General features: G+C 49.2%; 3 protein-coding genes across 3 annotated transcripts; 1 reads left to right on the top strand and 2 right to left on the bottom strand.

Annotated features, from left to right (window-relative positions):
* Positions 1–30,191: 30,191 nt before the first annotated feature.
* On the bottom strand, positions 30,192–33,992 carry CAMK2N1 (calcium/calmodulin dependent protein kinase II inhibitor 1). Its single transcript, XM_066270237.1, has 2 exons — positions 32,918–33,992; positions 30,192–31,531 (listed from the first exon to the last, which is right to left on the bottom strand). The coding sequence occupies exons 1-2, from the start codon at positions 33,081–33,083 to the stop codon at positions 31,461–31,463; spliced, it is 237 nt and encodes a 78-aa protein (XP_066126334.1). The 5' UTR covers positions 33,084–33,992; the 3' UTR covers positions 30,192–31,460.
* LOC136330079 (proline-rich protein 36-like) lies at positions 33,082–35,539 on the top strand. Its single transcript, XM_066266577.1, has 4 exons — positions 33,082–33,227; positions 33,336–33,516; positions 33,867–34,377; positions 34,523–35,539. The coding sequence occupies exons 1-4, from the start codon at positions 33,082–33,084 to the stop codon at positions 34,954–34,956; spliced, it is 1,272 nt and encodes a 423-aa protein (XP_066122674.1). The 3' UTR covers positions 34,957–35,539.
* Positions 35,540–45,403: 9,864 nt separating this feature from the next.
* Positions 45,404–55,885, bottom strand: MUL1 (mitochondrial E3 ubiquitin protein ligase 1). Its single transcript, XM_066270235.1, has 4 exons — positions 55,621–55,885; positions 50,387–50,474; positions 49,589–49,709; positions 45,404–47,376 (listed from the first exon to the last, which is right to left on the bottom strand). The coding sequence occupies exons 1-4, from the start codon at positions 55,738–55,740 to the stop codon at positions 46,647–46,649; spliced, it is 1,059 nt and encodes a 352-aa protein (XP_066126332.1). The 5' UTR covers positions 55,741–55,885; the 3' UTR covers positions 45,404–46,646.
* Between the last annotated feature and the right edge of the window lie 14,519 nt (positions 55,886–70,404).

The following is a 70,404-nucleotide window of genomic DNA, read 5'->3' as shown; positions in this document are numbered from 1 at the left end:
TAATCTTCCTTTCCTGGATTTTTTGGGAAGATTAAATGAGTTAGCATATATAAGGCAATTACTGGCACATAGTAAATGCTCAATAAACATTGGCCTTTATTATCCCTATCTGGCCTTTTGGCTTCTGGACCGCCAGAGAGAGCAGACCTCACCGACTGCTAACGAGTCAGCTCTCAGAGCGCCCTGCAAGGCTTGCTGCTGTCCTCCAGAGGGGCGAGAGGGTAGCTGTCCAGGGGTCTGAAACCCTCCCGTTAGCCCCCTCACGGCTGGGACCAGACTTTTCTAGACTCGAAGGAATGAAAGAATATGGTGCCCTATTCCCCTACACTGTGTCGCATCCAAATAAAAAATAACACTGAAACATAAATGAGCATAAAGAAGTTCAACGCCGGTCTGCTTTTTTAAAGTGATGACAACGGTGAAGCTTTGTCTGGAATACCATTTGCGTTTATTTTGGTGCCTCTGTGTTGCTGACATCTTGAGCATGTGCTTGGTCTGACTTGGCTTGTCTCTGCGCTGGTTTCCAGTAGTCTGGGGAATCCGTGGACCCCAGGCCAGGAGCAGGGGTCTTCAGGAAGCGATAAGCAGATCTTTTGCCAAGGGCACCCCACCCTTAGGGGGGGATGCAAGATAAAAAAAAAACCCACCCAGGGTGTTAAAATAAAACTCTCCAACCGACAATTTGGCAGCTGCTGTTGCCAGGGAGATGAAGGATGTGTGGTGGTGGTGCCACTGCCTCCCGCTTGGCAGAGCCCCACCTCCGCCCCAGGGGGGCATTCTCCTGGTGTCATCATGGGGGCGAGGGGCCAGGCCAGGAAACAAGAGCCCAAAGATCACATTCCCCCATTGTCTCTGCTGTCCTCAGAGAAAAGGGCGTGGGCCAGACAATGGGCTGATGGACAATAGGGAACAGCAGATGGTCTCCCCCACCCCCACCCCACCAGCTGGTGCCACCCAGCATGCCAGGCCTGCTGGTGAGGTTGAGGTGGGGGGCCCAGGCTCAGCTGGCTACAGAGCCCAGCCTGCACCTGCCCGCTTTGGGTTTTTAGAAAGAGGTTTGAGCTGGGAATTGAGACCCCTGAGTGATGGAAAATAAGGGGAAGACAAAATACAGCCAGCACTCACTGTGTCTAAAATAAATCTGCTCTTCAAAACCCAAACTCCTGCAAGGCCCAGCACAACGGAGGCCCCGGTCAGTCTCTGGTGGCTCCGCAGCACTCTTGCCTGGGTCTTTGAACCAGGGTCACACTGCCTGTTCTGTGCCTGAAAGACAGTCAGACCTTTCCAAACTCTGCCCCTCCCCAGAGCATGCACCCCCCGCCTCCCCACCATTCTGGTCCCACCTTAAATATCATCTCTTTGGACAGACTCTCTGCCCACCCTGTCCTACGTAGAGGAGCATTTGGCTCCTTGCTACAGTTTATAACTATTGATTTTGTTTCCATATTTGTAATGTCTGTAAGCTCCAAGGGCATCGGGACTGTTTATCTCATTATCACTATAGCCCCTGCGCCAAGAACGGTGCCTAGCACACAGTAGGTGCTAAATAAATATTCTTTGAGTTTATCCATCTCCAGGCACTCAATCCTCCCAGTCTATTCCATGATAGACTGTTTTTGTCCCCATTTTATAGGAGGAAGAGTGGGGACTCAGAGAGGTTAGCAATTGGTTAAGCCAAGGCTAGAGTCTGGGGCTCATCCAACTCCAAAATCCCTGCTGCTAATCCCATTCCACTCCACTGCCCCTTCCCAGTTCTGGCAGCACCAAATCCCTCTGGGAGCAGTGTCCGTCCCTTCCCTCTGGGCCTCTGTTTTTTTCCATCTGTAAAATGACAACACAGAGCTTAATATACTTGAAGGTTCTTGTTCTTCTGCTAGCTTAAGGCATTCACAGGAAGAAGCAGTCCAACCAAGTCCTACCTCCACCACCCACCTGCCCTGCCCTCTAGAATTCACAGGCTCCCCGCTGCCCGGGCTGGCGAGGCAAGAATCCTGAGTCGAAATGTTGGCAAGGTTATAGAAGAACTGGAACTCTCACACACTGCTGATGAAAATGCAAACAGTAGAGAGCCACTTTGAAAACCACTTGACATCCACTTACCATATGCCCTAGCAATTTCATTCAAGAGAAATGAAAACCTATGTCCACACAAAGACCTGTCTGCGGTTGTTCACGGCAGCTTTATTTGTGAGAGCCAAAACCTGGAAACAACCCAATGCCCTTCGACTGATGAATGGACAAAATGTGACACCTCTATAGGATAGAAAACACTTCAACAAAGCAAAGAAACGAACTACTGACACGAGCAATAACACGGATGACTCCCGAAATAACTGTGCTGAGCAGAAAGAAGCCAGACACGAAAGACACATACCATATGATGCCACCCATGTGAAATGCTACAAAGAGCAGAACTACAGTGGCGGAAATCCAATCAGTACTTCGTGACTGTGGTCATGGCACCACAACTGCATACATTTGTCACAATTCATCAAACTGTACACGTGAAATTGGCCTGTTTTCTTGCATACAAATGATACCTAAGGACATGGCCACACAAAGGAAAAGGAGGTCCCCGGGTTTAGGAGCCAGCTCTGCCATTCTTCCCTTTGGGCACGCTGTCCCCTAGTTTGAGTCTACTTGGGGATGAATCTGGGCCGCCTGGATGCCAGGCTCTCTCTAACTTGGTAACTGAATCCAGCTGGGAGCAGTTGCAATCTGGCCAAGCCCCTCACGTGGTCTGTTCCTGGTGCCCCACCCAAACACCACTCAGCAGGCCTTGCTCTGGATGGGGCTTGGGGCTCCCACTGTCCCTGCTCTCCCTGTCCTCTTCCTGCAGTGGCCCTACCTCACCAGCTTCTGGGAAAGCCAAAAATTGGACCAGAGCCACAGGCAGCATTATAGTCTTATCCCAGGGCCAGGGAAAGCCACCTCAGGACCTCTTGACATCACTCGTGGCCACCTTGTCCCTTCGTCAGAACGCTCCCTCCCCATGGACAGAACAGTCTGTCCCTGCCCAGAAGTGGTACCAACAAGTAGGATAGTTCCACACCCAAAGAACAGGGGAGCCCCCGACACAGAGGTCTCCAAGCCCACATTCACACCTCCCTGCCTTCATTCACACTGAGCACCCTCTGCCCTGCAGGGTAGTGAGAAGGATGGGGTACCCACCCAGGACGTTTGCTGGGCCCAGAGCAAGCATGCAAATGGAGCTCAGTGTCAGGAGCATCCCCCATCCCTTCTCCTCCCAACGCTGATCCTACCCTGCACTGCAAGGGGCCTCACATGCACAGGCGGGGCCTCACGTGAACCTGGCCAAGCACCATGCACAGGTCTGACAAGTGGCCACTCTTTGGCCATCCCTTGGACTTAGGGATGCTCACATCAGAAGTGTGGTCCAATTACATGGGGATGACCCAGAGAAGAGGCCCATGCAGGCCCTGGAAGCAACTTAGAACCATTCAAGCAAGGAATTTGGGGGCCCAGGTCCCAAAGTATAGTCCAGAAGGGGATATGTCCAGTGGCTTCTGGGTGGACACGTCCCCTTGGCCTTGTAGGCTCCTTGTCCTGTGAGGATGCGCCTGGCCCTTATATAAGATAGATCAGGCCCATCTAAGGCACAGGCACAGGGCAGAGGCCGCAGCTGCCTGAGGTCTAAGGGCTGAGGATAGTAGGAGGTAGGAATTCTGGAATCAGATCACAGGAGGTTTCAAATACCAGGCTACAGAGTTTAGCCTGTTCTTCAGAAGGAAACAAATACCTGTTAATGAGTTTGGGAATATACAGGGTGGATAAGACCAGGTCTGGATTTGGGAAAGATTCATCTAACACTCATCCACTATGTACCAGGGCCTAGGCTAGGAGCTGGGGATATGACCGTGACCCCAGTGTGACTGTCAAGGAACAAGCCACATTAAAAAGGTAAAGAAAGAGCACTTGGTGGGAGAAGAGACAGGGAAACCGCTTCCTGTCTGCTCTGTGCCAGGCGCAGCACCGGCCATTGCGCAGAGATCGCCTCGATTAACCCTCCCGATATGAGGGAGGCACTACTCCCCATTTTACAGATGAGCAACTTGAGGCTCCATGAGACAAAGTGAGTTGCCCAAGTTTTCTCAGTCAGAAAAGGCCTGAGCTTGGATGGAAACGGTCTGACACACCAAACCCAGGGGTCTTTCCACTTCCAAAAGGAATGGGTTGTACCTCTTCCTGCAAGAAGGGGAAGTTAGCAGGGGGTGATGTGCCTTGGGACAGGGAGCTGACCGCCCCGCGCACCAGGGAGCCCTACCACCTGGCCAGTTGGAGCATGATCACCTGTCTGTCTTAGAAAGAATTTAAAACTACACAAAGCAACTTATTCCAGTGAAATCGCCTCCTAATTCACCATAATTTCATCACCCTTGCCTCCCTCCTGCCCTTTTCCAGTTGGATTTCCATCTTCCTCTCAGGAAAGCAGAGAGGGAGAGGGAGAAGGGAGATTCTTCTCTCTAGAAAGCTTAGTGCTTTGTTCTTTTTGTAGGGGTTGGATTGGGACCAGCCAAGAACACCCAACAGGAAGGTCCCCTGGCATTTCTTCATATGGCGACACTAGCTAAGGCATCAGAGAATCTTCCGCAAACACTACAACTCATGAGTATGTCTGTGTACATCCACGTGTGTGTTTCTGTCTGGTATATGTCTGTATGTTTACAGATATACCATATTTCCTCGTGTATAAGATGCACCCTGTTTCAAAAAATTGGGGGTCTAAAAACTGGGTGCGTCTTATACAGTGGTTGTAGCTTTTTTACTTGCATTTCCCACTTTTTCGCACAAATGAGGAGTTGTATGAATTTTATGATGAATAAAACTTGAGTTCAATAACTTTATGTAATATATATATTTTTTCAAATTTCAGGCCCCAAACTTAAGGTGCGTCTTATACATGGGGTATATGGTATTTGCATATGAGTATGCATATGCATGTGTCCTTGTGTGTATCTATGTTTGTGTGGGTAGGTGGCCATCTAATGGCTATGATAGGTACAAATGCCCCATGTCAGACCTGGCTCTAGTCCTGTCTATACAGCTCACTGGCTTTGGGAACCCTCACCAAGTTGCCTAATTCCTTGAGTCTCCTTCCCTTCCCCGTGAAGCGGCGGGGGGAGTGATCATCTTGTCAGCTAAGTGGTGAGGACTGATGAGTTGTGTATTATGTGCATCGTTCCAGATACAAACCGAGGGTTCAGCGTGCCAGGTTTTTGTATTATTAGGGCCTTTGTCTCCTACATCTTTCTGATCCCACTCACATTTATCCTATCAACAACTATTTATTGAATGGTCATTATGTGCCAGGTACTGCAGTATTAGGCATGAACTGCCCTTCCTCGGAGGTTATAGAAAAGGAATAGAAACCAGACTCAACTAGTCCTGGTTCAGATTATTATTTATTCATTCATTCAATGTTTATTGTGTCCCTTCCTAACAGTGTGACCTCAGGCAAGTCATTATCTTAAGTCTCCATTTCCTAATCTGTAAACAGGACATGGAAATAATGCCTGCCCACCTAGTTTGGGCTTTGGAAGGCTGAATTAGAAACAACAGACTAGGAAAGGCCTTTTCATCAACACTGCACAAATAGCAGTTAGCGCTAACGTGAGGCGCTGCACCTCCGTTCAGGGCACAGAGCCATGCAGCCCAGAGGAAATCTCAGACTATAAATTATCAACTTGGGCATAGCTGACAGGTGCCCAGCTGAGCCACCTCACCCATCTTGTGGGAATTTGGTATGATGAACTCACTCTTGCTGGCTCTTCCTGATGGATGCCCACACCAGCCCAGGCAGCACTGCTTTCTCTGGGCCTCTCTGTTCTTCCTTCCCTGAGACTTTCTCTCCTTGGGTTGCTCAGCTGCTCCCAGCTCTGAGCTTTTTAATTAACCCCTGGCCAACTTACACTCCAGAGAGCATCAGTGGGCTCTAACCCCAGCAAGCAGTTCTCCAAGTCTACACCTCCAAACAGCTCTTCTCCCGTGGGTCACCCTCGGGGGCAACCGACAACACATCCTCCCCAGAAACTCTTCAAGAAACTGGGTTGCCCATGCTTACTTTCAAAAATGTTTTAGGTTTGCCTGACCAGGCGGTGGCACAGTGGATAGAGCGTTGGACTGGGATGCAGAGGACCAGGGTTCGAGACCCCGAGGTCGCCAGCTTGAGTGCGGGCTCATCTGGTTTGAGGAAAAGCCCACCATCTTGAATCCAAGGTCGCTGGCTCCAGCAAGGGGTTACTCAGTCTGCTGAAGGTCCGCGGTCAAGGCACATATGAGAAAGCAATCAATGAACAACTAAGGTGTTGCAACGCACAATGAAAAACTAATGATTGATGCTTCTCATCTCTCTCCGTTCCTGTCTGTCTGTCCCTGTCTATCCCTCTCTCTGACTCACTCTCTGTCTCTGTAAAAAATAAATAAATAAATAAAAATTAAAAAAAAAATGTTTTAGGTTTACCAGTTGCCCTGGCCTGGAATACCTCCCACTCCCTTCATAGGCTGCACACACATACACACTCACACGCACACACATACACAATCTAACAAAACAGAAGTAGTTCAGAATATACCCCAGGTCCACCTCTGAAAATTGTTCATCTGGTAAGCTGTCTCACCTCTATTCCTCTATTGGTAAATGGGGAGAATAATAGTACCTACTTCATAGAGTTTTGGTGAGAATTCAAATAGTATGTGTAAAGTGATTATACTAGTGTCTGGCACATAGTCTATGCTCAATAAATGTTAGTTTATTACTCCATCCTCCAAGATTTGAGTCAAGAAGCTTCCCCTGGCCAGCCGATTTCTCCCGCTGAGCTATTGCTGACACTTGTGGAGGTACTGACTTTTTCCTAACTCTATCCGTTGTGTAATCATTCACCAAGTTCTCACAGAAATAAATTAAGCAGGGTGCTGGCCCCAGGGAGCTCCAGCCCATGGAGGGGCCAGGAAACAGATTATCAAAATCCGAGATAAAGAGTACAGGGATAGAGAGACCATGGAAGGCTAGAGAAGCCCAGGGGTCAGCTGGGTTTGGTCAGGAAGGCTTCCAAGAAAGAGAGCTAACTGAATGGAGTCTTAAAGGATGAATAAGTTAGGCCAAGTAAGGGAATAAGGGCTCTTCAGACAGAGAGGAGTAAGAAAAGGCCTGACCCCTTTGAGGAACTGTAGGTAATTTAGGATGGGCAGAGCAGAAAAGGGGGTGGCAAGGGGCCAGAGATGGACTGGGAGGCAAACAGAGGGCAGATCACAAAAGGTGTTCCGATGCTCTTTTGAAAAGCTAGCACTTCTGGCCATGGCTGGTTGACTCAGCAGTAGAGCATCAACCTAGCATGTGGTTGTCCCAGGTCTGATTCCTAGTCAGGGCACACAGGAGAAGTACCCATCTGCTTCTCCCCCCCTTCTCTCTCTCTCTCTCTCTCTCTCTCTCTTCCCTTTCCACAGCCATGGCTGAATTAGTTCCAGTGCATCAGTTTCTAGCACTGAGGATGGCTCTGTGGAGCCTCTGCCTCAGGTGCTAAAAATAGCTTGGTTGCAAGCATGAACCCAGATAAGCAGAGCATCAGCCCCAGACAGGGGTTGCCAGGTGAATTCCAGTCAGGGCACATGCAGGAGTCTGTCTCTCTATCTCCCCTCCCCTCACTTGGAAAAGAAGGGGGGGAAAAGGGAAAAAAAAAAAAGCTAACATTTCTCAGTATAAACTGGTGTCCTGGATCAGAGCCTAGAAAAAAAGGGGGGGACAATACTGGAAAAACTGATGGAATCTGTCATTTAGTTAATCATGTTAAACTAATGCTAATTTCTTGGTTTTAACAAACATACCTTGTTTATGTGAGATGTTAATATTAGGAGAAGTGAGATAAAGGATAGACGGGAACTCCCTATAATATCTTTACAACTTTTCTATGAAATCAAAAACTATTTCAAAATTTAAAAAAATATATTAAGGCTAGGACGTTATCCTGAGAGTAAAGGGAAAGCCATTGAAGGGTTTACAGCCAGGAATAACTAGGTCAGATTTGTGCTATAAAGATCTTTTCAGCTAAAGTAAGAATTTGGCATGTGTAAGCCTGGACCCAGAGAGAGAATCCCCCAATATCCAATAGGCTGCGGGGATAGAGAGAAGTGAGCAGAGCTAAGAGCTGATCAGAGGGTAGAGTTTTAGGAGTTTGCTTTTGATTGGATGAGGAGGTAAAGGGGAGGGCTGAACCAAGGAAGATACTTGAGTCCCTGGATTAAGCAATGTGCTCACCAGGAATCTTTGATGGCAAGTAACAGAAACACAAACAACCCATTAAGGAAAAAGGCAGATATATTACCCATCCACTCACCCCTGCCCCGAAAACAAACTGAAGAAAGTCAAGAGTTGCAGCTGAAGTCAGGAGCAACTGGAACCTGGGCTCCGGGCACCTTCAGGATGCCCTCTTCATCTTGAGGTCTTGGCGTCATTCTCCATCCAATAGCAAGGAGTTCAGGACTCCTATCTTTAAAGCCTTTTAACCATTGGGGGGGGGGGGGGCATTTCCTAGTAGCTCCAGTTTGGAAAAATCCCAAATCTGATCAGTCAGACTTGGTGTCCATCTCTGCAACTGACACTATGGCCTGAAGCCTGGGAAACAATGATTGGCCTAATTTGGATGTTCCCCCCCCTCTCCCCCTCCCTCTCCCTCCTTCTTCCCCTCCCCCATGGCCAGGAGGTAGAATACTGACAGGCCGGTCCCATTAGAACTAGAATGGAAGAGGAATAATTATGCCAAGAAAAGGAGTGTTGTTACCTGAAGGAATGTGGAGGAGATGGACGAAAGGATAGCTGGTGGTGTGTCATTTCTGGGGATAGAGAAGGACAAGGGGAAAGCAGGTGGAAGAGGTGAAGCAGAAAGGAAAAAGGTTTGGTTCTGGACTGGGGAGATTTAAGGTGCCTGCAGGGCATCAGGTGGAGCCGCCCCACAAGCTCAGGAGGAGTTCTCTCTGTGAACTCCATTTAGTGTTCTGTGAACTTGAACAGTCATGCTTCCTTTCCCCCAAAGCCCCGAGGGCTCCTGGGGCCGGATGCTTTTAGCATTGATTGGCCCTCACACTGACTCATTGTAGCCCACTCACAGCAGATAGCACACCTCACGCTGCTCCAATCCTCCCCAGAGGAGGGGATGGGAGATGAGGGCTTCGGGCTGCCTGTGGAGAATTTGGCTTCCTCCTCACCTCAGATCTGATCCCTAGGAAATGCCCCCTGGAGCCTTTTCTCACTCTGTCCCTCTCCCCGGGGGTTAAGATCGGGAGCAATGGTCCTTCGTTAGGGGAGAATGAGAGACAGGGTAGGGAAATGGTCAGAGCTTGAAGAGCTGAGGATTGGGGGTGGGAAAGACTGGGTTGTTGTGAGGAGACTGTACAACTCCGCTTACATCATATCCCAGAAGCATTTCCCACTGTGGTGAAGCAAAAGATCGTGGGCTCTGGAGTCAGACGCTCAACTTTAAAACTAGTTCTGCCATTCAATCATTTGACTTTGGGCAAGTTCCTAAAACTCTCTCCATCTTACTTTCCTCACTGGAAATATGGTGATAATAACCCTACTTCATGGAGTCTTTGGTAGATTTTAGTTCTTTTTACTCAATTTGTTAATATATGTCTACACTTGAGCACCATGCTTGGAACAAAGTGAGCACTAAGTAAAAGATAACTACTTGTAGTTCATCTTGTTTGGCTTCATTTGTTCAACATTCTTTTTTTTTTTCTTTTTTCTTTTTTCTGAAGTTGGAAACGAAGGCAGTCAGACAGACTCCCGCATGCGCGGGATCCACCCGGCACGCCCACCAGGGGGCGATGCTCTGCCCATCGGGGCATTGCTCTGTTGCAACCAGAACCATTCTAGCGCCTGAGGCAGAGGCCATAGAGCCATCCCCAGCTCCAATGGAGCCTTGGCTGCGGGAGGGGAAGAGAGAGACAGAGAGGAAGGAGAGGGGGAGGGGTGGAGAAGCAGATGGGTGCTTCTCCTGTGTGCCCTGGCCGGGAATCGAACCCGGAACTCCTGCACACCAGGCCGACGCTCTACCACTGATCCAAACAACCAGGGCCTGTTCAACATTCTTGATTTGAAAGAAAGGATGGAGGATGAATGGTTGTGTAAATACATGGATGGATGGATGGATGGATGGATGGATGGATGGATGGATGGATAGATGATTGGATGATGGAAAGATGGGTAGCTGCATGAATAGATGATTGTAGAAATGGGTGGATGAATAAATGGATAGATCATAGATGGATGGTTGGATGGATGGATAGGTGGATGGATGGATGGATGGATGGATGGATAGATGAATCACAAATGGATTATGAATGGTTGAATGGATATTTGGTTGTTGGATGGATGGCTAGATGGCTAGATGAAATACTGAGATGTGTAATACATCGTCCCTATCATCACTAAACTCACAATCCAGTGTAAAACAATGACACAGAAACAGATTATTACAACAGAGAGAGGCATAGGACCCAGCTATAGGAACACAGTGGGCAGGAACAAGCAAGAATTAGCCTGTCAGAGGATGAAGGTAGTTCTGCCCCTCAAGGAACTTGCAATCTAATTAAATAACTAGCCGCTTAAGATTCTTTCTGACACTGTACCTGGTATAAATAAATCTGTAAACAGAACACTTAAGTAAACAAGATGTTCTTTAAAAGGCAGTGAGCTCAGATATATATTAACTTTTGATTCAAAATATCATTTTCTCCTTGAAACAACCTCAGAGTTAATTCCCCAAATTTGCCAGAACACACACATTTCTTTGTCCCTGCCACTCAGCCTCACCTCCTCCCTGGGCGGCTGTGCTACCGAGATAGGACAATAAACACACAAAGCCATCTCCACCGTGCGCACTGCCGCTGTGTGTCACAAGGTGAAACAGGCCCAATCAGCTCCCCCGAACAGGCGATCAGAAACAGGGACCAAATGTCCATGAGCTTCTGTGGCATTAGCCTTCCCATTAGTGGCTTATGTCTGAGTCTTAAGTGAAAAATAATTCATGGCATGAAATTTGAAAAAGACCCAACCAAGAGTAATCAAATGAGACCCAGACTTGGCCTTGGCCCTGGTCCTGCCACTGGTCATTTGAATAGAAGGATCCCCTAAGATGATTTTTAAGCTCGCAAATCTGATATGTAGCAATAAATGTATATTTTTATTTGTAGTTTAAAGAGGAAGGGATTTTAAGAGTTTTCAAAGATCGAATGGCCTGAGGCAAAGTCACTTCTGGTCTCAGCCTGACTCACCATCTGACATGGGAAGGTGATCTATCATCCAGCCTCACAGCCGTGCTGAGGGGTTCAAAATGCAACCATGGCTGCGAAAGGGTTGATGGGTTGTAAAGCTGTACATCAGTGATTAAGGCGAGGGCTTTCTGGACATTCAGAGGGTGTGGGCCACCCACACGGATGTGAGCTATGGCACACTAGCTTTGAAGGGACTGTAGAGCTCCACCACCCGTCTCTGGCTGGGGCACCGAGGCCTAGAGCAGTGCAGAGACCTCTCCTGAGTCTGGAGGTCGGGGGTGAAGGGTACCAGGACTACAGCCAGATCTCCTCACAACCAGGACACTGCTCAGACTGCTCGTCACAGGTCCCGGCCTAACCAGACCCTCTGTGCCCCAGGGTCTCAGATCTCGGGATAAGACGAAATCAGATTTCCAACGTCTTCTTGCCAGCAGTTCCGCCAGCCGCTCCAACCACATGTGAGGTGGCACACAGGCAAAGACACCCACCCTGGCGGAGGCGATAACGACAGTGTGACATCGGCAGCTGCGGAGTGGGTGGTCGAGGGAGGTGTTGTTTTCCTCTGCTCAATGCTGGCACGCAGGAGAGGCTCATGAAGACGGCCACGGCTGCTACTATCCCAGCTGCGGCTGCGGGCCAGATGGGCGGAGTGGGAAGGGAGGTGGGGTCACCCTCCACCCAACTCTTGGGCAGGAAAGGGTATTAACTACTTACTACTGCCTTTTGCTGACTGCCTGTAATGGGCCAGGCTCCAGAGGGTCGTTAAAGGCTGGGTTGTAGAATCAGGGTCCATGTGTTCAAGTCCAGGGTCTGCCATTTACTACCCAGTGTGGCTGCAAGCAGAGAGCTAATCTCTTCACTCCAGTTCCCCGTGTGTAAAAACGGTTTAATCATGATGTCTCCCTCCAAGGGCTGTTGGGAGGATTATATGTGTTAGTGTAGGCAAAGGGCTGTCCTCGGGCAGACTTCTGATAAACAGCCTCTAAGATGGAGATTCGGATGCCGCAGGTTCATCGGGGGGGCCCCGGGGAAAGCACTTATGAGGGGCGCGGGAAGCAGGATTAGGCAGGAGAAGCTGCCTTGCTCTGGAATAGCCAGCCATGGTCTGGAGCTCTGGGGCAAAGTCACCCTTCGAGTTCTACACTGAGGCTGGCAGCTGCACTCCAGAAGGCCTATGACCCGATGACCATGACTTGGGCTGAGGGCGGTTCCGAGGAGGTCCTCAGCAGTGAGCTCTCAGCCTCAGCATGCCTGGAAACTGGAGGATGCGTGCCTCGGTCCTGAAGTGGGGCCTCAACAGCACACTGCGCCATCCACTTCGAAGATTTAGGACCCAGCAAATACTAGCGGTTAATAACGTATCACCACGACCACCTTCATCACCACCACCCCCCCACCATCATTGTCATTACCAGCACCGTTATCATCATTGATATCATCATCACCTTCGTCTTCACCCTGTTTAACCCTCATAACTGCTGTTACTATCATTCTATAAATGAGGAAGCTGAGGCTCTCCCATTTTGGGGGTCTTTTCTAGGGGCTAGGGTGAATCATACCAAGTGACTCTTCCTTTTCCATCACTTGCTACAAAGTCTTAATACTCCGATCTTGCCCAGGCCCCCCCCTCTACCCCACATCACTCCCCAATCTGACAAGTGGGGACCTCCCCCAAACCAACTCCGTGAGGACCAACCGGGCTCCCAGACAGGTATGTGAAAACTCTCTAAAATCATAGCCACAGCCTGACCAGGCGGTGGGGCAGTGGATAGAGCGTTGGACTGGGATGCGGAGGACCCAGGTTCAAGACCCCGAGGTCGCCAGCTTGAGCATGGACTCATCTGGTTTGAGCAAGACTCACCAGCTTGGACCCAAGGTCGCTGGCTCGAGCAAGGGGTTACTCGGTCTGCTGTAGCCCCACGGTCAAGGCACATATGAGAAGGCAATCAATGAACAACTAAGGTGTCGCAACAAAAAACTAATGATTGATGCTTCTCATCTCTCTTTGTACCTGTCTGTCTATCCCTGTCTATCTCTCTCTCTCACTCTGTCTCTGTAAAAATAATAAAATAAAATAAAATCGTAGCCACTGAAGTCTTTAAAAGCTTGTCAAAGCCAGATGAGAAAACTGAGACCTAGAGAGGATACGTGAGCTACCCAAGGTCACAGAGCAAGCTAGTAGCCAAGCCTGACTATCTGCTCCAGTCTACCAGCCGTCCCCTGACCCCAGTAAATCCAACTGGCTCTTCTGCACAGTTGTAGACCAGCAACCCCAGTGTCCCCTCTCTCTGGGGACTGTAAGTTTCCCTGCTATCAACAGGACACTTGGAGGTTCTCTGGAGCCTGCAGCTCCCTCGGCCTCCCCTCTCCCCTCTCCCCTCTCCCCTCTCCTTCCTCTCCCTCAGTCCTCTTGCCTTGCCTTTGCCTCACTCTGCAGGTCTGCAGGGCCCATGAACAAGTGTGGGAGGTTGGCACCAGGGAGGCTGCAGGTTGGAAATAAATTTTAATCAAACAGAATCATTCTATCTTCTCCCTCTGCTCGGAGGACAGCGTTTTCGCCGGGTATTACTCATACGTTCAGAGAGAAATCTTCTGAGGTTTCTCAGAGCCAGAGGGGAACTTGCAGCGTTGGGAGGATAAAAATCTTTTCTTTTCTTCCCCCAGCTGCTTCTTGCTTTGATTATCTTCTTTCTCTGCCTCTCATTAGGACAGGACTTGGAGGAGATAGATTTCATTTAGCCCTTCTCTCCCCGTCTTAAAGGCACGGGATGCTGGGTGGGATGGGGGTGGGTCTAACCCTGTATGTTGGGCGGAAGGAGACAGGAGGGGACACAGGGGAGATATTGTCATAGCCATTGAGGACTGGGGCCACTACAAGAAAGCCACTAGGGAAAGGATAGCCTTTCCAGAAACAAGAATCAAAGAAATTCAGGATAATAACCCCGTTATTCTTAAGGAACTCAATACCTACCATTCATCGCAAGTGCACCTCGATTCTATCCGTATCCACAAAATGGACTCAGAATCTAAATACCTCTCTTCTCACAGCTAGCAACCCGCTCCTGGCTGCTATCACCTCCTCTTTAGACCAGTATAGGAGCCCACCATCTGCAAGTGGGACCCCACTTCCAGTCTTTCCCAAGCCCCCCCACAGAGTCCCTCATCCAACCAGCAGCACAAATGAGTTTTCAAGAGCTTAAATCATGACACATCCCTGCCTCGCTGAGACCAGAATCAAATTTAATCATGGCTTGTGAGTCCCTCTACCTGCTCCGGCTCCTGTGCCCTCTCTGACCCCTCCTGGCCTCTCCCCGCATCACCAGGCCCTTTCTTATCCCTGGAACGTGCCAAGCTCTTCCCCAGGAATTGCTACAAATGCCCTTCCTCAGAGGAGCTGTCCCCACCCACCTGAGCCAAGGCAGCACCCCAGCCCTGTCCCTACCACATTAGCCCACTTCATCCCTGAAGAACTCCACACCATGCCAGTGCCACTAACACAAGGCAATTCACTGAGTTAAAATGACCTTTCCCAAATATCCCTCCCCTGGATGGCGCTGGGGTGGCATGGGGAGCAAGCGATGTCTTGCACAAGATTTGGAAGTGGGGAGTGGAGCAGCAGCAGCGACCACATGTGTTTATTATGTGCTGAAGGTCAGCGCAGGGTGCGCACCCTCAGCTGCCATCTGCTGCTCCACTGGTTGGCAAAAAATGGCACCTGGACCTGCAGCTTCTCCAGCTCCACCCAATCTCCCCTTCAGCTTCTCCAAGTCCCGGGCCAAGTATGTGTGCAGGTCTATGGGGGAGGGTGCCCGCTGGTCCAGCAGGTCACTCACAGCTTCGCGGTTGGAGGTGGGGAGAGATAGAGGCAGGCTCCAGGGCCCTTGCTCTCGCCCACATCCGGCTTTCCTTCCTAACCACCTGGCCAACTTCTAGCAACGCAGGCCTCACCCCAGATGCAGAGGTGGCAGCCTACACAGACTGCCCCACGCGTTCCCACACTTAAATACAGTCTAACCCATATAATAAAGCCTTATTCCGTAGCATTCTGAGTGATGCTGCTTCTCCAATTTAAACCTGATGGATATTATCTCTACGTTAGCCCTGGGAAGTTAGTTTAGTTATAATATGCTGATTGACTTTCTCACCATGCTGAATGGGAAGACCCTTGAGAGCAAGAATCCTGTCCCTCTTTTCACTGCTGTGTCCCCAGCGCGTAGAACAGAATCTGACACAGAGCAGGTGCTCAGTACTCACTGAGGGGCAGAAGAGCTACCATCAGCTAGGACTTGGTGAACAAGAAGATGCCAATCACATGAAAAGATGGCGGGCCAGCAAAGTCCATGTGCATACCTAGTATGTGCACAGCACCAAGGAGACCTTTCTCTTCTGCTTCAAACTGCATCATAACCAAAGTTGTCCCTGATCCCAGGAGCACCCCTCCCTCTCACTGCCCACCTCCTCCAAAGAATGGCCAAGGCTCCCCACCTCCGCATCTCTCTATGTTCTGTCTCTTGCCTCATGGTCACAGAAGTGGCCATACCCAAGGTCACCAATGCCCAGATGACCACCAGGCCCTGGATCTCCTCAACACTATCAACCACCACCCTCTCTTCCACCTCTCATCCATCTGGTTCTGCTCCCATTTTTCAAACTGTGCCTCCTCTGGCCTCCCACGCCTTCAATGGAGTGTTCCCAGGGTTCTCTCCTCCATCCCCTCCTCTGTTCTCTTCTTGCCCTCACTTCTCATATATCCCAGCTCCCAGTTCCTAGTCCCTAGCCCAAGCAATAACACTCACCCTCTTCAATTGACCCACTGTCTGCAAGGTCATAATCTCAACTCTTCCAATTCCCTCATTTCCAATGGTCTGCAAGAATTGTGACACTTTGACACAGTATTTAGACCCAGAAGCATCAAAATGGGTGTGCCCAATTGTAAGTTTATGCTTTTTATTATCAAGTGGCATTCCCAGCCCTCATCTCTGACCCTAGGCCCATTAGGTCTTGAGAACAGACCCTTGAGGAAGGGAGGAAAGTGCCTCAAACCACTCATCAGATGCAGTATTCAAGTTCAGCACCAGTCATCCATGGCACCCGGTTTCACACGCAGGGCTCAGCACACGGTGGGGACTTAATGAATGGATTAGTGCCTGAAGGGTAAGCGTTGATTCAACACCAAGGAAGGGGATTGAAGCACTTAGTGGCAGGCCAAAGCACTTCTTCAGACAAGGGACACAGAGATCCAAGGGTGGATGAGATGACTCCGCAAGGGAAAAGCAAGGGAGGGCACCCAGAGGTGGTGACAGAGATCCTGGGGGACACTAGCATGGGGGAAATCTTCATGCCCAGCAGTAAGACTTGCTGTGTAGCCCTGTATAGTTAGACCCAGGAGAGGGCAATCAGATACTAACCGATCCGAGGCCACCCTGTGGTGATATGACCCCCCTGGACACCACGTCACAGCCAGCTCAGAGCTGCCACCCCAGCGACCCCAACCCTCTCCGAATGCTCCCTGCATCTCCAGCCACCGGGGCCTCTGCTTCTGCAGGGGGATCATTTGTGGAGCACTTAAAGCCCCTGGAATAACTCTTGCACTAACACGATGCTTGACAGTTTGCAACAACCCTTTGCACATCAGCCAGATAGGTGTTACTGTCTCCATTTAACAGATAGGGAAACTGAGGCTCAGAGATGTCAGATGACTTACCCAAGAGCTAGCAAGAGGTTTGATCTGACTGGGACTTTAACATCCCTGCTCCAAAAAGATGTCTTTCAAAGAAAGCTGAAATCTAGACCCACTTGAAATTCACATTAAAAGGTACACATGAGACGTTTGATAATACGGTCAATGTACATATTCAGTGTTCAAAATACATGATAATTGCACACAGCTGGTGCTGAATACTACACAATCAATTTCACAATAGGTGGTTTCATAGCGCACAGTAAATGCACCTACTAGATATGGGATGGCAGTGACAAATGTCACCAGGGAGGGTGTCACAGGAACATGTTAACACATAGCTGGATCATCAACTCAATTAGTCATCATCTCGCAAGAAGCAGGGCCCTGGAGACAGATACATTTGACAGGTAGTGGGTATGGATGGTAGGGGAGAGTGGAGAACTGGGCCCCGGGAAAAGCAGCAGAGTAAAGAATATAGTCCAGGGTGGGGAAGGTCAGGGTGCCAGGGACGAGAAGGCATGCCAGGGGCCAAAATTTATGGGCCAGCTTTGCCAATAACTCTGTGTGACTGAGGCCCCACCACTGGTCACAGGAATCCCAGTCTTGATGGTGATGGCAATGAGGGCACCCGATGTGCGGCCTCCTCTGACGTTCCACGAGGGTGTCGGGTCCCTCCTCTTTGTATCCACAGAACCTTGAACTTGCCCTGCCAGCTCAGTGTCCAGTCATCTGTCTGCCTCCTAGATCACAAAATTATTCAAAACTAGGGAGTCTGACCCTAGAGTCTAGTGGGTGGGTGGATGGATGGGTGGATGGATGGATGGATGGATGGATGGATGGATGGATGGATGGATGGATGGGAAAACAAGAGGACAGGGAGGTGAGAGGCAGTAACATGTTGCAATGATGGTTACTGTGGTCATTTAAAACTATATGCCAAGAGGCCTGACCTGTGGTGGCGCAGTGGATAAAGCATCAACCTGGAAATGCTGAGGTCGCCGGTTCAAAACCCTGGGCTTGCCTGGTCAAGGCACATAGGGAGTTGATGCTTCCAGCTCCTCCCCCCTTCTCTCTCTCTGTCTCTCTCTCCCTCTCTGTTTCTCTCTCTCCCTCTCTCTCCTCTCTAAAAATGAATAAATAAAATTAAATTAAAATTAAAAAAAAAAAAAAGCTATATGCCAAGAAAGTTTAGGAGAAAAATCAAAGTCTAACATAGACCCCCAGGTCAGGGACCACCACCCCAAAGCGCATTCTCCACAGAAGAGTCTGAAAGCCTTTTTACTGCCGAAAGGTAAAGACCATTCTTTGGCATCTCATCTTCTCATCAGGACAAATGACAGTCCCCAGGATAGAGTCACGCCTATAGGTGGGACCTAACAACATTTCAACCGAGCTTGACAGGAGTCATGACTGGACGCCTACTGTGTGCCCAGCACAGTCATTTGCTGCCCAGCCGGCCTGCTGGCTGGCTTCCGCAGGCAAGCCGCCCACGGGGCCAGCTGACACAGGCTCCGTATCAGCTTACACAGCAGTCGGCCTGTGCCTCGCTGTAAATGCCCTTGTTTCCCTGGATAGAGGGAGAGTGTGATGATGACAGGGGTGGTCAGAATGATTTAGTTTCATCTGTGAAGCGCCCTGCCTGGGGAATTCTCATCATCAGGTGGTGACAGTTTATGGTGGTGGTTATTTAAACAGCTCAGCTATATGTTTCAATAGACATCACATAAAATGATAAACAAGCAGGTGAGAGGCGGAAGGGACAGACCGGGATGTTTGGGGAAAGATTACTCCGGAGCTGCTGACCATGGCCAAAGGAAAATATTGACACGGGTGTGTTCTCAGGGTGTCCCAGAGGTTAATTACAGAGCCAAATCCCTGCGGTGGTCTCTCCTGAGTCCCAAAGGAAAGTGTGTCCGGAGTGTGTCCCCCATTATTGTGGTTTGGGGGACATAGTTTCTTTTCTCATCATAATAAAAGTAATATATCCCCATTGTAAAATATTTAGAGAATTTAGGAAGTAGAAAAAAAAAGAAGGAAAAATAATTCATTAATCCTTATCCCAGAGAAAACACCGTAAGGCCCTGGCCAGTTGGCTCAGTGGTAGAGCATCAGCCTGGCGTGCAGGAGTCCCGGGTTCGATTCCCGGCCAGGGCACACAGGAGAAGCGCCCATCCACTTCTCCACCCCTCCCCCTCTCCTTCCTCTCTGTCTCTCTCTTCCCCTCCCGCAGCCAAGGCTCTATTGGAGCAAAGTTGGCCCGGGCACTGAGGATGGCTCTGTGGCCTCTGCCTCAGGCGCTAGAATGGCTCTGGTCAATAGAGTGACGCCCCAGATGGACAGAGCATCGCCCCCTGGTGGGCATGCCGGGTGGATCCCAGTCGGGCACATGCAGGAGTCTGTCTGACTGCCTCCCCGTTTCCAACTTCAGAAAAATACAAAAAAAAAAAAAAAAAGAAAACACCATTGACCTTTTCTTCTGTCTTGTTATTTTTTTCTCACATATATATTTGCAAAAGCTGAGATAATAATAATAATAACTTAATCTTAACACATACATGCTAGGCATTTTTCTAAGCATGTTACATATATTAATTCATTTAATCCTCCCAACAGGTCTATGAAGTAGTGCTATTATTATGCTTTTTTTTTTTTTTTTTTTTACAGAGACAGAGAGAGAGTCAGAGAGAGGGATAGACAGGGATAGACAGACAGGAACGGAGAGATGAGAAGTATCAATCATTAGTTTTTCGTTGCACATTGCGACACCTTAGTTGTTCATTGATTGCTCTCTCACATGTGCCTTGACCGCAGGCCTTCAGCAGACTGAGAAACCCCTTGCTTGAGCCAGCAACCTTGGGTCCAAGCTGGTGAATTTTTGCTCAAACCAGATGAGCCCACGCTCAAGCTGGCAACCTCGGGGTCTCGAACCTGGGTCTTCCGCATCCCAGTCTGACGCTCTATCCACTGCGCCACCGCCTGGTCAGGCTTATTATGACTTTTTTGCAAATGAGAACATCAAGGCACAGAGAGGTTCGGTTGCCTGAGTTCACATCCACTCAGGGGCAGATCTGGGATCCAAATCATTCCACAGCACGTCTTCCTATCATAGGTCCAATTTATATTCCTGTGTTTGCCTTGAACATATGACATACGCACTTTCCCATGTTAACGCACAAACTGCAGAAACAGTATTTTGAATGGTTGCTAAATATCCTAAGCAGGAATGCTACAGGCTACTCAGCCATTTCCTATTTTGGATATCTTTTCCCTGACTTTCAGAGTGCTGTACCATCACCAGCACAGTGGTGAACGAACCTTTGCAGAACAGAGCCACTGCCTCCCACTGATTCTCCCGCACCCACCCCATCACCACCGCACCAAGCAGACCCAGCTCCTCAGCAGGACTTGAAAGCAATGATTCCTAGCCCCCCAACTCTCCATATGCCTCCCCAAGACAGAAAACCTGGAATCAGAACTCTGAGGCGGTTCCCACCCTGAACCAAATAAATCCATGCCTGCCTCGGGCAAGAGAGGGGGAGCAGAGCACCTGCCCATGGCCACCTGGGCAACACACCTAATCTCTTTCAGCTTCATTTTCTTCCTTGTAAAACAGAAACACCAGTGCAAACCCTGCCTACCGCAAATGAAAAGTTCTCTTAGGATCCGATGACATAATTGCCATGAAAAAGAGATTGTTATTATTACATTAATTCAATAATGTTCCCTGGGGAGCCGCTGTGTGGCAGGCACTTGTGTGAAGCGCTGGGGACATGGTGACCAACAAGGGAGCCCCAGTGCTGCCCAAGAAGCAAACACAATCTGGTGTAGGAGGACACACCAGCCATGACACACAGCCAGATGAGCATTTGGACAGAGGGCATCATCAGGGCTGCAGTAGCCTAAGTAAAGGACCTAACTCAGGTGGAGGGAACACAGGAAAGGCTTCCTGGAGGAGGTGACTTGTCAGCTGAAACCTGGAGGAGGTGGAGGATTTGGCTAGATGGAAAGGGGTAAGAGGCTAAGAGACCGGCATATGCAAAAGTGCAGAGGAATAAAAAGGAAGGCATCGGAAGGAACAGCATGGCCAGGGCATAGCACGTTTACAGAGAATTCGAAAGTAAGGAAGCTTGCAGTGAAGCCCCGCCTGCTCTCTACCGCCACTGCCACTGCCACAGGAACTGTTTAGGGAACAGGGAGGTGCTGCTCGGCTCACTCCCAGGCAGGTGACCTCACCAGGCACACCTGTAGATGATAAAGCAGCATCACCCACTTTACAGCCTAAAGGCACACATTACTGTGGGAAGGGACCCACAGAGACGAGTGGGCGGGGCCGTGCTTCATAGAGCAGTACTGAGCAGTCTCCAGAGGCCTCCCCCCAGCCTCTGCCTGTCCTTGTCCCCCTTCCTTGAATCGGGCTCCATTGCACCCCAGCCAGGCTACCACAAAGTTCAAATCTGATGTGTCTCCAAGAAGCTCAGAAAAAAAGCCCTGCTAGGCACTTGGTATTCTATCGTTGTTATTGCCTTTAAATCCTTCCAGCGCCTGACCTGTGGTGGCGCAGTGGATAAATGCGTCGACCTGAAGCGCTGAGGTCCCGATTTCAGGGCCCTGGGCTTGCCTTGTCAAGGCACATATGGGAGTTGAAGCTTCCTACTCCTACCCCCCTTCACTCGCTCTCTCTGTCTCTTTCTCTCTCTGTCTCTTTCTCTCCTCTCTCTAAAATGAATAAATAAAAATCTATAAATAAATAAATAAATAAATCCTTCCAGCAATCTTCAGAGGCCTGGATTCATGGTCCCATTTCACAGATGAGGGTCAGAAAAGTGAAGTAATTAATGGGCTCCGAGTCACTCACGGAATGTGTGCTTAGGGTTCAAGTTAGTGTAGGCATCAAAAAGGCCGAGCCTGAAGCCTCTTCATTGGTGCCTTTCGACAAATCACCAATTCTTTCAACTTCCATTTCACACTTGTCCATGGAGTGACCACAGTGCCTCTCCCTTTGTGGGCCGCTGGGGGCCTGGCAGAGACGTGTGCCCAAAGCATGTCGTGTGTAGACTGCACAGCAGCTCAGTGATTATCTACCACCTGACGCTCCCCGCATGCCCTGCAAGTACTGCCTTCCTGAGCTCAGGACTAAGGTTGAATTAAACGTGAACTCCCTCTGCAGTCACAAACCCAATCCCAGGCACATTCTTGTGAAGACTGGGTTCTGAGTTTGGTCAGAGTCCAAGATGGCAGTCCTTCCCAGCTCAGCTGGGACTCCAAGGAGACCCGCAGCCCTGTTGCCCTCTGGACAGCTCAGAAATGCCCCACACGAGGTCCCTTTCTGCTAGTGGTGGACAGAGAGCGAGGCTCCAGTGGCCCAGAGAAACCACCCAGGGGCTTTCCAGAGGCCTTGGCCAGAAAGCAAGGGCGTGAAAGTCCTGCTGTGTCTCCAGACAAGACCCTCAACATTCCTGTGCCCCAGTGTCTTCACAGTTGCAGGAGTTTCACGGGCCCACTGAAGTCGTGGGGGCTTAAGTATTTTCTCCTCTACAAATATAGGGTGGGGCAAAGGTAGGTATACAGTTGTTCATCTGGAAAATAATACAATAATGAATAAAGACTAATATAAGAATAAACTGTGTTTCATGCACTCACAACTGCAAACCTACTTTTGCCCCACCCTGTATTTATTTAGACACTGTTCTAGATTCTGGAAAGAGAGCAAAACACAAGACATTGCCCTGGGGAAGCTTCCATCTTCTTGTGCCTCTGTTTCCCCATTTGTTAAACGAAGATTATCATAGTCCTACCTTGTGAAGTTGGAAGACTTAAATAAATTAATATATGTAAAGAGCTTAGTACAGGGCCTAGCATTTAAGAAGTGGTCCCACAAACATTTATTGTTATTAGTTAGTAGTATTTTACTTCACCGAGTGCTAAGGATTAGGTAAGATCATATATGTAAAGCACTTAGGGTGTGAACAGCACTCAGTAAGCATGAAAAAATAACAGCTATTTCCTCAAAGATTAATTGAGTTCATCTTAGGGAGGAGGGGATTGAGGCATGAGAAGCTAAATGACTTGCCCCAAATCTCACTTTGGTTATGATATAGACTCTTGACCACACTCTAACATGGATTTCTCTGCCTCAGCACATAAGGGACCTCATTATTCTGTGTTGTGGGGTGCCCTGTGCCCCCTGGGACCTTTAGCAGCATCCCTGACCTCTACCCACTAGAGGCCAACAGCCCTACCCACCCCACCCCTCATTGTAACAACCAGAAATGTCTCCAGAAATTTTCCAACTGTCCCCAGGAGGGTAAAATTGGCCCCTTTCGAAAAGCGCTCTCTAAACTGACCTTAGCACTTATATTTTGAGAACTTCGAGGATCTGACCTGAAACTCCTCCCCCCCCAACCCTGGCAGCACCATAAATGCCTTATTCCAACCACTCCCCAAGGAACCACCCTTTCTCAAGCAAACCCCAAACTTATCGGCTCCTGCTCCCGGGTCTTCCCTACACCAAGACTGCCCCTCCCACTCACACCCCTCCTCCAAGGCCCAGCTGAAGTCCCACCAGCTTAAGGAATAGTCTCTCTGCCCCAGAACTCCTTGTTTTGTGCCCAGCCTTCCATCTTGTATCAGACTCATGAACTTGTCTGTCCTCCCCTGCTCCCTGTCCCTAACCTCCACCCCTGACTGGGACAGAAGCATCTTGGGGGCAGGGGCTGTGCCTAACTCACCCACGTGTCCCCAGCACCCAGCACAGGGCCAGCACACATAGCTGCCTCATTGCTCTGTGCATATGGCATGTGACAGATGTGACTGGTGTCCCAGCAGCCTCTGGGATACACCTAAAAAGCTCTCAGGCTAAGGAGGCAACAAGGCATGGGGTTAGAACCGGTCAAGAGTAAAGAGTGTGAGCCAGACTTGGGGTGTTTCCACTTCTGGCTCCTTCCACACTGAGGACAGGTTATTCAAACCCTGTCGGCCTCAGTTTCTCCATATATACAGTGGGGATAATATAAAGTGTCCCTGATCGGGTAGGATCGCTGTGAGAATTAAGAAGTGCTCCTCCTGACTCTTAACGCAGTGCTCTCTCTGGTTCGAGGACGCTCCTGCCCAAGTTTCCCCGGGCCTGGCCTGGGAACTTCTTGGATGAGGGGCTGCTGCAAACCAGGATGTGCAACGCCACGGGGGGCAGGGAGGGGGAGGCAGGCGGGGAGACCGCTGGGGAGGCCGCCAGACGCTGTAAATAATTCACGTAGATGAACTGGAGATAAGTGCGGCTTCGTGGGGGATTGAGTTCAGGTCTGAGGAGGCTCAGACGGCTGCAGGGGACTTGCGGGGCTACCAGGTCGGTCAGAGAGGAGAATTAACGCGGCTCTGCCCGCCAGGAAAACGCGGCCCCAGGTGCAGGCTCGCGGCCACTCCCTGCCATTGGCCCGAGCTCCCCGGAACTGCCCCGCGGGGCAACCGTTCTGGCCCGCCGCCTCCGCCCAGCTGTCCCCATGGCAACCGCTGGCCCGGTCCAGGGTTCACCAACCGGATCCTCCACCTCCCCTCCCCCACGAGAGGACGGGTGTTTTAGGATCAGAACCCTACGCTCTCGAAGCTGCTAGGAGCAGGAGAAAGCAGTCTAGTCCCAAACCCCGTCTCTCCATGGAAGCAGTTGAAACCTGGGACTCTTGGGGTGAGCATCCCTGGGTGTCAGTCCCAGCTCCACTTTCCAGCTGTGCGGCCTCAGGCAGGTGACATCACTACTAGTCTGTGCCTCAGTGCCCCTTATCTGTAAAAGGGGATGATAATCATGAGAGTAACCCCCTCATAGAGTTATTGTGTAACTTAAATAAAGTAAATGCAAAGGCTGTAGAACAGGTATGGGCCTGCAGCAAGCACCTCCTAAGTATTCTTTTCCATGTAGGGAAATGGACCCCAGAGAGGCCAAATACCCGTGCTACAGCACTTTGGGGACACCCACTGTGAATGCTGGTGACATGGGTTAGGGTTCCTACAGGGTTTCCTAAACTTCCTGTGAGGCCATACTGACCTCCTGAAGCTTCACTGTCACTGAACCGTCAAAGACCACGCAGTGAGGTCCCTGAAAGCCAGAAAAGGCCTTGCTGTACAGCAAATCCTGTCCCTCCAGGGTCCACCCCACCCACACCTGACAGAGGAGTCCTTGAATGAATATGGATTTAATTAATAATTTAGTTAATTAGTTGATTTCCTCTTTCCAAACACCTTTCCAAACCAAACTCGTTAAGCCCTTAGCCACCCACTTTCTGCCTTAAAGACACCCCTTTCTGTGACAACTTCCTGTCCTCGCCTTCTGCCCCCCACCCACCCGGCCTCCATCACTCTCTGTTAGGATTTCCCATGGCACATTTCCCAGGTCCTGCTCTTTCCTTCAGCCTGTCCTTCCTGGCCTCCCTTCCCCTTTAGTGACCCTTTGTCCTCAAAACAGCTGTTTTTGGGTCAAGGACCTTCCTGCAGGCCCAGGGGTGTGCACTGCCCTGGGTTTAGAACAAACGCTCCCACGTGAGAGATAACAAGATAAACCGAATTTTCATCCCAGAAAAGTGGGGAAATGGATGGGGCACAGCACTGGCAAGGTGGGGCTGTCTTTCTAGGCTCTTGGTCCCTCTGGACAAGTGGCTGGGGCCAGAGGACACGGGCTCTCTATCCCCGAGGGCCACCCCACGAGCTCCAGCTCAGCTGCCAGGTTTCCCCGGATACAGCTCAGTCTCCGGGGATTTATTTTTGCACATAGTTTGGGAGAATCTCTATTGCTGGAATAACGACAACCTTTTTTCCCCCTTCTCCTTCCCTCCAATAGGCAGATTTTATAAACCAGAGCAGCTGCCTGAAGGTTTCCAAGAGAAAATTCTGCACAGTTTCTAAGCAGAGTGACAGTTCCCCTCCACAGGAAGTTGTTTTTATTAAGGGATTTCTTTTTTAACCTCTCCTTTTTTTTTTTTTTTTTTTGTAAGGTTCCATCTATCGGTCATTAAGCAGTACCTTCGGCCTTGTGGGCAATTTTGTGTGTGTGTGTGTGTGTGTGTGTGCCCCCCCCCTCCCCCCCGGTCTACCTGGAACTTGTGATTACATCTAAACCACAGTTGCTTGCCCAACACAAAGGCAAAGTTGAACTGCTGAAAAGTGGGTCACTCACATCACCTGGGCAGAAGAATCCCAAGTAATTAATGGAGATTTTCCCCCTCATAGAGAAGGAGCATAACTCCCTGCTCTTTAAGTGAGCTAAACATAATAATTTCCTTCCAGAGAGGACAGTATGGAAGAGGGGGGAGGGACAGCCACTTCACAGTGAGGAGCCCTGACAAACACTCCCTCAGCCAAACGTGTCATCAAGGTCAACATCAACAGTGATAAGCCACATTGATAGTTTGCACCCTTGACATGATGTGATGAGAATAACCCTTTCCCTTCATGATCTTCCTCCCAAAACCCATAACGTCAGTTGAACCACGAGAAAAACAGACAAAGCCCAGTTGAGGGAAAGTCTACAAAATACTTGACCAGTATTCCATCAAAAACGAGGAAAGTCTCAGCAGCTATCTCAGCCAAGGGGTACCTAAGAAGACACAATGACTAAAAGTAATGTGGTATTCTGGGTGAAATCCTGGAACAGGAAAAGGACATCAGATAAAAACAAATGAAATGTGGAGTTCAGTTCACAGTAACGTACCGATGTCAGTTCCTTTGTTGTGAAAATATATCATAGTAACAGCAGATGTGAATAATAGGAGAAACTGGGTCAGGTATAGATGTCCCATCTTCACAACTTTTCTGTAAATCTATAACTATTCTCAAGTAAAAGTTTATTTTTTTTAAATTGGCTCTCATGTTTGCATTTTAGGCAATCCCAAGACCCAGTTCCCTTGGGCTCCCTCTTTTTGCCAACATTAAGGATCTGAGCCGCTGACTTTAGAAATACCCAAGCCTCTAGCTCCCAGCCTCATTTCCATGGTAACGATCATCATTTCAAGCCAGAAAAAACTCTCATGTCCTCATCACTGCATACCCAGTGAGCTTGGCCCATAGTAGGTGCTAAGTGGATATCTGTCAAATGAATGAAACTTTAGGAGGCTCTATAGAAGGAAGAGGTCCAAGCAGAAAACCAAGCCCATCTCTTCCTAGGGCAAAATGTCATACCGGCCAGTCTCCATCCAGAAAGGGAAGATTTCGGACAATCTGGTTAAAGGAGGGTAGGCATTTCTCTTGACATGGCTTTGTAGAGCAAGCACACAGACTTACTTAGGGGTGATCTGTTAGGGGGTTTGGGGAGCTGGTGGAGGTAGCTGACGCCTCCACTCCTCCTACACACACCCTGCTGCGATGCCTCCACTGCTCCTTAGTACCCTTGAGGTGCTGTTTGTGCAGCTAGAACTGTTCGTTAGATCTTCAAAGTCCATCACCTGGCACACAGTAGGAACTTCACATATGCTCAGATTGATGGCTACCATGTATTACGTACCAGGCCTGCGTTGGGGAGGAGGAAAAGGTTTCTGTTTCATTGTGCTCTAGGCATTTTGTCATCCTCATTTTACAGAGTCCCAAAGAGCTTGAGAAACTGGCCCCCAAAAACTAGAATGCACAGCAGAGGCGTTTCCAATCCAAGTCTCCTAAGTCCCAAATTCATGCCCTTTACTCTGGCACCAGCCACCTAAAGTCTGCCCCTTCTGTGGGGCTCCCAGGGCCCCAGAGCTTGCTGCCTGCTGTCTGCAGAGGTGCCCCGAGCTCACTCTTTCAACTATGGCCTCCGGACAGCAGTCATTTTTAAGTCTCTTTCTTTTAAAACCTAATTTGCAATTTCCCTGTTGGAGGTGCTTTTTGATATTCCTCCAGACTATCAGCTTGGACAGGCCACGGAAGCAGAATCCAATGAGATGGATGTTTATTACAAGTATTCAATTAGTGAAGTCTGAATAATGCAGCCCTAGATGTTCCATCCAGGCACGGAGGCTTAGAAACACCCTCCCCCACCTCAGACTGCTAATGGCCTTTTTCATATTTATTGCTACCTAACCAGATATCTTGCACTTGGTATAATTTGATATCTGCCCAGTCCTCAAAGTACCTTCTCAACAAACGTTTCCCCCAGTGTTAGAGTGGATCTATAAGATTTATATTCCCTTTTGTTGAGTGGAGTCCTCGGGAAAGGCAGACTCTGTCTTCCCAGGCAGAATCCTGCCTTGGCTGACGGGGTGGCCTCCAGCAGGAACATTTTAATACATCACTTATTAAAATGGACCTGGAGCATTGGCCAAGGGCTCCCACACTCCCCCCTTCCCAGCAGAGGGCAGCTTAGGGCCTTAGCCGACCACATCCAAGCCCTGCCTCTTTCTGACTCCTTAGGCAGTTGTCTGTTGTGCAAAATAGTAGGAGAGCCCAGCTTCAAAACAAGCCAGCAAAAGGATCTTTAAGGCTGAAGGACAGTGGCCGCAGCTGGGAGTGAGCCTGGGTCTGGGGTCACATGACCCTGCATCTCCATCCTGGAGCTTGGGCTCTGGGTTCCGGTTCTGCCCCAGTGACTTAATAGCTGAGTGGCCTCATACAAGTTACTTAATGTCTCTGAGCCCTGGCTGCCTCGGCACAATCAGGATAATAGTGCCTACTTCATAGGGCTGTTGTGAGAAGGGCAAACAGTAAAAGCTTAATTATTGTGGGTATGCTGTGGTCCTTTAGCCCCTCTGGGGTGTCCATTTCCTCACCTACTAAAGAGAGTTCGTGGTGGTGGGCTTCCAGGTTGCTGGGCCAATGAGGGGAGAGAATGGAAAGGAAAGCCCTTTGTAATTGCACGGTGCTTTGATCAGGTACGTGGTAATTACTCCTGGGTACTGATGTGTCTGTGCCTTCTGAAGGAAGCCTTCCATATGGCTCCTACCCGTCTTGGCAGATTGATGGCGAACAGAAGGTGGACCCTGCCCCTAACTGCGAGGCACCCCTCAGCCTTTCCCATGGGAAAGTATGAGCTCCATGATCGATAAAGGCCTGTTAGTTCCAAAATGCTGGGATTCTCTGGGGTCAGCTGGAAGCAGAGCCAGGTTCAGGGAAAGGGTCATGCACCTGGAAAATCAAGTTCACATTCCCAAATCATCCTATTGGCACTACCAGTGCCAGCTTGCCAGCCATTCCTAATGATGACCAATGGGATGTCCAGCCCATTGCGGTCCTCCAGACTTGGGGCCTCCACTGCCTGGAAAGGGGGATGAGGTATCACCCCTCCCCCACAGGCCCTCCCTGGAGTCCCTCTATCTCCCCCTACCCCCACCCCAGGGCCTGTCTTACCTGATGTCTGAGTCACAGGCAGACTGCTGTCACCATGAGCTGTGTTGTGACTCCCAGGCTGACAGTTTTACAACAAACACATTAAAAGCTCCCAGCACTGGGGCTCCTGGATGCGGAACAGCCCAGGAGAAAAACCTCTCCCAGCCTTTCTTCAGCCAAAACCCTTCTCCCAACCTCTCCTCCCCCAGGGGCCTGCTCCCCTGCCAATAACTGCCCTGAACACAAGAGGCTGAGAACTGTTTTTTCATAATGAGCCTTTTTGGGCAGTGATTGCAGGAAAGCTGCTGAGTGAGGAAGCCTGAGACATCCCAGGCTGAGGGCTGCAGATGGCCAAGATCATCCCTCATGCAGGGACCTGTGAACTCAGAAAGAAGGGGTCAGGGAGTCAAGCCCTTCCTCAGCCCTGCCTTTGTGAACAGGTGGCCCGCAGTAAAGGAGTATATGGACATATATGATCCTGAGTGGTATGATGTACTGGGTATTGTGTTAAACTTCCCACAACCCTATGAAGTGAGAGCTGTATTATACCCACTGTACAGATTTGAAAACTGAGACTTAAAAAGTTCATGCAGCTATAAGTGAAAAGGCTGGGAGCGGAATCTAAGTCAGCCAGCCTCCAAACATTGCTCTTAACAAGACTAACTGCCTCCCAACTCACCAGCCCTCCTCCTCTCCACATCCCACCAAGAATGGCTAAAACCTCAGGGAAGCAGGGAGAACCCAGTGAAAATGCACATCGAATGGACTTGGGCTTCAGGGTTGGCCTTGCCTGGCCAGCTTGTCTTTCCCTCTATCCGAGCCCAATCCACAGTGCCTTCACTTCGCCTTTTTACTTCACAGACCAAAGGTGCCCTTCCATCCTTTCTGTCTGCAACCAGCAGGCAAAAAGCAAGTCCCCCAGAACCAAAGCAGAGAAGAGAGAGACACAGGAACAGCTCTTTTATTGTACACTGGAGAAATAGCCCTGTGTGCTGGTTAAAGGTGCAACATACAGAATATCGAATTAAGAAAAGAGGAACAGGGAAGGGAAGGGAAGAAACCTCTTAAGGTCCAAAGTTGCAAACAAAAAAAATGATAAAAGATTTCCTCACGCAAGAGGCATTTTTTTGCAAATACCATGCAAAACAGGCAGCTGGTGTGCCTTAAGAGAACCCCTATAAATAACAGAAAAGACACTCCAAGCATTCCTTTACGTGGACTCAGAGCACAGGGAAAAAGAAAGGAAACCAAAATGCCTTTTGGCATTTCAAGATATTTGGCACTCTTGTGATTACATTTTTTTTACAGTCCATTAAAGAGAATAAACTGACACAATATTAGAGGAAAAAACAGGCTGCTCACACAACAGACTGCAGAGAGAGGTTAGAAAAAGCTCAAGCATTTTTTTTTCTTGGTTTTTTTTTTATGGTTTTTCCTTCCTACCATTATAAAATGTGTCCATTTGCATTAACTTGGGCAAATAGCTTGCAGCAACAAAGAAATACAAGCTTTACAATTCATTTTAAAATAAAACAAGGATTCTTTCTATGTATCATTCCTTAAAAAAGTTCTTATTTTAAAAACATTCCTGGTAACTTTGAAAGATGACCAAAATAAAACAGAATATCTATACAGATCATTTTCTGATTTTTTTTTTGTACATCCAAGGATAACAACATAAAAAAATAAAACTGAACAGCATTTCACATCCAAGTGCACAGAATAATTTTTGCAAGATTAAATAATGTAAACATTGGGAACAGCCAAATCAGCGAAGAATGCCAACACCTCAAAACACGAGGTGCTACACGGGGTGTTGCCGCTTCATTATTTAAGTGGTTCAAAATCCAGATCTATACTTGTGCAATGTTCACTGTATATAAAAAGAAATGGATATTAATTTTGACAAATAGCTGCAACTGAGATTTCCTTTTTATTTCTTTATATGTGTATATACTAATTTTGTTATTTTTTAATTTTTTTTTTTTTTTTTATTTTTGCAGAGGAGCCCAGAGCCTTCTCCTCCTCCTCCTCCTCCTTCTCACGCCTCATCTGTCTCCCGGCCTGACACGAGATACAGGTTGTTGATTTCATCGCAGGTAGCAAGCTAGCAATAAATTTCCAAGTGCTTTCTCTTCTCAAGCTCTTTTTGCCAATAACCGTTATTGCCGTTCTTATTATTCTCTCCCTTAACTCATTGTCTTTGGGGGAGTTAGACACCAGGAGGTGCCTTGTCTGTCATATTTTTCAGCACATCATCAATCCTATCATCTTCAATAACAACTGCAAAAAAAAGAGGGAAAGAAAAGGAAAAGTCAGCGCTCTAGGCCTCGCCAGGCGTCTCGGTTACGCCCGGGAGCTGGGGAAAGACTGGGGAGCGTGGAGGAGGAGGGCTCCTGGCGCGCGAACACAGCCCCATCCTCTCCGGCCTCAGCCGGGGGTCCCTTTGTGGCTTTCCTCAAAACCACTCCCCCCGCTCCACCCCCGGGCTCATTTGTTTAGAAAGAAAGATCCTAAGCAGAAGATCGAGGGGAGGAGGAGGCCAAGGTCCCCCTGGCTGGGACCCCCCCAGGGATGCTCCTAGAGCGGCGCGGGGAGCCAAGACTGGGTGAAGCGGCGCGGGGAGGAAGAGCGGACGCCAGGAGCCGGTTCCCACGGCGTGCAGCCGGTCGAGGAATCCGGTCTCGCCTGGGCTGGCGAGCCGCTCCTGGGCGGACTCGGCCCCTCCACTCTCCCCGCCGCTGCAGAGGTCAGAGCCTGCCTGCTCTGACTGCCTGCGGCTCGCCCGCCTCTCGGCTTCTGCCTCTCGCTGCATCCTCCGCCTCTCTCGCGGTCTCGACCTAGCCTTGCCTGGCTCAGTCCCTCCAGCAGTCTCTCGGCGTGACGGTCACCTGTCGAGGTCTCTGGGTCTCTCTCTGTGTCTGAGGGGTCGGTCACCCTCATTGTTTCATCTGCTCCTCTGCCCTCCCCAGACTTGCGTCCCCGCTCGCAGTCTCTCCCGCTCTGGCTACCTCTCCCGAGCTTTGTCTCGGTCTCTGCCCACCCCGGTCCCCACCCCCAACGGCTCCCTCCCTATCTCTGCGTCTCAGTCTCTCCTCGCTGCTGATGGTCTCCTCACTGTACCCGCGCCTCGAGCTCCTCTCCGAACCTCTCCGCGTCCCAGTCTCTCCCGGGCTTTTCCATCTCCCCTGCTGAGCGCTTAGGCTCGGCAAACCCCCTCCCCTTACAAAGTCATAGTGAAATCCCCGAAAGTCCCTCCACTTCCCCGTAGGAATGGGGTCCTTTTCCCCACGCCGCCCCTTGAGGAGTCCTGGGACACCCCCCCCCCGGTTGTAGAGCGAGTGCAGCTGCGACTACACTGCGCAAAAGGGGGGTGGGCGTGAAATCAAAATGCAAACTTTGGCGCGGGTGGGGTCCCATTATAACCTTTCAGCCCCCGCTGCAGCTAGAAGCCGCCACGCCCCCTGGGTGACCCCACAGGGCATCAGGCGGAGAGAGATTCCCGCGCCAGCCGGAACCGACCTGCAGTGCGGGATCCCCCAATTCTGCACGATGGGATTCCACTGGGTTGGAACGGGCACCCGGGTGCGGAAGACCCCGCAAACCTCCACCAGGCCTCAGTGCCCTAAAAAAGGGGGGGGGTATAAGAGGAAGAGGCCACGAACTCACCCCGCTTGCTCCGTCCGATCTGGCCCAGCTTGGGCGGCCGCTTGTTCTGTCCGGCGCCAAAGAAGTTGTTGGTGTCCTGCAGGCGGCAGGAGAAGATCTGGCCCACGTCGCCGCCGTCGCCGTAGGGGCTCAGCTTCTCGTCGCCGTAGGGCAGCACCTCCGACATGGTCGCGTCCGGGGGCTCCGAGGCGGCGCCTCCTCCGCCTGCGTCCCCGCCCGCGGCGGACAGGGTCAGCGGCGCTGGGGCCGGGGGCGGCCGGCCGGAGACGGCCCGCGGGCTGCGGCGGCGGCGGTGGCGCCGGCGAGAAGCGTGGGGACACCGCTAGGGCAGGAGCGCGCAGCCCGCCTGAGCTACCGGCGAGCGCCCGCCGCTGCGCTGCGCTCCGACTCCGCGCGCGAGTGGCTGCTGCTCCAGCAGAGACCAGCAGGACTCACATCCTCTGCGCGCTCCGGCGCTGGGCGGGGGCCGGGCCGGGCGGGGCCGCGAGCCGGGACTAGGAAGGGTGTCCCAACGAGCCCGAGGGCGCCGGGCCAAGGAGGGCACACTCCGGAGAGCCGGCGGGCCGGTCCTGCGGCGAGTGCGGGCGGCGGCGGTGCGGGTTCGCGGAGGCTGACTGGGGAGCTGAGAGCGGCAGGGCGGCGAGGGGCGGAGAGGGAGGGAACCGAGGGAGGAGGGAGGACACGAAGGGAGGGGGTGCCCGGAGGGAGGAAGAGGGGGGAGCAACCGAGAGGGAGACGGGGAGAAAAACAGACCGAAAGAGGGAGGGAGGCAGGGGGATGGACAAAAAGAGACCGAAGAGACAAAAAGAGAGGAAGGAAAGGGGGAAAAGAAGAAAGGGCAGGACTAGAGCAGGATCGGAGAGGCAGAGGCAAGAGAGGGGATGTTAAAGGAAAGAAACGGGAGAGAGAGAGAGAGGGTCGGGGAGGAAAGGAGAAGAGTGAGTGAGAGAGAAGAGGGAGGCTGGGACAGAGGAGCCAGCCCGCCACCAAGCTGCAAGCCAGAAATGCCGGCCGCGGCGCGGAGGCGAGGCACGAGAGGAGAGCAGAGGAGGGCGGGGAGGAGGGGACCCAGGGCCTCGGGGAGAGATCCCTGGAAGCCGAGCAACGTCACGGGGCCGCGCCGGCCGGCCCGGGCCGCGGCTTGCTTCCTGCCCCCGCCCCTAGCACCCGGCGTCCCGCCTGCGCGGAGCAGCCCCGCGAGCCCCGCCCCGACCTGGCGGCCTCTGAGCGCCTCCTCCCCCCGTACCCCTCCCTTTGGGTGTTTATCCGGCCCCGAGCCGGTGCGCGGCGGCTCCGCGCGGGATCCGCCTACTCCGCCTTCCGCGGGGAGCTGGGGGGGAGTAGGGCCTCGGGGAGCCGGAGGGGGCAAGGACAGACGACGCACACTCCGGGAGGGACAGGTGGATGCTGGTCTCTCCCCAGAAGCCAGATGCTGGGGCAAAAGGTCATAGGGCACCAAGGTGACTCGCCGACACGGCTTCCCCAGCTAGCCGCAAACCGGGGAACTCCTCCCCACCACCACTACACTTGCGCTCCACTTCGGGATCTCAGGGCTCGGCCCCTTGGGCCTCACACTCTCCTCCCTCCCCTACTCTGTTCGCCCAGGAAGGCCCAGCTCTCCGGCTCTCCCCGAGCCTCGGGGTGGAGGAGTAGACAGGGCAACCCCGCCTCCCGCGGGAGAGGGGAGCGCCTCATTACGCCGGGCTCGCATGGGATACCCCGCTCAGCGTCCGCTGCCCTCGGGGACCACCCTTCCAGTAACAGCCGTGAGCCGTGCAGAGAGACTGTGGCTTTTGAGCAGAGGAACGGGCTCCCTGATCCCAGGAGAAAAACTGACAGCCCCAGAGGCCTGGGAGGCGCATCTGCCAAGCAGACGGGAACTCCGAGGGGGCAAGTTGCATGAGGAGACCGTGTTATTCTCTCCCAGAGCTAACAGCACCTGCTGTTCCCCCCCCCCCCCCCAGGCGACCGCATTCGCTCAACAGAGCCAGCCTGACCACAGAAAGGGGCAGCCATCCCGAGGTCATGCTACCTGCTGAAGGCAAGGTTAGGAAAAACATCTAGGTCGTCCTGATGAGGTCTCCGCTGCCTTACTGTGCTGCCTTGCAAGAGGAAGTATCCTCAGGTTCACTCTCCCCTTAATTCTAGAACTCTGGGTGGGTTGGGGGCTGGAGGGAAGATGGGATTTAGTGACATAGCATTTGGTAGAGAGCTGCCTGAGAGGAGCCCACCCAGTCCCTTCCCTGAACTGTATAAAAAGGTCACCTGGCCTCCAGAGACCAGACACCTGGAGCGGGAGGTGGGGGAGTATGAAGAGGGCTGAGGAATGGGACACAGAGGCAATGTGGCAGATGAGATGAGGGTGACCTTTGGATTCAGACCTGGGTTTGAGTCCCAACTCTGTTATTTGCTAGGTGTGTGGCTGAGCAAGTCATGTCCCCTTAATTTCGGCTGTAAAGTGATGTTTGTGACCAGTGATTGGCCTGTGTACCTCAGAGGACTGTTATGAAAACAAAGCATCAGGCTCTCAGTGCCTGACTCAGTGCATATGTACCAAATATTTGAGAAATGACTTGGAAATGAACGAGAAAGAACAGTAGCACTCTTTCATGCCCATTTCCGAGCCTTAGAGATGACCCAGCCCAACCCCTCATTTGCAAATGGGGATACTGAAGTCCAGAGAGGGTCAGGGGCTTGCCCCAAACCCCACCGTTTGTCAATGGCAGAAGCAGCAGGTCTCTAGCCTCCCTTTGCTCCACTCCACTAGCCCCCCTGTCTCTGTTCATTAAGGTTTTATGCGTCTCCTTTGAGGTTAGCACCAGACAGACCAATGCTGGAAAAGAAAACAAAAACAAAAGCACAAGCAGAATGATAAATGTTACAAGAAACTCATACATTTGTATCATACTTTCTAGTTTCTCCCCAAGCATAGTCGCATCCATTATTGACCTTGCTTCTCCAAATAAATACCTTTTGAGATAGAAAGAGATGTTGCATCCCTGTTTAACTGATATAGCAGAAAGAGGCTAAGTGACTTGTCAAGGTCATGGGCTAGTGATGGAACCTGGAAGCCACTCTTATGAGCTGTGTTTCCAGGTCCCTGTAGGGGAAACCCCACAGTGGTGACAGCATGCCGGGCTGGGACCACCACACTCATCACATACTCACCTAGCACCCTTCATGCTGCTGAGTTATGAAGCAGTTGACACGTTGAGCACCTACCATAGTGCCTCTGTACAAAAGCAGGCAGAAAGGCACAGAGAAGGCTGACGAATCCCTGCACACACAGCAAGTGAGAACAAGGAGAGAAGCCAGCTTTTACACCCGTCTGTTTATGTTTGCCTTACCTTGTTCCAGTAAGGTGAAGGCAGCACCACACCTTCCCAACTCAGTACCCACCTGCTTAGCGAACCACACACCCCTCCCAGGTACAGGGCCCTTTACAGTTAGAAAAGCATTTCCATGACTGTTACCTCCTGAGAGCCTCCCATTCAGAAGCAGCAAGACTGGGACAGTCAGCCCCATTGTACAGATAAGTTACCTGAAGGTCGAAAATGATATCTCCAAGGTCACACAGAAGTCCTACAACGGAAAGGATGGATGGGCGTCCACGTCTGTCACTCCCAACCAGCTCCATTACTCGCTCAGTCCTCCATTTCTTCCAGCCTTCAGTGGGGCTTCCCTTCATCCTGAAGTCCTAGACCTGGATGCAGACACGTCCTGGGGCTCCATTCCCAAAGGGGGCTGGCTCACATGACCAGGGTGGTGTTGAAGAAGCCAGGTCCAGACGGAGGAATGGACCAGGTGAGGTAGGAGTAGAGGGCTGCCTGCCCACCCCCCAGTAAGATAGCCTGATAGTACACAGTCTGGTGCAGTATCCCAGGGTGAACGGGCAGCCTCTCCATTGAGATCCCCACTCCTTTGTTTCCTAACTCAGTGATCATTTCACCTCCTTGTTCCTCAGTTTCCTCATCTGCCAAATGGGGATAATAATTGTTCCTACTTGGTGGTTTGTTCCAGGGAAGATCATACCTGTTTCATATGCCATCACACAATAAGTCCTCGATAAGTGGACTTATTACTAGCTATTGACTCTCTTTGTGGCCTTGAATAAGCTGATTCTCTCCTCTAGACCCCCGACTCTATGTCATAAATTGGGAAACTTGGAGAAAAACCTTTTTCTTTTTCAGCTGCAGAATCAGCCAGTTCTCCCAAATCTAGTTAAAACCTCCTTGAGGCAAAGGTAGGGGGCTGGCTTCCCCCTCACCCCACCTGAAAGCTCCTTCACTTCACCCTAGAACTTTGTAGAATTCAGAACCACAGGACCGGACCACTTCCATGGGCTCTTTCATCACAGTGCTGGTGGGGAAGAAAAGTGGAGATTCAGCCACAGGGGTGCCCAGCACAGAGCACGCTTACTCCCTCTGTTTCCTTCTCCTCTCTCCTGTCCAGGTGGGTGAACTGAGGTACAGGCAGCAGCATCAGAGACCTGGAGAAGAATGTGGCTGTTGGAAACCTTAGCCTTGAAATGGGGTACCAGCTGGTAGCTCAGGCCCAGGACCTCATAGAAGTAGAGCCCTGGGAATGCCAAGCCTTCTCAGGGCTAGCTTCAACCCTGTTGGTCAGCAGGAAAGGCCGGGATGAGGTGCAGTGTCAGTGGCCAGCTGGTCATCTCCAGAGAGGCTAAATGACCTCCCAGCAGGGGACTGGCACTCTGAGCCAAGGCTGGACAAACACCCACCTGATCACGCCTCCTCTCAACTCAGTGACCGGAATCTGGGCGCAGCCAACTCCCACCCATGTTGAAAGGCAGAGCCTCTGCCCCCACGTCCCCACATACAACATAGGTACAAACACAGAGAGAGCAAGCATGTTAACTGACTAGAGGTGGCTCAGACCAAGTCAGGAACAACAAGAGAAGAATCACTCATCTTGCCTTGACTCAGCAAACATCTGCTGCGGATGTTAGTGGCAGACACAGCCTTCCCCCAACTCAACTCAAGTAATGTTAGCTTCTTTATTTAATCGCCAACACCCTTTATTCAAACAAAAGTCTTACAAGAAACCTCAAATATAAAAAAGAGATGAAGAGCAAACTTCTGGGGAGATAGGCTTTCAGGACCCTACCTTTTGGGTCCCCTACGTGTACTTCAGTTGTTCCCCAAAGGGTCTCCACAGAATGCTCAGAGTGCTAGACATCTCAATGCGAAGCCACCTCTAGAGTCACCTAGCCCAACCCCCTCCCACTACAGATGGGGAAACTGAGGCCCAGATGGGGCATGCCAGAACCCAGGCCTCCTACTCCCAGTCTGATTGCACTGGATCACACCACAACCTTGGAATTCTGTACAGGAAGGGGGTTCCAGCAATACACAGTCAGAAAATAAAAGGATTCTTTTTAGCAATGAAGTTGCTGTTTCTTTACAAATAAAATAAAAACAGAGATGATGGGGTAACTTTTAAATTTTTTTATTGTACCGAGAACCCAAAACGTAAGAGTCCCACAGACTTGAAGAAAACTTAAGTGAGCAGACAGCTCAGAACTCGGAGAGAGCAGCTCTTCCTCTGCCCCCAGCCCAGGGTGAGCGGGTGGGAGGTGCTGGAGCTCCATGTCATCCTGGAAAACAAGTGCCCCACTCGGCCCAAGAAAGGCCTGGCACCATGGTGCTCTTCGGGGTCCATGTGATCTGGGAGCAGACAAGGGTGGGTATGACTTTAGTCCCATGGACAAATGGTAAAAGCTCAGGTGGTGGGGAATCATGGTCTGGCTCCAAAGCCTGACCTCTGAATACTTCACCCGGCCTGTCCAGTGTCTCCTTCCCGGGGCCCCTAAGAGGCCTGAAGTCCCCTGACTAAAGAGCCCCTGACTTCACTGGACCAATCAGTTGAGTCAAATCATGATCCCCAGAGGGGACTAAAGAGGAGCTGACCCCCACCACAGTTCAGAAAGGACACCACCACCGTCTGATCCCAAACTCCTACCACCAGTCACTATTAAGAGCTTGCCATGCCCTGGGATCATGCCAATGGCAGTACAGGTATCTACACTCACAATAACCATGGGAGGTGGCTGAGATTTGGCAGTACAGGTATCTACACTCACAATAACCATGGGAGGTGGCTGAGATTTGGCAGTACAGGTATCTACACTCACAATAACCATGGGAGGTGGCTGAGATTTGGCAGTATAGGTATCTACACTCACAATAACCATGGGAGGTGGCTGAGATTTGGAAGTATAGGTATCTACACTCACAATAACCATGGGAGGTGGCTGAGATTTGGAAGTACAGGTATCTTCACTCACAATAACCATGGGAGGTGGCTGAGATTTGGAAGTATAGGTATCTACACTCACAATAACCATGGGAGGTGGCTGAGATTTGGAAGTACAGGTATCTACACTCACAATAACCATGGGAGGTGGCTGAGATTCTCCTCTCTATCTTTTGTCATCCATAAGGGCTCTGAGGCCAGAGAAGGGTAGTGACAAGCCCAAAGCTGCACAGCCTAAGAGAGGCAGCCGGTCTGACTCAAAGCCAAGCTCTCAACTGTTGGGTAACAGTGCCTCCCTGAGGACACCTGGGAGTCAGGAAATCACGGGCAATCTTCTTCTAGTCTCTGCCCCTCGGTTTACTCACAGAAGCCGGTATATGTGTGTGTGTGGGGGGGATGTTTGATTAAAGAGTCTTGTAGGCCGAGGACCCCTTCGGGAATCTGATGAAAGAGAATCTGTTCTTTTCCTTCCCAAACACAGAAAATGGCACGTGCAATTTCCAGTGGTTCTTTGAACCCCAAGACTCCTCAGATGAAGAACGCAGGACTGGATCCTATAAATGACAGTCCCCACCAATGTCCTCTGACAACAAAAAGGCTTTTAAAACCTTAAGCCCAGAGGTGGCAGAACCAATTAAGGAGGTCTTCACCTTGACTCTCCCCCAAACCTGGAGTCAGACCTGTGGGGGCTCAACTCTGAGCAGAGGGATGTGGCCACTAACTGATGAGCCAACTTCCACCAAGAGGACTGGGCACTTGCCCATCCTACAGACATGATGTCATTTGATGTCCATGGTAAATAAGCCTGTGAGGTTGGCAGGGCAAAGAAGGGGTACTCTCACATTGTACAGTGGGGAAAAGAGTCCCAGACAAAAAAAAAGATGAGCTGTCCAACTAGAGACAGGTCTCCCAACAGCCAGCACAGCGCTCTGCTCACTGGACCTGGTGGAGGGCAGGTACACTGAAGGTGAATCAGAAGACCCCAGTTCAACCCCAGCTCCACCCCTCCCTACCTGTGTGACCTGGAGGCAAGCACTTCACTCTCTGAGTCAGAATTCGACTTAGGGATAGCCAGATCTGCTTCAATGGGATATTGTGAAGATGAGATGAGGTGTTGTTTGGGTCACTATGATAAGAGCAGGCGACAGCTCCATTCAGGGTGTCCCACCAGCCAAAGCCCTCCAGGGCCTGCAGGGTGGACAGAAGGGCCTTTTCTTCCCAGGAAAGGAACTGCCTATGTGCTAGCAAAGTGGGAGATGGCGGAGCAGCCACTGCATGGCCACAGAGGCCCTCCCTGTGCCTGTGCCCGGCCAGGCTCTGGCTGAGCCTGGGGTGGGGAAGAGGGGGATGGGTCTGGGAGGGTAGGTGCCAGGCACAGGTGAGAAAGATGAGAGGAGAGACAGCCTCCCAGAAATAGAATAGCTCCGGAGAGAAAGACAGAGCCACGTGCAGGGGAAGAAACTCTTTCACACACTTGGAGGCAAGAGACAAACAGGGCCGACGAGAAGCAGAACTGCCGAGCAAAGTGATGGCAGTTCCCAGAGGCAGCAGAGAAGGGGACAGGGGAGCTTGATGCATAGGAGACAGAGCAGAATGCAAAGACAGGACTGAGGAGATGAGAGCAAGGAAAGCAGCCTGGGCTGGAGGGGGCAGGGTTTCTCCACTGAGAAAAAGCAAAATCTATAACATACAGGGTTTTTTTAAGCACCCTGTACCAGTGTGAAGTCACTTGGGTATTTTAAGAGCATGTGATGCATTATGCATATCTTGGGTGTTTTGGGGTTTTTTGTTTTTAACAAAATAGTGGTTAGTATATTTAAAGATGTTAGTGCCTGGAAAACTATAAGGGGAGAAATGTGGGATTTTCCCCCTTGGATTTTCTCAGTGTCTTAAAACTTTCACATCTTGCACCCAGCTTCCTGGTGAGTTGGGCAGAGAAAGGAAAGAAATGGAGAGAAAATTCCAGCTCCCTGCTTCTCCTCTTTCCAGGCTGTTCCCAGGTGGACCTGGGATCAGCAGCCCAGGGTCCCCCTTTGCCTCTGCTCTCAAGCCTCCAGAGCCTGTTCCCTATGTCTCAGGAGAATACCTTTGCACAGGGCTTGGGAAGCACAATCTCGGGTCTCTTCCAAGGTCTGCATCCTGCCTCAAACATAGAGGCACAGCGCCACCTGGAGGTCATCATAGAGAATGCAGCGTTAGGAGGGATTCTATCAGCAGTCCTGGGTGGGAGTAAGAAGACATAAAATTACGAGCCCACTTATTGCAAACATGTATGAAGCCCCACCCTATGAAGCACCTGAAATACTAGGGAATGCTGAAGGTGCAGGAGGGCTGAAGTTTTGGCGATTTGGACATTAATATTAACATGACCTCATTTGTACCTCTTCTCCCCCAACCTAGAGAACATTCCGGTTAGAGAGAGACCCAAAGTGCCTGGCACACTAGGTGCTTAATAATAAATGCTTTTACATTCGATGGTCGCCTCCAGAGTCATGACCTGGTTCTCAAAGAATCTGGATTTGAGGCTCCTAATGTGAGTCAATGGCTCTGGCAGGGTCAAAGGGTAAAGGGTAAAGGTCAAGGGCTGAGGGCTGTGTTCTTTCATCTGGTTGGCCCCCTCTGACCAACGCCAGCGTCACTGGCTCAGCCTCACGTGCCCCATTCTTGGGGACAGGAAATGCCAGGTCCCTTGCTGGCAGCTAGAAGACAATGAGACAGCTGCTGGTGAAGTGACTACTGAGCACTCGGGAGCAATTCAGGACATTATCCATGGAAACTGATCTCATTCAAAATTGATAAGATAACACTATCTAATTAGAATGTGCTGAGCCACTGGCTTTCTGGGAGCATGGTTCTGAGGCCGTGGCGAGCAGCTAGCTCGGACAGGGTCCCCATCTCTCGGGCCAGCAGCCCTGAGGAGGACCTCAAAGCTGCCCTCCTGGCCCCTCCTCCCCCTGCTGTCTCACAAACACGCAAAATGTCAGCACTGAGGGGGGCCTTGGGAAGCTTCCCATTCAAACTGCTCCTTTTAGAGACAGAACTGAGGCCCAGAGAGGTTAAATCACTCCATTAAAATCACAAAGCAGCAGAGCCAGGACCAGAGAGAAGGCTGGCCTTGGTACTCCCAGTCCAGACCATTTACCACCATACAATGACACTGTCCAGACTTCGCTGTGTTGAGTCCTCAAAGCTAGTGGGATCACTGGATATGATGCTTCTCTACATGATCTATCTTGGCCTCAGGCCCTAAGGGAGGTCCTTCCCTCACTCCTTAGAACCAAGCCATGGTCCTCATCTCTGGTCCAAAAACTAACTCATGTAGGCAGCCTTTCAGCATTGTCAGCCCTCCTTCCCCCATCGTTCATTGGCTAGTTTACCCATTCATTCTGTGCACATTCAGCGGTTAAGAGCTTGGACTCTGGAGTCAAAATGACTGGGCTTCAACCTTGTCCCTCGCATGTGCGTGAGCAATACCTGACCTCTCTGGGCTTTGATCTACTTTTCTTTAAAGAATAATCCAAACATGCCTCTGAGTGAGGTTTAAATGATTATCAATCATATACAACACTTAGCGGGTGCCTAGCAAAGAGCAAGCACTACAGTCAGCTCCAATTAGTATATAGTGACAACCTAAAAATTGTCCTGGAGAAGGAATAAGACAGTTCCTTGCCGAGACTTGGGCAGTATGGGTTATGTAGGAAAAGGAAGGAATACAGAATCTCAGAAGTGGGGCACCTAACCTAGGTGGGCTCAGGAAAGGTTTTCTATAGAAGATACAGCTGAGTTTTAAAGGGTAAGTAGATATTAGCCAGGTGAAAAGCCAGCATGGCACGTTTAAGGACCTTCAACAATGCTGCTGGAGCCACAGGTATGGCACAGAGAGGGATGTGGAGAGGGCCAGGTCACACAGCCTCATATGCCAGGAAGGAGCCAGGCCTTGGGCCTGAAAATGACAGGGAGCCTGGGGAAAGGCTCTAAGCAAAGGGACATGGTCAGGTTGGTGTTTTTTGTTTTGTTTTTTTTCAGGTTGGTGTTTTAATTAGACATTCTAGGTCCTGTGGAGTATGTGTTTGCCTGGCTTTTCCTCAGCAGTGACCTACTGCCCTTGGTTGGATTATTTTGAATGGTCAGGGCACTTGCTCTAAGCAGGTCAGTCTCAGAAGCCCCTCCCAGGCCACCCTATCCTGTGAACCTCACACAGTGCCAAAAACTGGGAGTCGCCACAACCGCACAACGGAGTGCACTCAAGGACAATCCTGAACCTTGTGAACACAGACTGTCCTACAAGCCTTCCCGGGGCCCTATGGGATCACCAGCAGCAGATCTATCCATCGCCCGCTGGAGTTTGCATGGCCTCGGACCAGGGTTGTAAATAAAGGCTGTCACATTGGTCGATCTGTCTTGTTTGCTTTTTAGTTTTTTTCACATGCTGGTGTTTGCTTCTTGAATTTTCATCCTAACTCTGAATGAATTAGGATGCCAAAGACCTGCCTGCCAGCCCCTGCTCCAGCAGGATACTTAGGGCAACCTCAAAGCCTCAGCCTGTGGGGTGTGCAACTAGGGTGTGACTGGGCACTCGACGTGTTGACTGGCTTGGAAAATGCTGTGTCTCCTATACTGGTGTCTGCCAGCAACCTTTCTTCTTAGCCTGTCAGGCTTACAGTGATAAAAGGCCAAGGGTGTAGGCTTTATAGTCAGACCTCGGGAGCCTTGTGCAGATCCAACAACCTGTAAGGGGTAACAGAGCCTCCCAACTGCTTGTCTTACAGAAACGATGCCTATAAAGAATTTAACATCAGCCGGCTATTGATGCTGTGTGGCCGCAGGAAAACTTTTCTCATTTGCGAAGGGGGGAGGGGTGACAATATCCACTTTGTAGGACCCCAAGCATTAACACATAGGAAGCACAGAGTGCAGACATTCAAATCACCAGTAGTTATTTGGGATGACCTGGGCCTGATGCCCTCTGGCTCTCATTAAAGTGACTGAGCATCAGGGTTGACTTGGCAAATAATAAAAATTCTCAATCCCAATGTCAGTTCAGAACTTCCAATTCCCCGTCCCCGTCACACACCCCCACTCCCAGACTGGGCCCCAAGTCAGTTCAGGCCCCATTCAACCCTCCTGAAGCGGAAGGCGGGAACTGCCACAGGTGAATGGGAGCATGAGACAGTCTCAGCTCCCCCCTCCCCCCCCATGCTAGGACCCAGCACGGACCTCAACTCCAGTGCCTGTCGGTGTTCCAACCAGATGTCACCTCCTGAGGCAGGGACAGCGGGCTGCTGTCCCTCCTGGGTGGAGTACCCGAGACAGGAGGGCTAGTGTGCAGAGTTGGGCTGGGGTAGGGCAGGCTGGCTTCCCTCCTCTCCCATCACTTGGATCAGATTTACTCAAGAAATCCATGCCTAGGGCTGAACTCAGGTAGATTAGAACCCCCACTCCAGCGGTTCATTCACCCTCTGCTAACACCTGGACCTTTTTACACAGTCACCTCTTTGTAAAACCAGGCTCTGAACACCTCACCAGATGGGACTCAGCCCTGGCGAGGGAATTCTTGCTTCTGCCTGTTGCTCCACAGTAGCCCCTCCTCGTAACTTGTAACTTGGAGACCAGGTGTGTCATGGGACGTTCTGTGAGCATGGAGGGCCAGCCCCACACCGGTGAGCAGGATGGATGGGGAGCTTTGGAAACAACTTGGGAGTTTAAATTTGAACCCAGCACTTACTAGCATTGTGCCTTAAGCCCAGGGAACTTCCCCTCTGGGCTTACTTCTGCATCTGAAAATGCCCACACCATGAGTCCACAGGGGTTTTGTGAGGACTAACTCCCAAGTTCAAAAGAGGATATGCTAATACAAAACTTGCTCAATGCTAGTTTCCTCCCTGCTGTTCCCCTTCACCGGACCCTGGCCCATTCTTTCACTGTCCTGCTATTCAGGATGTCAGAACAGATGTCTTCATGTAAACACCTGTCTCAGCAAGGCCAGAGGCTGGGCTGCCCTCCTGGATGTCCCTGTAGGGCTGGCCCAACTCCTCCCCCAGGCCTTAGCATCACCGAGCTGCAAAGGATCTAGGGGAGCCCACACCCAACCAAGGCAGAGCACCCATAAGCCTCCAGGTCTCCGGTTCACTGTCACAGGGGGACTCATGTCTGCCCCAGGGCTGCTCGCTCAGCCTGACCAATGAACTCATTGACAAAACAAGCTGACACTGCGTTCTAACATGTTTAATTTGTGCTGTCCATGCTGGACACAGCATAGAACTGGTGTCAGCCCTGTGAGAGCACCCCCCACCCCCAGCACAAAGGAGGATCGGGAGAGAATAAACAGTGAAAACCAGGGAAAGGGGATTAAGAGCTGTATACGTGACCTTTAACTACTCAGCGGCAAGTGAGGCTCCCCCACCTCTCTTACGCTCCAAGTGCATGAGGGGCAGGTGAGGGGTGAACGGAACGAAGGCAAAGGTGATATGATCACACCCGCAGGACATCGACTTTCCACTGGGGACGAAGAGCCGGAAGGGCTGTACTCAGGATGCTGGCTGGCTAGCTGCTCTTCCCTGGTGAGAGCCTGCACCGAGCGGAGGCGGCAGGAGGCTGGGGCAGCAGGGCCCCTACTGCTTCCCGGGGCACGTGAGCCCTCCCAGCTCCCTCCGGCAGGAACAACCAGATGGGCCATCAGGGTGGGCGGCCCTCCCTGTAGGCCCGTGGAGACACCAGGAGGGCTGCAGCCTGGCTGCCACCACTGCTAGGGACCGGCAAGGGGGCCGCCTTCCACCAGACTTCCAGTGACCGCTCCTTGTTCTGCTCTTCAGAGTTCCATCCTTTCTGGCAAAAGGTAGGTGCTGGATGTCACCTTGCTCTGCCCTGACGTACATGTGCACACGTTTAGGGAGGCAAGCAGGGAAAGAGAAGGGGACACGAGTGACATGTCCAGCCTGATACTTTCTTCCTAGGGTGTAAGCAAAAGGGAGAAAGACCAGGACAGGGCCTCTTCGAGGCAGCTCTGCGGGGCACAGAGCACCCCAGGGCCCGCTCTGCCTGCCCTCAGGCTGCGTCGCTCAGGCTCTAGTCCGCAGTGTCAGCCGCTCACCAGAAAGGGCCCAAGGACGCAGGGCAGAGAGCTGAAGATGATGGGCTTTGGTGCTACAGCAGTAAGGTGCTCTCAGTCACCCTCACACCTGCGGGTTCCTGGGAAAGGAGGCCCTGCCGCACCCATCCAGGGCGGGCTTGGATTCTCCCGCTGTGCTGGCAAGGGCTCCCTCCCAGATCGGAAAGGCAACATCTAATGTTGAAGGTGAGATCTGGGTAGCTCTCCCCCGCCCTCCGCAATCATACCTGGAGATAACGGCTGTCCTCACCCCCCCCCCCCCCCCCCGTGCTCTTTTAAGGCCTCAGGATAAAACGCCCGAGGAGGGGAGGTTCCCTCCGTGTGTAACTGTGGGGCTCCGGTCAGTTAGCTATTGTACAAGGGGATCACCCGCTGGATCTCCTGCCTGCAGATGGGGCACCTCTTGGGCTCCGGCAGAGCACGGTAGCACTCGGTGCAGGAGCAGATATGCCCACACTCCAGAAAGACGCAAGACTTGAAGTTGCTCAGGCACACAACACAGGTGCTCTTCAGACTCTCCCGGTCCTCGGGGCTGGCTTGGCTCAGCAGCTGGGCCTCATGCTCCCTGAACTCGTCCTCCAGCTGCTTGAGGCGCAGCCGCTCCTGCCACTGCAGATACTGCTTCCGGAGCAGGAAGAAGAGCGCCGCACACGCGGCAAAGCCAAAAACCAGCGTCAGCACCTTCCAGAACCGGACGCTCGACTCCTGCCTCTGCAGCAGGCTGTCGAAGTCCTGGCTGCTGAGATAGTACTGCATGCCCTGCTTGGGGGGCTGCAGGCGGATGGAGTTGTTGTCCAGGACCAGCTCGCCCACCCCTGTGAGGGTGGCCCCGACCTTCAGCATCTCCTCGGTCTCCTGAATGCCTTTGGGCCGCTCCCCGCTGATGTAGTGGCCGATGACGTCCGTGAAGGACTGGATCGAGGGGTGGAACTTCTCGTACACAGTCTCCAGGCCCAGATCCAGGGAGTCCAGGGGCTTCAGCACGCGCACGGCCACAGCCACATCATCCTCATGGGGTACCAGGTCAAAGGGCACTGTGTTGGTCCTCTGGTGAATGATCTTTGAACAGTCATTCCTAAAACAGTAAGATAAAGGATTGCAAACACTGCATGCCCAGGCAGAGGTGGTCACATCAGTGCCAGGAGGAAGGATACAGCCTGAAGTAACTGCAAGAGCACAACAGAAACCGACACTAGCCAGGGGCCTCGGCCTGCTAGGCCCTCAGGCAGTGTCGTGGGCAACAAACACTGTCATTGAACACCTCTAGCACTTACTTCCTTTCGCCAGCTTAAAATAAATACCCAAGTCTTTAAAAAAATTAAAAATAGAACAAACTACCAGATGATTTAGCAATCTCACTTCTGAGTATTAAAGTGAAATCAGGGTCTCGAAGAGAGATCTGCAGTCCCATGTTCACGCAGCGTTGTTCGCTATAGCCAAGATGTGGAAACCACCTTTACGTCCACCAACAGAGGCATGGATAAAAAAATGTCACATGCACACACGCACAGGAATATTATTCAGCATTATAGAAGGGAAACCCTGCCATACGCATAGATGGAGAAACCTGGAAGGCACCATGCAAGCAAACGAGGCAACTCACAGAAAGATAAATACTGCACAATTCCATCTATATGAATGATCTAAAAGTCACATTTATAGAAACAGAGAATGGAATGGTAGCTGCCAAGGGCTGGGGGCAGAGGGAAAAAACGGGAGCTGCTGCTGAATGGATATAAAGTTCCAGTTATACAAGCTGAACAAGTTCTGGAGGCCTGCTGTACAGCTTTGTGTCTATGATTAACAATACTGTACTGCTGCACTTAAAAATTTGTTGAAAGGGTAGACCTTATGTTAAGTGGTTCTTACCATAATAAAAAAATAAAAACAAAAAACCCACTAGGATCATTTGGAAAAATGGTACTGCATTTATTTATTTATTTATTTATTTATTTTTTTTTTTTTTATTTTTTTGTATTTTTCTGAAGCTGGAAACCGGGAGAGATAGTCAGACAGACTCCCACATGCGCCCGACCGGGATCCACCAGGCACGCCCACCAGGGGGCGATGCTCTGCCCCTCTGGGGGTCGCTCTGTTGTGACCAGAGCCACTCTAGCGCCTGGGGCAGAGGCCAAGGAGCCATCCCCAGCGCCCGGGCCATCTTTGTTCCAATGGAGCCTCGCTGTGGGAGGGGAAGAAAGAGAGAGGAAGGAGAGGGGAAGGGATGGAGAAGCAGATGGGCGCTTCTCCTGTGTGCCCTGGCCGGGAATCGAACCCGGGACTTCTGCACGCCAGGCTGACGCTCTGAGCGAACTGAGCGAACCGGCCAGGGCCGGTACTGCATTTAATAGCAAAATAATCCACAAAATCTTTCTTTTTTTTGAGAGAGACAGAAAGGGAGAGAGAGATGAGAAGCATCAATCATTAGTTTTTCTTTGCGACACCTTAGTTGTTCATTGATTGCTTTCTCATAAGTGCCTTGACCGGGGGCTACAGCCAAGCCAGTGATCCCTTGCTCAAGCCAGCAACTGTGGGCTTCAAGCCAGGGACCTTTGGGTTCAAGCCAGAGACCTTGGGATCATGTTGATGATCCTGCGCTCAAGCCAGTGACCTTGGGGTTTGGAACTAGGGACGTCAGCGTCCCAGGTTGAGGCTCTATCCACTGCACCACCACCAGTCAGGGCACAGAATCATTTTAATGAATACTGAGATAATCAATTCTTGCTATAATCACAAGTTTCAAATTTAATGGGCATATCAACAGATTCCAGGCCCCCTTAATCTGAAAATTCTGGTTCGATAGGTCTGGAATGGAGCCCAGGCAACTGCATTTGAACAAGATGCTGAGGTGACTCTGAGTTAAGAGGTTTTCCAACCATGCACAAGAATATTATCACCTTACTAGATGGTTGCGCAGTGGATAGAGCATCGACCTAGGACGCTGAGAACCCAGGTTCGAAACCCTAAGGTCGCTAGCTTAGAGCATGGGATCATAGACATGACCCCATGGTTGCTGGCTTGAGCAAGGGGTCACTGACTTGGCTGGAGCCCTGCCTTCCTCCCCCCCAGTCAAGACACATGTGAGAAGCAATCAATGAACAACTAATGTTGATGCTACAAGTTGATGCTTCTCATCTCTCTCTCTTCGAGTCTGTTTGGTCCCTCCCCACCCTTAAAGAAAAAAAAAAAAAAAAAGACTAGTCTCAGCATTAAGAAACTAGTCTCCAGCCTGTCTTAGGAGCAGCTGACTGTCAGGTTTGCCCACTGGAGAAAGGCTACATACATACCACAGATGGGTTGTTCGGTTCCACACCATCTTGTGCTCCTGAAGTGTCAGCCGCTGAATCACCCCCTTGCAGTTTTCCACAAACTGACTGTTAAGTGTTTCTTTAACAGACCGAACAGCTCCTAAATGGAAACAAATTTTTTTTTTCAGGGACAGAGAGAGAGTCAGAGAAAGGGATAGACAGGGATAGACAGACAGGAACGGAGAAAGATGAGAAGCATCAATCATCAGTTTTTCGTTGTGACACCTTAGTTGTTCATTGATTGCTTTCTCATATGTGCCTTGACCACGGGCCTTCAGCAGACCGAGTAACCCCTTGCTGGAGCCAGCGACCTTGGGTCCAAGCTGGTGAGCTTTTGCTCAAACCAGATGAGCCTGCACTCAAGCTGGCGATCTCGGGGTCTCAAACCTTAGTCCGCTGCATCCAGTCCAACGCTCTATCCACTGAGCAACCGCCTGGTTAGGCGAAACAAATTATTTTTGAAGAATTGTTCTAACTAACTTCAAGGTAGTTTAGATTTTATTTTTAGTTTGAGTTAGTTTCATTAATCAAAATGATGAAAATGCTATCACGTAAGTTATGTTTTGGGGTTTTTTTTTTGTAAGTTATGTTTTATGGGCACTCTTCCTAGCACTACAACACCCCTGTATGGCAGAAATTACTTCAGAGATGGGCTAACAGAGGTTCAGAAAAATTGAGTCATTTCCTCAAGGTCACGCTGCAAAAACCCAGTCTTTCTGAACCACTGCCCCCAGGGAAGAGGAAGTTCTTTTTCATCTTACCAATAAATAAACATACCTTCAATAACAGCATAAGGCACACATTTTCCTGGAGCTTCTGAAAGGATACTCTTTAAGTCTTCACCCAAGTGGATTCTTTTAGCTCCCTAAATGCAAACAACATATTAAACTGAATACTGACATGTTCAATCAAACTTAAAGGGCAAAAAAGAAAAAGATTATTTACTTTTTTCATGTGGAAAAAATGAGGAAATCAGGCAGGAGGGAGACTACGGGAGAATCAGACTCCAAAGCCGGGTCCAAGCAGTTTTAACATGAACAGGCATGGGGCAGTGCCTCCCTGTGCCATCTGCAGAATGGGGGTGCCACGTATTCTTTCTCCAGTTAATGGAAACATACACTCCCTTTCATCTTAATTTCTATATGAAAATTACAAATCAATCTGCATACCATAAACCGGACATAATTTAATCTCTTCTTGACAATATAGAACCATGGATCCGAAAGTTTACATGTAAAACTCCTAAATGACTGGCTTGTACACAACAGGGCTGGAGTTAATAATAGGTATGACTATCACCGTGCCTTTATCAATTCATGCTCTGCACTCTACACCATCATAAAGGGGTGCCTTTGCTTTACAAGGCATGGCTCTGTGAGCTGGTGCCAAACACTGTTTTCAATCTGGCTTTCTTCCCTCTCATAATCAGGTGGGCACGGTGGTGTCTGCCACTGTCTTCCTCTAACAACTACTAGAGTTCTCCCATCCCTTCCAATTCACTTTCCCACCTGCTGTGCCTGGAAACCAAACTGCTGTATCAAAAACAAGAGAAAAGAAAGACAATCAATAAACATTTCCTGAGCATCTATGTGCCAGACACAGTGCTGGGCATGAATGAAGGGCAGTTCCCACTGTCAGGGTATGCCCACCAACAAATCTTCAGGATGCCTGATAAGTAACCTCTAAAGAGGAGATGAGGCGCTGCACACATATTAAGGTCACACGAAGATTAAGCTACTGCCACACAGTAATGACAGGAGAAAGGTCAATAAACACTTATTAACCACCTACAGTGTGAAGAGGAAAAAAAAAATAACAGCAAAAACAACTAACCCAATTTGTTTTACTTCTCTCCCTCCACTGGACTTTTTTAATTCAGTGAGAGGCAAGGAGGCAGAGACAGACTCCCGCATGCACCCCGACCGGGATCCACCCCACAAGCCTCCTACCAGAGGATGAGTTAGTTTTGTGGTCCCCAACCTTTTTTGGGCCACGGACCGGTTTAATGTCAGAAAGTATTTTCACGGAGCGGCCTTTAGGGTGGTACAGATAAATGCACAAAATAAAATTATGCGACCAGCGTAAAAACTGTGGTATTTTAAAATATAATTGTCGAACTTACAAGACAAGCGTCAAGAGTGAGTCTTAGACGGATGTAACAGAGGGAATCTGGTCATTTTTAAAAAATAAAACATCGTTCAGACTTAAATATAAATAAAACTGAAATAATGTAAGTTATTTATTCTTTCTCTGAGGACCAGTACCAAATGCCCCACGGACCGGTACTGGTCCACAGCCCGGGGGTTGGGGACCACTGAGTTAGTTGATCTGTTGCTCAGCAACTGAGCTATTTTAGCACCTGAGGCAAGGCCATGGAGCCATCCTCAACGTTGGGGGCCACTCTGTTCTAACCAATGGAGTCATGACTGCAGGAGGAGAAAAGAGAGAAAGAGGAAGAAAGAGAAGAAGAAAGACGAAAGAAGAAAGAGAGGAAGAAAGAGAGAAGGAAGATGGGAGGGAGGGAGGGAGGGAGGGAGGGAGGGAGGGAGGGAGGGAGGGAGGGAGGAAGGAAGGAAGGAAGGAAGGAAGGAAGGAAGGAAGGAAGGAAGGAAGGAAGGAAGGAAGGAAGGAAGGGTAAGGGTGGGAAGGAGATGGGCACTTCTCCTGTGTGCCCTGACCAGAATCAAACCTGGGATATCCACATACCACATCGACACTCTACCACTGAGACAACTGGCCAGGGCCTCCATTGGACTATTAAACTCTAGGAAAGTTAGGACCAGGTTTGTCTTGTTCACTTACTATCCCCCTAGTGCTGAGAATGGTGCCTGACACACAGGAGGCACTTAATATGTATTTGATGAATAAATAAGCACTTAGATACACTACATAACAGGCACTATGCTAAGCATTTTGAATGCATAACTCATTTAATGCATATACCATCCTTATACAGTAGACATTATTAAACTCAATTACAGATAAGGAAACTGAGGCTCAGAGAGGTGAAGTGACTTGCCCCAAGACACACAGCTGATAGATAAAGTATCCACCACAGGATGGCCAGTTAGAATTTTTTTAAAGGGCTATAGGAGAAATATGGTCAGAAAGATGCAGGGTTGAATCAAGATTCAATGCATCTATTGTGACTTTATCTTAGATTAATTAGGCAACCTAATTTATCTTAGTCTTGGTTTCCAAAACTGTAAAAAATGGTGAGAACAATCTCACAGAATCTCCCCCCCCCCAAAGTTAGAAGCAGGGAGGCAGTCAGACAGACTCCCTCATGTGCGGACAGGGATCCACCCAGCATGCCACGGGGGGGGGGGGGGGGGCGGCGCGATGGTCGGCCCCTCTTGGCTGGGAGGGGGGGTTACAGAGGAAGGAGAGGGGGAGGGGTGGAGAAGCAGATGCGCACTTCTCCTGTGTGCCCTGGCCGGGAATCCAACATGCTGGGACTTCCACATGCCGGGCAATGCTCTACCACTGAGCCAACTGGCCAGGGACCTCTCACAGAATTTTTATGTGGATTATATGAACCTTAAGATGAGAAAGAATCTAGCCCAGAGGCTGGCACACAGTACACATGCAATAAATATGTATTCCTGAGGCCTAGCCATGTAGCTCAGTTGGTTAGAACAACGTCCTGATGATACGCCAAAGTTGCGAGTCTCACCTTGGTCAAGACAAGAATCAACCAATGAATGAATAAAGAAGTGAAACAAGCCTGACCTGTGGTGGCGCAGTGGAAAAAGCGTTGACCTGGAACGCTGAGGTCACCGGTTCAAAACCCTGGGCTTGCCTGGTCAAGGCACATATGGGAGTTGATGCTTCCTACTCCTCCCCACTTCTTTCTCCCCCCCCCCGTCTGTCTCTCTTCTCTAAAATGAATAAATAAAAATAATTAAAAATCAGAAAATTACACAGCAAAATGCTTCCATAAATATAGATACAAGATTATCTTTAAAAAAAAAAAAAAAAAAAAGAAGTGAAACAACAAATCGATGTCGATGTCTGTCTCTCCTCTCCCCCAAGGTCAACAAAATAAAAAGTAAAATTTTAATATGCATTCCTATCACTATAATACATAGGGGCCCTGGCTGGTTGGCTCAGCGGTAGAGCATCGGCCTGGCGTGCAGGAGTCCTGGGTTCGATTCCCGGCCAGGGCACACAGAAGCACCCATCTGCTTCTCCACCCCTCCCCCTCTCCTTTCTCTCTGTCTCTCTCTTCCCCTCCCGCAGCCGAGGCTCCTTTGGAGCAAAGATGGCCCGGGCGCTGAGGATGGCTCTGTGGCCTCTGCCTCAGGCGCTAGAATGGCTCTGGATGCAACAGAGCAACACCCCAGAGGGACAGAACATCGTCCCCTGGTGGGCATGCCGGGTGGATCCCGGTCGGGCGCATGCGGGAGTCTGTCTGACTGCCTCCCCGTTTCCAGCTTCGGAAAAATGGAAAAAAAAAAAGCAAACAAAAATAAATAAATAAATAAATAAAAAAGAACTACATAGGTATAACACAATCTGAACTCTGGAAATTCTGTAATCTGATCAAGAAAATAGAATCTAAACTATTAAAGTCCCAAATCTTTTTACAAAATAGGGCTATTTCATCCTCGTTTAGGAACTAATTTGGCAAAGCTTTTAAGGTCATCCAAGGATGTGTCCCGGAGAGTTCACTGCTTCAAAGAATCCCACATCTACTTGATGGCAATTTATTTCTGAGTCAGAAAGTGAAGTATCAGCTACACTCACAGCCAATCACTTCAGGAGTAACTTGGTTATCTGATCAGGCAAACAGTTAAGAGTTGGAAACTCACTAGGATATATTAGCACCACAAATTCAACTCCTTGTTAACTTGGTTCATTCCAAATAGATTCCAAAATTTCCCTCAGAGCAGGAATTTCACACATTTGTTTCCAAGCCTTAGTAAAAAAATCTGATAATGAAGTTTGTAGGTTTAGGAATCCATCTTTTAAATTAATGTCCAATTAGCCCTAACTGTTGTAGTGTAAAATTTCAGCCAAAACAAATCTACAGACATTTATTGAGCATCTACTGTTAGTCAGGCATTAAGTTAGAACCTGAAAGGAATGAAGAAAGGTGAGTCAGAGCCTGTCATCTCTCACCTAATGAAGTTCATCACTGGTGGACCAGTCGTTCATAGTCAAGCAATGTCATCAATCAAGAAAAAATATATATTCTACATGTGGAATCAAAAGATCTAAGCTTAAGTTCCAACCTAACTGCAAGACCTTTCCTCTGAGGCTCACTTTCCTGATTTGCAACCTGGAGATTCAATCTCTACCTCAAATAATTACTGTGAAGAAAAAAAGTAACAAGATGGGAATGTCTTGTATAAGCTGTAAAGTGCAGCTCAAAAGAGTCTTGTTTTTAAAAAAAACTACAATATGAAAAAAGAGTCTGTAGAAACAAGGAGCTGAACAACTATGTACATGAATAAAGTCTAGGGTTTCTGCACTTGTTCCCTCTGAACTGCTCTTCCTGGAGACATCTGCAGGGTCCCCTCAACTCTGTTCAAATGTTACCTTATTTAAAACAGCAAATCTTCCTTCTCCAGCACTGTACTTCCTCTCCTCCCTGCATGACTGTAGTATTTATCCCCATCTGTCAAACTATCTGATTTGTTCAGTCTGGTTGTAATAGAAAGAACTCTCATAAGAGCAGGAACTTTTGTCTTTTCTACCCATGCGATATTCCCAGTACCTGCAGCTTAGCAGGTGTACAAAAACTATTTGTCGAATAAAGTAATGAAAATTCATTCACTCTGAGTCATGGGAGGGGGTTAGGTCAGAAAAGGCGCCACGAAGCCGTTATCACGAGACCCGAGTTCTGATCCTAGCTCCTCCATTTACTGGCCGCGTGACACCCTCCCTCTGCCTATTTCCTCTTCTGGATCGTTTCCGACGGCGGAGCGGCCCACGGCGAACTGTCGGCTCACCATTACCGGGGACAGAGATGAGCCGGCTGAGGCCCGGCCGGCTCCAACACTGACCTTGAGCTCCCGGGCGACCTGGGCCTTCTGACGGTACACGGAGTACAGGAAGGCGGTGACGACAGAGCTAGTGCCCAAGAGGATGTACTGGCCCAGCGAGGGCCGCCCTCCGCCGTCCATGGCTGGGCCGAGACCAGAGCGCCGGACGGGACGCCGAGGGAAGGCCCCGCGACCCGGGGCCTACACTCCCCTCGACCTTCCTCCACCTGGGACTGCACCCCCCAGCATCCCCTTCCGGGAAACCCGATCAGGTCGCCAAGTGGTGACGTAAAAGCGGAAGTGGAGGTGGGGAAAAGAGCAGAACGGAAAACGGCGTTGCCACGGTGATCGCTGCGTTGCTTCGGCGTCCCCAGGGGCGGGGCCGCCGAGCTCGGCGCGGGGAATGTTTTACAGGAGCTGAGAGGTGGCTCGTTGCTCGTTGAGCCTTTCGCGCTACCGACGCGGCGCAGCGGCCATAACTGACCCGCCCTCGTCTCTCCCGTCTGGATCCCGTTGATTTCCTGGGGTTATTGGGTTGTTTTGATGGGAGGAAAGAAAAGAATGTGTAAAAAGCGTTTATGAGAATTACACATTTAAGCTTCAGGGCAAACCTTGAGACTTGGTCTTTATTCTTACACTTTACAGATGAAAACACAGGCCGGAGAGGTTAGGGAGGTGCTCAAAGTCATTACCAATGGGTGCTAGAGAGGAATTTACTGGACTCCAAAACCCTTACTCCAAGAGGGCAGATTTTATCACCAAAGTAGCCCCTTGATCTGCCATCACTACACATAACAACATATTGTTTGCTTTGCTAACTAGTAACGAGTTATATTTATTGAATGCCTATCACGTCAGGTATTATGACAAAAAGCTGTTTACAGACATACCATTTAATCCTCACAGCACAGGTATAACGCAGACTTCAGACACGTTTTCTGACATCAATCGTGATCTACTCCCTAAAATAATCAAGAGATAACCAAAATCTTATCCAAAACATAACCTACAAAATATGTGTTCATCAAGCTGTTTCCTACAGGTTATGCTTTTTTTTTTTTTTTTCAGAGACAGAGAGAGAGTCAGAGAGAGGGATAGATAGGGACAGACAGACAGGAACGGAGAGATGAGAATCATCAATCATTAGTTTTTTGTTGCGCATTGCAACACCTTAGTTGTTCATTGATTGCTTTTGCATATGTGCCTTGACCGTGGGCCTTCAGCAGACCAAGTAACCCCTTGCTCAATCTGGTGAGCTTTTTTTTTGCTCAAACCAGATGAACCCACACTCAAGCTGGCGACCTCCGGGTCTCGAACCTGGGTCTTCCGCATCCCAGTCTGACGCTCTATCCACTGCGCCCCCACCTGGTCAGGCAGGTTATGCTTTAAATTCTTGAAAATACAAGACTGTACCCACTGGACCAACACAATCTATATAAAATGTCCTTATGGGTTTCTTGGGAGCTTGTTAAAAGGCTATCACTCTTAAATGAAACAGTTTGGTTTTATATAACCCTGCCACTTTTTGCCAAAGGCTGAAATCCCCCATTAGCCATACTGAGCATGGTCCTATTGGGACATTTGGGAACACTGTGGACCTTGTTAGGAGAGATGATGAGCCATGGGCAGTTTCAGCTGCAGCCAGATGTCCCTGGGGAACCATTCCCAGCTCAGAATGGCTGTCCTCACTGAATCACAAGTTAAAGATCAGCCTCTAAGTTCGAGAAAGTAAGGTCAGTTCTTCAGGCACCAGGCAGAGCAAGTCTGGAAGAGCTGCGGTTACCAAGGACAATGCCACCTCTGGAAGCACTGAGTTCCAGACACATGCCATTGTTCTCTCAGAGAAGCAAAAATTCCCCGGGAGTCACTAGCTAAATGCCCTCTTAGGTGGTCTATCCACTGAGATGCTCGGCAGGATCCAGGCATCAAATAGAGGAGGGAAATGGGCGTCTTGGCATTGCCAGAGAGGAGTCACAGGAAAGAGAAAATAGAAAAGATGTTGACAGTTGTATGTTTTTCACTCAGTGTCCTTACAAAAGTTTCTCTTGGGAGAGCTCCTAACATAATTATAATTAGGAGTTATCTACTGTATTCAACATATTTTTTTTACTCATTATAGAGAGGGGAGAGAGAGAGAGAGAAGGGGGGAGGAGCAGGAAGTGTCAACTCCCATATGTGCCTTGACCAGGCAAGCCCAGGGTTTTGAACCAGAAACCTCAGTGTTTCCAGGTTGACGCTTTATCCACTGCGCCACCACAGGCCAAGCTGTATTCAACATATTTTAATGAGCATTTATTCCATGCAATGCATTTGTCCAGATCCAGTAGGACACAGGGACAATGTGCAGGACATATCCCTGACCTCATACAAGGTATTAAAGAGACTTTTTTGTGTGTGGCAGAGACAGAGAGAGTCAGAGAGAGGGACAGATAGGGACAGACAGACAGGAAGGGAGAGAGATGAGAAACATCAGTTCTTCGTTGCAGTTCCTTACTTGTTCATTGATTGATTTCTCATACGTGCCTTGACTGGGGGGCCACAGCAGACCGAGTGACCCCTTGCTCGAGCCAGCGACCTTGGGCTCAAGCTGGTGAGCTTTGCTCAAACCAGATGAACCCGCGCTCAAGCTGGCGACCTCCGGATCTCGAACCTGGGTCCTCGGCATCCCAGTCTGACACTCTATCCACTGCACCACTGCCTGGTCAGGCAAGAGACTTTTTAAATAATGATTTAAACTCCACCTGTTTGTAAAAAGAATCTGAGATGACTTAAAATGGACTATATCATAAAACAGCTATGTTAAAAGTGAATATATAGCCTGACCTGTGGTGGCGCAGTGGATGGGGCCTCGACTTGGAACACTGAGGTCCCTGGTTCAGGGCCCTGGGCTTGCCTGGTCAAGGCACATGTGGGAGTTGATGCTTCCTGCTCCTCCCCCCTTGGTTCTCTCTACTTTCTCTCTCTCTCTCTCTCCTCTCTCCTCTCTCCTCTCTCAAATGAATAAATAAAAAAATAAAAGACAGACTTGTATGTTTGAGATTAGAGGAAAAATCTAAACTTAAAACATGAATATATAAATAAGCCAAGCCCTGGCCAGATAGCTCAATTGATTAGAGCATCATCCCAAAGCACAGAGGTTGCTGGTTCGGTCCCCAGTCAGAGCACATACAGGAACAGAGGTTCCTGTCTCTCTCCTGCTCTCTCCCTTCCTCTCCCTAAATCAATAAAATAAACATTAAAAGAAAGGAAGAAATCAACCAATAACAAACATCAGCTAAAAGAAGCAGGAAACTACCTGGTGTAGGCACCTAATGGGAGCTCATCACTGCAACTGGGCACCATCCTTGACTGTGAGCTTCCTAACAACCGTGGCAAAAAGGAAATGTGTTGGTGTACAATCCAGTAGAGAAGATGGGGCAAGCAATCAAAATACTATAATTCATGGCAGTTTGTGAAAAGTCTGATGAAGAGGGAGGGACCAAGTTGTCCAGAGGTCAGCAAGCTGGTCCACCTTCCATGTGCAAGGCCTTGTATGGACATATGCCATCAGTTCCCTTGGGTGAATTCCTAGTACTAGAATGACTGAGTCACACAGTAGATGTCCGTTTAACTTTTTCAGAACTTGCCAAACAGTTCCCCACAATGATTGTGCCACTCTACATTCCCACGAGCAGTGTAGGAGAGTTCCAGATCCTCCACACCCTCACCAGCATTGGGCACGATCGGCCTTTTGATTGTAAATGTTCTAATAGGTATGTAATAGTATCTCATCATGGTTTTAATTAGCATTTTCTCTAACGACTAATGACGTGGACCATCTCATGATGTGCTTATTTGCCATGTCTTCATGGGTGCTCAAATCTGTTTCCCTTTTTTTTTAAATTGGGTTGTTTTGTTTTCTAATGATTGAGAGTTCTTTGAACATTTCACATACAAGCCCTCTATCAGATAACGTGATTTGCAAACATTTTCTTCAATACTGTGGTGCAACCTCTCATTCTTTTAAATTGTCTTCTGACAAGAAGTTTTTCATTTTAATAAAGTCCGATTCATCAAAATTTTGCTGGGTCATGCTTTTGGTGTTGCATCAAAGAAATCTTTGCCTCACCTAAGATCACATGGATTTTCTACCATGTTTTCTCCCAAAAGCTTTATGGTTTTAGGATTTACGTGTAAGTCTGTGATCCATCTGCGTTAAGCTTCGCATATGGCGTGCCAGGCCCGATGCTCTCCCGGCACCGCTCCACGCCCTCATCCTCACATCTGCTACGAAGTAGTTAGGTACTATTTTATCACCATTTTACAGATGAAAATCATTGAGGTGAAGTTGCAGGATTTATCCACTTTCATCCTTCTCCAGAGCTATACGCTCAAGCACTATACTATACCGACTTTTATTTCGTTCATGTTGTCGGCCCTAAGAGCAGCTTTAGTGATGGATGGGGTCATTTCCTACCCGGAACCATTTGCGTCACTCCTAGTCAAAGATTTAGACAATGAAAGCCCATTTTGGAAACTTGTCTGAAAGTCAGAATTATACTGGGGAAAAATGGAGATTGTTTGTAAAATAATCTCCCAAGTGTCCTTCCATCTCCACATTCTAAAATCTCTGGGATTTTCCCAGGAACAAGTGAAGTCAAGCCTGCAGTAAATATTATCAGCCACAAGGAGGCGCCAAGAGCACAGGATGAAGAGGGCAAAAAAAATTAAAATTAAAAGGCGGGGTGGGGGGATATTAACCCGAGTGGGGCCTCCAGTAGGGAGATAAAGGAATGATGAGGGTCTGGAGATTTAAGGGGAGCACCGAAGCTAACTGTGGACCCACTCTGGTCTATATTTAGGGGCCCATTTAGTCCTCAGACTTACTGTTTGCCAGCAGGCCCTGTGACCATCACCCCCAGCCTCACCTGTGTCCAGTAGGATACTGCCCTCCCCCCTTTAGTTATTAACAGCACCTGTTGGTCAGTGGACGGCATCTGGCACCCTGGGAATTAGGAAAGGATCATTTAGAACAGGCTTGGGAGTCAGGCACCCTGAGTCCTAAATCAGATCTGCAATTTACTTAGTCATGTGTCCTCTGGCAAGTTCTAGCACCTTTCTGAATCTCAGTTTCCCGTCTCTATTCCAGCTGGGATTCAAGTCAAGCTACTTGAAAATAGAAGATTAAATCAGGTCCATTGGGTACGGGGCAAACCACTTCGCTTTCTGAGCCTTCGTTCTGGCAGCCAGAAGAGGGGGTAATACCCCCACTCCCGCTCTGACTGCTGTCAGCCAGATAAGCTGGTGTGTGGGAAATTGCTGTAGGCATGTTAGCAATTCTTCTCCTATTATTATCTGTGTTCTTCCTATCTGTTTGCCTTTCAAAAACATAGGCAACGAAGCGGATGGATTTGAACAATTGTTTTTTAACCAATTAAATTTATTCAGCATCATTTGGTAGATAGTATTGTAGTTTCTGAGGGGAAAATGTTTATTGTAGTTACAAGATAAACAAAAGTTTAATAAAACTATGGCTGAATGCCAAATAAGTAACACAGAGACATGAATAAAACAGAAGTTCAGCAGAGGAAAACAGCACTGCCATCAGCTTCTCTGGTTAGGGAATAGTGGTAGTGTAAGGCCAGTAGCCACGGCCACCATCACAGCCGCCTGGCCCGTGCAGGTTCGCATTGGATTCAGACAGACGGTAATGAAACAACGGAGCCAAGAACTGGTGGGCCATTACCTTTAATCCTAGGTTGCACCCGGCGGGTGAGAAATACACACAGTGGGAAAACACTTCCCTTTCCATTCAGGGCTCCCAAAGCCACTGACACATCCAAGTTTTCCTAGAATCAAAGGCCCCACCAGCCTTATTCACCTCTGTTCTCCATCTCCTTCTCTCTGCACAAACTGGCTTCTGGCTTCTCCTTTAGCACTCCACCATCCTGGCTGCCTCTCCTCTGCAATGCTAATGGCAGAAACCAAGCGAGCGAGAGCCCCTGGTCTACTTCACTTTATAGTGTAGAAAATTAAAGCCTTTAAATCAATATACAAATAAGGAAGTCTCTGATATAAAGCCACTTATCTGAGGCATAAATGGGATTCCTCATAAGAGTGTACCACCCCACATCATGCAACAGTCAGGGTGTGGGGAAAAGCTTAGTTTTGAAAAGACCTTAGTATTAAAAGGGTGGGAAAGGCTTAGTCTTAAAACTAAGCCTTAGGCTATAAGGACTGTGCCAGCTTATAGCCCGTCCCCCACACCCAATGCAAACTATAAGCGAGCAAACATATATATCATATTTACAAACTTATTTGACTAAACAGGTAGCATTTAATGAAGACCTACTATGTGCCAGGCACTAAGTCAAGCATTTTACATACAGAATCATAAATCCTTTTTTAAGATTTTATTTTTTCATTTTAGAGAGGAGAGAGACAGAGACAGAGAAGGGGGGAGGATCCGGAAGCATTAACTCCCATATGTGCCTTGACCGGGCAAGCCCAGGGTTTTGAACCGGCGACCTCAGCATTCTAGGTAGATGCTTTATCCACTACACCACCACAGGGTCAGGCTAGAATCATAAATCTTTGATTTGAAGCAACTTTGAGGGTCATTTTACCATAATTATGGATATAATTATGTGTATAATTATTCACTTAGGGCCCATCTTCCCTGCTAAATTCTAAGCCGAATGAGCCCAGGAGTTTGTATCTGTCTTGTTAACTGCTGTACTCAGTATTTAGCCCAGTACCTGGTATACAATAGGTACTCAATAAATATTTGTTCGATACATAAATTAATGAATCAACAACCCCATCCCAAACTGACTCCCAACAGAAGCCCTTCTGCGTTGACTCCGAGGGACAGCAGCCTTGGCCTGCACAATTCCCTTGGTGGAGAAAGCCCATGGCCTCACGAGGGCTCTACATCAGCTACCTTGTATCCCTGGCACTTCACCTCCTTAGACCTGACTCCGCTGTCCTGAGCCTTTGTCCACCCTGAGGACAAAGCTGTCTGTGGAACCCTTAGGCACATCTCAGTAACTTCCTTGGAGTTCTGCCAACCATGAGCCCACCTAGCTCTGATGGAAGGAAGAGACATTATGGTGACTAGAAAGAGTGCGAGGCCATCTTTTCCTCAAGACAGGAGGAAGCTGTCTATGTGTGAGGCAAATGGAATGGAACTTAAAGAGAAAACAGATTGTAGATACTGAAGAGAAAGGGGTAAATGTAGGATCCTCTGTGGAACCATGTGCTACAGGGAGGTGGAGCTTGGCCTAAGCCCCAGCCAATCGTGGTAGTCCTGTTCCCCTTGCCAGGGTCTGGCGGAGGAATGGGCAAGTGACCTAGTTCTGGCCAATGAGCTAGAAGGTAAGCTACTGCTGAGGGACTTCAGGAGATCTTTTCTTAAGAAACAAGAAAAGACATCCCTTTTCTGCCTCTGACCAATATATCTGAAGGTAATGCAACTGTTAAAGCCATGTTGCTGCCACCAAGACGGACACATGGAGAATGACAAAGTCACAGAGAAGTGAAGCCAGAGCTTTGATCTAACTGTGCCTGAAGACACTACATTCTTTTTTTTTTAAATTATTCTCTGTTGCCTTTTTTTGTCTTTATTTTTTCCTATTTTTTATTTTTTTATTTTTATTGAATAAAGAGAAAGGAAGGGAGTAAGGGGGAGACAAAAGCATTAATCTGTTTCTGTATGTGCCCCAGCCAAGGACTGAACCATTCACCTCTGCATTGCAAGACAATGCTCCAGCCAAGTGAGCCATCCAGCCAGGACAAGACACTATATTCTTGAACTTCTTGTCAATGAGATGATGAACCTTATGTGTGATCCCAGTGAACTGGCCACTGGTAAGTACCACCACCAAGAGGATTAACAGATACACAGATAAAAAAACTGAACTGCATTCATTAATGAGAGCTCTCTCAGAGACCAGCGCAGAAGCCCAATTGTAATGCACTTAAGTGTTGGGCAGATAAAATGTATTATGCTCACTTTGTTAAAGAGGCCGTTGCCCAGGTGATATTAATGTGTGTTGAGAATTGTTGTAGCCTGAGGCTTGGTTTTGGGATTAAGCCTGTCCCACCCTTTTTGGTGTGAGGTGGTACAATCCTATCATGCCTCAGAGAAGTGACTTTGTATTAGAGACTTCCCTATTATGTATATTGGATTAAGGGTTTGGATTTCTACACTATAAAATGGAGGCAAAACGGGACTTGGTTCTTGGTTCCTGGGATTAGCATTAGAGAGCAGAAAAAGGCCATGTGGAGGAGGCCAGGAGAAGCAGCCAAGATGGCGGAGTGCTGAGTGAGATGCCAGTTTGTGTAGAGTTTGTATCTGGGATAAGAAAGGAGATGGGGAACAGAGGTGAATAAGTCTGGTGAGCTAGAAACCTTTGATTCTAGGAAACTCGGATAAGTCAGTGGCTTTGTGAGCACTGAATGTGATTGGGTTTTGGAGCCCAGTGTGTATTTTTACTTGCCCGCCGGGTGCAAGCTAGGATTAAAGACTATGGCCCACCAGTTTGTGGCTCCGTTGTTTCTTTACCGACTGTCTGAATCCAATGCGAACCTGCATGGGCCGGGCTGCTGTGATTATGGCCCTGGCTCTGACTCCTGGCTTTACACTTAAGCAAAACGTAGAACACTTTGGTTCAAATAATGAGAAGTTCAGGGTTGGCTGGATCCAGAGACTCAAGTCATGTGGGGCGTGGTCAGATCTCAAGGACTCCTCAGAGTCACCCCTGACACACCTCTTCGTTTCCAGGCAGACCCGCTCAATGCCCACCAGACAGGATCTGCCACCTCTCAGTTCTGTGGCCACCAATCAATCACCCAAGACACCTAAGCCCCCATTTCTCCATCTGCTCAATGTTTACCTTGTACAACTAGCTCCCAAGGGCACACACATTAACAAAACTTTATGTCGAAATATGTAGCTAATAATTACTGAGTGTTTTCTTCTGGGCCAAATCCTTTGTATGCCTTATCTAATCAAATCCCTGCGATAACCTGTGGCAGAGACAGCTAATTGTACCCCAATCCACTCTTTCCTGGTAATAAACCTCTCGTTTTTAGCTGGACACATAAAAAACTACATTTCCAAGTTCTCCTTGCAGAGGTACAACCATGTATCTATGTTCTGGACAAAGGAGAGGAAAGAGAAGTCTCACATCAAACTTCTAGGGAATGTTCTTAAAGGGAGAGAAGCACATCTTCTTGTACTCCCTTCTTTCCTCCTGCTGGCTGGAATTCAGTCAAGATGGCTGGAGCTCCAGCAGTGATCATAGTTCATGAGTTAGAAGCCAGGTGTTGAGAATGGCAAAGCAACAATAAACAGAGCTTGGATCCCCAGTGGCTATGAAGCCACACTACTTCCCACATCTATAATAGACAAGTAAACTGTTGTCATGTTAAAGAGACAATTCTTTTGGCTTTTTTGTTTTGTTTTGGCTTTTTTGTTATTTGCAACTGAACCTGGCCTCAACTACCATCCTGACTCCCCTGTACTAGCTGTCCCTACTCACTTCCTTGCTTTGTTTCAATAATTTACATGTTTATCATTGGTCTGCCTTAGAATGTAAGCTCACAAGGGCTGAGATTTTCTATCTTTTCTACTTCCATATCCCATATCTACTTCCATATCCCCAGCTCCTCAGTGGTACCTGATACACAGTAGATGCTCCATGAATATTTGCTGAATGGATGGACTGAAGGACAACCAGCCCTAAAGGCACAATCTTATGATTTTACAGACGAAGAGGCTGAGGCTCAGAGAGGGCCACACAGCTAGGAAGCGATGGAGCCAGGATGTGAAGTGAACCCAGGAAATTTGGCTCCAGAACCCATGCTCTTAAACACCAAGCTGCCACCCAATGCAGAGAAGCCCCCGAAATCCTTCTGACCAGACCCATGCCCTGCCTCTAACGGGAAAGGCTGGACTCTGTATAGAACAGGTGAGAAGGAGCGGAAGGCCAAGAGAATTCTCAATGAGAAAAGGGAAAACATCGTATTAATTTAATTGGGAGGGAAAGAAACACTTCATTAAATATATACATTGATTGAGAAAGCAATCAATGAACAACTAAGGTGTCGCAACGAAAAACTGATGATTGATGCTTCTCATTTCTCTCCGTTTCTGTCTGTCTGTCCCTATCTATCCCTCTCTCTGACTCTCTGTCTCTGTAAAAAAAATAAAAAAATAAAATAAAAAAATATATATACGTACATTGATCATAAGATACATTTTGATTTCAGAAACATTATAAGGAGAAAATGTACATCTTCAATTGAGGCCATGGCGTAGTCAGTATTCCTTTGAGAAACTTGTTAAGAGACCTTTTCTTAAATCTTCCTCAAATGGATGTAGTTTGGCCAATCTTCTCTGTAAAAGAACCTAAAACAAGGCTGGGTTGTTTGATTTCCACCCCCACCAACCTCTCTGCCAGAGTTAATTACTCCCTTCCTTCCTGTGCCTTCTGCACGCCTTTCTTTCAAGCTGCTGTGTACTTTATGTGTTTACGTACCTCCCCTGTAAGTCTGGGCTGGAGAGCCCAGGAGCACATCCTGAATCGTGTCCTATTTGCCTCGGAGGCCCCAGCACAGAGTCTGGCCCAGGGTAGGCTCTCAGTGAATATTTATGAAGGGAATATATATTAGCAAATAAATGGAAGAATGGGTGAATGGTAATGCCTACACCTCTCAGATCCTCAGCCCACAGGTGTGTGTGTGTGTGTGTGTGTGTGTGTGTGTTCCCATGTATGGCCATGGCCCTGGTAGAACCCACACAAGTCTCCAGGGATTAGAGCAGCATCAAAGAAAAGAGGGACAGAAGACAGGCCCCCTTCCAAGCACTGGGGGGAAGGCATTGGTTATGTGACCTTGTAGAAAAGAGCTGCTTTTGCATTGGGGGAGGGAGCCAGCCTCTGACCGTGTTATGGCCAAAACCCTCCGCGTCTTATCAAATCTGGGAGGAAACCTGGTGCTGCTAACCTCACCTTCACGCTCCCCAACTCACAGGCAGGAAGAAAGCAAGACACATTTTCTCCCAAAAATACGCAGCAATGGCGGTTGCCATGAGCACTAGGATCCTCATGGTACTTGACATTCGTTCTTTTAGAAGTTCAGTTGCCATGGTAACAAAATACTGTTTGCCAGAAGGAAGATGAATCTCTGGCTCAAATCTAAGGGAGATGAGGCTCTTTCTAGACATCTCCTGGAGTGGCAGGGTGGAACCAAGCCTTCCACCTTCAGACTCAGTAAACATCAAAGAATTCAATCAAATTGCACTGAAGCAGCCTACAAAAAACGGTGGATGAAAGGGGAGCTCAGCTCCCACTTGCCTGCCTCCCGTGAAGGGCTGCCCGATGTCCCCCTCAAAGCCAGCCCAGGCACTGTCCACACTGCCTGCCACACAGGCGCTTTCAAACAGCAGCCACTGTTTCTGGGGGTACCTATCTCAAGAACAAACAAACATACAAACAACAGCCATAGCCCATTCATCAAAAATATATAGCAGAGTCCTGGCCGGATAGCTCAGTTGGTTAGAGCAGTGGTCCCCAATCCCTGGGCCGTGGACCAGTACCGGTCCGTGGGCCATTTGGTACCGGTCCACAGAGAAAGAATAAATAACTTACATTATTTCCATTTTATTTATATCTAAATTTTAGTCTGAATGATGTTTTATTTTTAAAAAATGACCAGATTCTGGCCCTGGCCGGTTGGCTCAGTGGTAGAGCGTCAGCCTGGCGTGCAGGAGTCCCGGGTTCAATTCCCGGCCAGGGCACACAGGAGAAGCGCCCATCTGCTTCTCCACCCCTCTCCCTCTCCTTCCTCTCGGTCTCTCTCTTCCCCTCCCGCAGCCAAGGCTCCATTGGAGCAAAGTTGGCCCGGGCGCTGAGGATGGCTCTATGGCCTCTGCCTCAGGCACTAGAATGGCTCTGGTTGCAACAGAGCAACATCCCAGATGGGCAGAGCATCGCCCCCTGGTGGGCATGCCGGGTGGATCCCGGTCGGGCGCATGAGGGAGTCTGACTGCCTCCACGTTTGCAACTTCAGAAAAATAAAAAAAATTAAAAATGACCAGACTCCCTGTTACATCAGTCTAAGACTCACTCTTGATGCTTGTCTCGGTCACGTGATACATTTATCTGTCCCACCCTAAAGGCCAGTCCATGAAAATATTTTCTGACATTAAACCAGTCCGTGGCCCAAAAAAGGTTGGGGACCACTGGGTTAGAGCATCATCCTAAAGCACAGAGATTGCTGATTCAACCCCCGATCAGGGCACATACAGGAACAGATCAACGTTCCTGTCTCTCTCTCTTTCTCTCTCTCTCATTCTCCCTTCCTCTTTCACTAAAATAAATAAAAATGTTAAATACACACACACACACACACACACACACACACACATACACACCTGGCCCTTGAACAACATGTGATTGACGGCATAGGTCCACTGTAAGGCCAGGAGCCGCCATCGTGGCCATGCACATGCAGGTTCCCATTGGATTCGGGCAGACGATAAAGAAATGGCAGAGTCAGAGGATGGGGGGCCATCCTATTTATTGGTGTCTCACCAAGACAGGCAAACCACAAAAGAAGACAAGGGAAAAGCAGAAAACCAGCTCTTCCCATGAAGGGCCAGGGATCAGGGAAGCCCCTGCAATTGTGATAGCAGGAACTGTGTGTCCAAGCTCCTGGTCTGTCCCACTTTATAGTGTAGAAAACCAAAATCCCTTCATCCAATATACAAACAAGGAAGTCTCTGATACAAAGTCACTTATCCAAGGCATAATTGGATTCCTCATAAGAGTGCACCACCCAGATCATACAATCAGTCAAGGGTGTGGGGAAAAGCTTAGTCCCAAAACCAAACCTTAGGCTACAACGACCTGGCCTGCTTATAGCCTGTCCCCCACACCCAATATAAGTCACAAGCGAGCAAACATATATATCATATTTACAAACTTATTTGACCAACATCCACCTAACTCAGAATTTTTTCAATATACAGTTGGCCCTCCATATCCCCCAGTTTCGCATCTGAGGATTTAATCCATCGAAAACAGTATTTCCCATATGCAGTTGGGAATCCACGTATATGGAGAGCCAACTTCAGTTATACATGGATTTTCAACTGCACAGAAAGTTGGCATCCCTAATCCCCAGATGGCTCAAGGGTCAAGTGCATTTATTGAGCACCTACTACTACTAGCCTTGAAAGCTGCAGGCACTGGGGATACAGACAAACGCCCTCCTGGAGGAGCCTGAGTCCCGCCCTCGAGAAGACAGATGGTAGGCAAACAAAAGAAAACATGGTTTATCAGAAGGTGTGGTAAATTGATGTTTGCTTCCAAATCTCTATGAATTATGTAAATATGTCACCTTACATGGCAAAAGGGATTTTGCAGATGGGATTAAGAATCTTGTGATGAGGGCATTACCCTAGATTATCCAGGTGGGCCTAAGGCAGTGGTTCTCAAAACTTTTTGAAGTCGGGGCACATTTAAAATCCTACAAATAATTGTAGATACACTATATACAAATTTCTGATAAATATGTTATAATAATTAAGTCAAATATTAAAGAAAAAATATAAAGTCCAAGCGTGCTTTTATGGTAATTAAATGAAATAAATACAACAAAATTAAATTTATTCTGACATTAAAAAACATTTTTATGTTACATTTTTTGAGTTATGCTTTTTAGAATTAGTAAAAAAGAGGGGTTAAAAATAAAAAAAGACAAAAAATGTTATCTTTTTATATATATAGATATTCAATACATTCTTAGTAAGAGTTAGTAAATTCGGCAAGTCCCAACACAAATGTGTTAAGTTTTTTCATTCTTGTGTTTATGAGAAATATGAGCCTGATGTGTCCTAGTGATTTCTTCAATGTTTGGCCATATATTTGAAAGGCAAACTCATTTCCTTGTCAATACATTGAAGAATTCCTCTCTTTTTACTTTTACTTGTGTTCAGTGCAGAAAACCCCCACCATACATACCATCTTAATTTTACACCAAACAAAGGATAGAAGAAACTTGCCTCCGGTCTTTATGGGGAACATGGGGGGTAGTGTAAACAATCCAGCACCACAGCTTAACAGCCTTTGCAACCTAATCAGGCAAGTGAGGTGGGGGGTTGGGCAGACAGTTTACAGCCAATTCCCCACACCTCTGTCCCCCAAAGATCTAAACTCTAAAAAACCCTGTTGGTTTTTTGGTCCCCAACAGGCACATATTTCTCTGGAATACCATAGGGTGCACCTGAAAATCTTCTAGGGTGCACCAGTGCGCCCTGGTGCACACTTTGAGAACCATTGGTCTAAGATAATCACAGGCTCTTTATAAGAGGAAGCAGGAGATCAGAGAGAGAAGACACTACTGTTGGTGTTAAAGATGGAGGAAGGGGCCGTGAGCCTAGGAATGTAGGCAGCCTGTGGGGAAGGCAAGGAAAGAGATTCGCCCCTGGAGCCTTTGGAAGGAATGCAGCCCTGTGGACTTATTTTAGACTTCTGACTTCCAGAATTGTAAGATAATAAATTTGTGTCATTGTAAGCCACTGTGTGTAGTCATTTGTTACAGTGGCAATGAGAAAACAAATGGTGACAAGTGGCAATGAAGAAAAGTACAGCAGACAATGAGAGCAGAGAATGCTGGTACAAGGTGGGGAGGTGGCGATTTTAAATGGGGTGTTAGCACGCTATTCTGAGAAGGTGACTTTTTTTTTTCCCAGTAAGATGTGAAGAAAGGGATGAGGGAACCTGTTGGTGTCTGAAGAACATTGCTGGCTGGGGGACA

This window comes from Saccopteryx bilineata, chromosome 3 (genome assembly GCF_036850765.1).
Source record: "Saccopteryx bilineata isolate mSacBil1 chromosome 3, mSacBil1_pri_phased_curated, whole genome shotgun sequence".
Taxonomy (NCBI): Eukaryota; Metazoa; Chordata; class Mammalia; order Chiroptera; family Emballonuridae; genus Saccopteryx; species Saccopteryx bilineata.
This window is presented reverse-complemented; position numbering and strand designations above follow the sequence as displayed.

What these genes read in the sequence shown, in the direction of transcription:
- LOC136330079 (XM_066266577.1), top strand. Translation starts at nt 33,082, where the DNA reads ATGGTCGCGTCCGGGGGCTCCGAGGCGGCGCCTCCTCCGCCTGCGTCC. An exon ending in TGCGGGCGGCGGCGGTGCGG is followed by an intron (nt 33,517 to 33,866) that starts GTTCGCGGAGGC and finishes AGTGAGTGAGAG; the next exon opens with AGAAGAGGGAGGCTGGGACA. An exon ending in AAAGGTCATAGGGCACCAAG is followed by an intron (nt 34,378 to 34,522) that starts GTGACTCGCCGA and finishes CTGTTCGCCCAG; the next exon opens with GAAGGCCCAGCTCTCCGGCT.
- CAMK2N1 (XM_066270237.1), bottom strand. Translation starts at nt 33,083, where the DNA reads ATGTCGGAGGTGCTGCCCTACGGCGACGAGAAGCTGAGCCCCTACGGC. An exon ending in GATCGGACGGAGCAAGCGGG is followed by an intron (nt 31,532 to 32,917) that starts GTGAGTTCGTGG and finishes TTTTTTTTGCAG; the next exon opens with TTGTTATTGAAGATGATAGG.
- MUL1 (XM_066270235.1), bottom strand. Translation starts at nt 55,740, where the DNA reads ATGGACGGCGGAGGGCGGCCCTCGCTGGGCCAGTACATCCTCTTGGGC. An exon ending in GCCTTATGCTGTTATTGAAG is followed by an intron (nt 49,710 to 50,386) that starts GTATGTTTATTT and finishes GTTTCCATTTAG; the next exon opens with GAGCTGTTCGGTCTGTTAAA. An exon ending in AACCGAACAACCCATCTGTG is followed by an intron (nt 47,377 to 49,588) that starts GTATGTATGTAG and finishes TTACTGTTTTAG; the next exon opens with GAATGACTGTTCAAAGATCA.